The following is a 72,089-nucleotide window of genomic DNA, read 5'->3' on the forward strand; positions in this document are numbered from 1 at the left end:
GTATACATGGATGATATTTTGACTTTAGCCTAGATTTCCAGAGTCATCCGACTAGTTTGGAACAAATCTTTAAACGCTTCACGCAGGCGGGCTTAAAATTGAAACCAAAAAAATGTCTTTACTCGCACAGTCAAATTAAATTTTTGGAGCATGACATTTTCGACAAAGGCCATATCCCAACAAAATCAAATGCGTATTAAACACGTAACGCTGGATGCTATTTAATTACGTGAATGTCAATTAACTTGGTTTTTAGTAATTAATTTAATTTAAAATTAACTGTGGAATGTACTGTAACAAAAAACGGAAAATGTAATTTAAATAGCTATGTCATCTATGATTCGTATCGTGACGCGGAGCGATCTGAACGCCACTAACTTCTGAATCAGTAGTCCTGTCTTTGATTGGTCGGGTTGTCAACTTACTTTAACATAAAAAGTAGAGGAAGCTGAACGTTGGACACCTAGTTTTCGGGTGGAAACCGGAGCAGAAAGGAGTTAAAAATTTTGTTTGTAAACCGAATTGTTCGAAAAGCAAGGCATTCAAAACCTGAAGTTTGACTGTAAATACAACTATAGAATATTTAGTTAGCATGCAGAATTTCCATGAATGGTACTAATCCACGAAGAACGTTGTGGGTTCGTGTTTGAAAAGATTACACATCTTTAACTGTGAATGCGTTTAATACAGACTTCACATTTTACACTATATACACAGTGATGGCATTGTGGGTGTTAACTTCCAGCTGTTATTCATGTCAAATTTTTCTATTGCGAAGACCCAAAAATACAGCACAAGCAACAAACCAAAACCACGATGACGATCATAGGTGGAAAAACATGTTAACATCTGTTTCCATATATGGTCATCACCATGGTACGGTCATCATTAACATGGTATCTAGGGTTATTATTATTCTGCATCTGGGGATCAACAGAAAAAAAGCACTTCGATCTAAAAGATTCATTTTTGCACCAGTCTCCACAATGGTTCATAAGTCTCTTTAACATTTAAAAATTTACAATCATTTATCCATTATATTTTCTTTTTTAAACTTTTGTTTCATATTTGTTGAAGCTTGTTTCCAGGTAATTAAATTATCCAATTTCATGGCTAATACAAACGGTTATCTAATTTATCATGTAGATTAAACGTAAAAGTTTTTATTATTTTAAAAAATACTAAAATATATTTTTATCTTCAGCAATACCACATTTTTTAAATAAACGTTAACGTTACGTATTAAGCGTAATTTGAGAAATAAATATCACAAAATAAAACGTTTGAAACATAAATTTTTAACATTTAAAAAATATTACACTTACAATTCGTATATTTTATTTATCACAGGAAAATCTTCGACGTATAAAGACTTTTGAAATCCAAATATAGTTTCTGTAATATAATTATTATAATACTGTATATTAAATAATATTTTTACACAAAAGTCACTTTATCCTGAAAGAAGTGTTTTTGTTAAACTTGATAATATAATTTTAACACGAAATTACAAAAAATATATCTAAAATATTAGACAATATGAATCACTGGAAATTTCTAGTATTCATTGGGCTGCAATTTGAAAACATTGTAGACCTATACATTTCTACTGCCTGTCTTTCCTTAATGTTAAGAACAGATTTACGAAGGTAAAAGAAGACACCAGATTTGGAAATCTCAAGGAAGGGGCGGGGTGTCCATGATTTATATGTAGTCTATATATGCCTGGAAGTCACAGAGAATAAGTATAAAAAGTTTGGTACAGATCGGGCAGAAAGATTAGGAGTTAATAGAGAGGATAAAATGAGGGGATGGGCAGATAGTCTATTACGTATATACAGGTATTCCTGAAACAATATGGTTCTTCTACAATACAGTTTCGCTCTAATACCGTTTGAAAATTGGGGATATCCCCAGTGGCGTAGCGTAGTGGAGTGGCAGGAGCGGCCCGCCCGGGCGGCACTTTTAGGGGGTGGCAAAATTTCACAATAAATACACAATACACATTACACCTGTACAATACACAATAATGATGATTGTTCTTTGCCGAAAAGTTCTTTAGAATTACTGTATATTTTAGTCTTTTGAATTGAGATACCTATATAAGGGGGCGGCAAAATTTTCCTTCGCCCCGGGCGGCTGACACCCACGCTACGCCACTGGATATCCCCCATACAACATGAATGCCAATTTCGCTGTAATATGGTTTTGGGAATTCTGCGTACAAAATATTTAAGTTTAAATTTCTTTATTCGATATTTTTTAAATTCAAGTGTCGTTTTACATTTGCCCACGCATGTTAGAGTGTTGAAATTTTCAAATTATTTTGTGCTTTTCGTCAGGTTTACATTAAGGAAAAATGATAGAACAAGGAAGAAAAAGATTGCACTTACTTTCCTATCAACCAGATGTTGTTTTGTTGCTTTCAGACTTTATCCCTTAAGAGTACCACTGTGTTCTTATCGGTTAATCTGCGTATTTAGTAATGTTTATTCAAAGATATTTATATAAGTGTTTCTAAAAGTTTTACTTTCCCTGCTGTTATATATAACAGAAAAAAAGTTATGGCAATTAATCAAAAAATAACAACCCCCGAGATTTTTACATTATTGGACTTAGGACACCTTCAAACGTCGCGAAATGCAAAAAATTCGGGAGGTAATTTCTGTATGTATGGTGGTTAGTGTGTGTGTGCTTGTTTGTTTGTGGGGAGACGATTTTGTTCACTCTGATTGAAGCTTAATAACTCTTGTGTTTTTTCTTGAAAATTTATGAAACTTGACAAGGCAATTACTTTATTAGGGAAAATTTATTAAAGTTTGATGGTTAAAGGACATGGGAGTGGGGAGAAAATTGGGTCGTGCCAATCTCTATTAGGGTCGGATTTAATGACGATTTTACTCGTTATTAGCATTTACGATTTATATATATATATATATATATATAACTCATCTCTACCCTCAAAATTAAGCTTTTTGCCATTTTATAATACTTAAAATTTATAAAATTTCTAGAATAAAATATAACAGATGACGCCACATAAATTTTAAACGTTGCCGGAAAAGTTCGGCAACTAGTTGCTGGTTTATTTTTGACTAGAAATAATAGTTTTTTAAGATAAAGTTTATAAGATAATATCGATTTTACAATTGGTGTTCGGTTGCGGTCAATCGACCGCTCTCTGTTTTACAACGTGTTTTTGTGTTCTTTTAAGTTAAAAGTTGATTAATTTACTACTTATATCCCAAATCGTATATTATGTACGATAACTAAAAATGATGATTGCTGCGTTATTAGTTTTGGAGCGTCACATGTACCAGATCTGGACTTGCAGTTTTCCTAACTCCTTTCTGGACTTTCACTGTCGCCATGTTTGAGTTCAATTTTGTTTGCTATTTTATGAATCATTGCGAGGAAATATTATGTATTGTTTGCTGAATCCGAGAACTTTAGAGATAAATTTGAATGTCATGCATGGATGTATAATACTGATTCATCAGAGAGCAACCCTAATGATTCCTCAGAGATCGTGTTATGTCAAGCCAGGTAAATAAACACGCAACATCTGTGCAAATAAATATAAATGCTACAATTTGGGAGCGCTTAATTTTGCTTAAATTTTCAAGACGAATGAGTTTATTTTCTCATATATACAGGAGCAAAGGTAATCCTTAAAGGCAAGTTGCACGTATTACTACTGAAAAAAAAGAGGAATGGACAATAAAAATATTGTAGATTACAAAACTGAGAAATAAGTTTCCTCTTTATACTAGTTTATTTAAGTCTCATCTTGCTCCAATTTAATAGATGCTCTAGGAAATTGTTTTCAAGGTGTTGATCGGAATAGGCTCAGTTCCGGCGTTCTAGTGTTTATGTGTGCATTCAAATTAATTAGCATCAACATAGAAAATATTCAATGACTTATTTGACGGCATATTCAGGTCTGTCTCTTATCTATGTAAGAAGACTTTTGAATCAATTATTATATCTTTGTGTCCTTTATCGTAACTTAAATTTATTTTTGTATACTAGTACATTTAACAATTAACAGGGCTTATTATACTGGAAAATTACGGATTCAGATATTTAGTCTTACAGATCAGAAATAATATTATTTCTGATCTGTAAGTCTAAATATTAATTGATAAATGTCCTGTTAATTGATAAATGTACAGTACTAGTATACAAAGATAAATTTAAGAAAAAATTTAAACTTTTGATTCAACTTGGGTTTCAAAATATTCACTGGATATAAACCTAATTAAAGTTTTTAAAACTTACCGTTAGCAATCTTAAGCACTGTTTCTTTTAGAAGAAATGAGACATCGCTCTTCCTATTTTTTAACTTTTCTATAGTATTGCGTGAATGTCTTTCCATTTTTGGAATAAAATCATCTAAATTTTTGTTACGAAAAACAGGAGTAAATAATTTTCTTCTCTTTACCCATTCACTGCCACTACTGAAATAAAAATACATTAATGTATTATAACTAAAATTAATAATTGCATAAAAAAAATATAACTTAATAATTTATGTAAATGCATTTAGTAGAAATATCAGAAATTATAAAAAGGCTCTGCCACATTTTAATTTGTAAATAATACATGAACAGTAACTAGTGATTCGTTCAGACTGTTGAGTGCGAAATGTAGTTGATTAAATATTATAGCTTTTTAAATTATAAATTACATGTAAAGTACGTTTAAAATCAAAATTTATAACAAATGCACTGAATAATTGTTACTTGAAAGCACAATAAATACGATGTTCAATGCAAGAGACTAGAAGTAATGTATTCAATAATAAAGTGCAGAAATTCGAAAAAGTACATACAGTCAGCTCATTGGTGACTACTGTTCAGTGTTTTTTCGTTTCGCCGACTGGTGGGCTTAAAATACAGATATCATATCACTTAATTAAATGTACTTATATATTTAAGGGATAGTAATTTACAGCACCGGACCAGTCTTGGAGTGAAGCAGTTAATTAAACAAGCCAATGACATAGTTGGTTTCATACGAAACAGACTATTTCATTGGTTTGTTTACTAAGATATATACTAAATATGTAAACGAAAACAACTATTAAATATATTTAGTATATTTACATATTTTTAATGACAGCCACAAGTAAAAAAATAATTAATCACATTTCAATAAGTTTAATACAAAAAATATTTTACCCATATTAATGTTATATCATTTTGATTTTATATAAATAAAAGCCAAAAAGATTTTTCTTTATTAATGGTTGTAATATAATTTTCATTTACTTTAAAATGTCTCATATGAGTTGCTAATCAGTGTGACTGGTTAAAAACAGTTATGCATTTCATTTGTATCTATAGGCTGTATATATAAATAAATTCAACAAACCTGAACGTAATAGATTTACTTAAAAATCCTTCTAGGCCATATACGATTGGTGATCTATCCAAGATTTTAGGATTATTCAAAATTAACTAAAAAAATTCAAAAACATTTCATTAGTCATATCAAAATATCAATAACTACTGTATATAAAAATGTGGATTCGTATAGTTGTAAGCTTTTTTCCTCTAGAAAATTAATTTAATAATTATCTCAATAGCCAGTTCGTAGCTTCTCATCTCTACCAAATGGCTATTTAGATAATTATTAAATTAATGATGGATTCATTAAGTTTACATCCTTATATTTAATTATAAAAAAAGAAAGTCGTTTCTCAAGTTAAATTTAAAAGTTTACAAATTATAATACAATATGATTAAATGGAATAAGGCAACGCAGATTTGGGCAATATGAAAAAAGAGAGGCCTCCTAGGTGAAATTTCTTTAGGAAATTGGTCACAATTTATATATTAAATACGGGAAGTTTTCCGGACGCATATCCGCGACCAACTACCATATACAGTAAGTGAAGATCCTTATGTAATCCGCTACGATCTTTACGATGATCAGTCTCGAGTTGGTTCTTACGACTCGAGAATGTCCGTACGATGGTTCGAGGAAAGCTACACCTCCACACTCAGTCCAGTGAATATTTACAGTTTATTTACAAAACAAATATTTACAGGATGTACAAGTTTGACAACATTACACACACGATGCCACAAAGGTGTGGTATATTTCACGTACAGCTTGTCTGTTGGGAACTATTAGACTCTGGGGAAACTCCGGTCGGTTTGCGGAGTTGGCTCAACCGCGTGGCTGTCCAGTCTCTACACTAACCCTTCTCCGAGGAATTCCTAAGAGGAGAACACTTTCTCTACACCTCACGGGCTTCCTAAGTGTCAGAGACTACCACGTATCCGGTCTCTCGCCCTTCTCTCCGTTCCTCTCGCCACTCTTACAATTTAAAGAGTTTTACGGCGACCAATCAGGCCCTGCTTTTCCCCTGGGAGCTTCCAAAGACGTCAGCCCTCCTCCCGATGACGTAGCTTACAGTCGCGTCCGTCCCTTGTTTACATTTCTCAAACCGAGCAACACGTGGCAAACACATTGACGTGTACCCATAAACGGAGACGCTATCCCTTTGTTCTTCCCGGCCGTTTATAGCCCCAACGCCAGGTGGGACCAATTATCCCGGTGGCGTGGCTTTTCGACCTGCTACGCTAAAAGCGGACCTTTACACAGTAGTTTTATTCAATCGTCTACTACTGGGCAATAGATTATTGGAAATGTTTCAATTAGAAATTTGATGAACGATATATTTTTTAGTATGGAACATTTTAAATCTATAGGATTCTCTATGTGAACAATATATGATATAATTAAGAGAATGGAGAAGAAGGAAACGCTATTTACATCTGAAGGAAGTGGAATAAAACTGGTTAAAATGGCTAAAGTTAAGGGTAAATAGTTAACCGATGCCGGATGATGATTAAGGCAGGCGAGTTTCTCTCTAAGATGAATCGAAAGTTCAGAATATCTCACATACATGCAAGGGATATTAATGGAAAGGAATATTGATATTCGAAAAAGAATTTCTGCACTGAAGTATATTGTGAAGCAGTTAGAAAATCAAACAGGGTTACTTGGACCATTTTTACTGACCACAGATCTGCATTGTTCAGTGTATAAGACATTTGCAGTTTCAAAACAAGCTGATATTGTTATGGACGAGTCTTATTTTACATTAAATAGATCTGGATGTACAGATAATAAAGGTTTTTACTGTAAATAATGAAAGAACTTACTACACTCATGTTTGTGAAAATTGCAACACCACGAAGGAATTGTCAGAAATTAATGAAATTTATTCCACATATTACCGAGAGTGTACAATAAACGATCAAATTTACAAGACAAAAAATCAAAAAGAACGTCAGAAATCAGTACTTTGTGTGTCCGCCACGCTGAGCGATGAGAGCCTGTACACGTCGTGGCATTGAATCATGGAGGTTCTGAATGTAATCCTAGAGAATGGCATTTTAGATAGCTTCGACTTGATGCCAAAGTTCACTCTTATTGTGTGCCCCATCAGCTGTATGAGCGATTCGCCGACCAATGAAATCTGAGATATGCTCGATGAGCGACATATCTGGGGAATAAGCAGGCCATGAAAGAAGTAAAACCTGTTGTGCACTGAAGAAGGCTTGTGCAGTCTGAGAAACATGTGCACGGGCATTAGCCTGCTGAAATACAGCACCCGGAATGCGTTGAAGAAGGGGGAAGACCTCTGGCTTTACAATTTCCCGTAAGTAGCGATCACTGTTGAGGTTGCTCGCAATGTGCACTACATGGGATCGACAATTATACCCAATAGCTCCCCACGCCATGATGCCAGGCGTTTGTGCGGTATAACGCTGGATAACACACTGTGGGAGCAGTCGTTCCCCACTGTAACGTGTGACGCGTACTCTTCCATCATTGTAGAGCAGATTGTAGCGAGATTCATCGGAAAAAACAACTTGTTGCCACTGGGCACGTCACGCGTTGTGTTGCTGAGCTCATTGAAGTCGAAGACATCTGTAAATCAGCGAGAGGGGAAACCTGCGTACAGGAACCCTTGCACGCAGTTCGTGCTGCAGCAGACGGCGACGAACCGCGGAGTTAAACAACAAAACACCTGTAGCCATGCTCCAACGTTGTGTTAACAGACGAGAGGACGCTGTACGATCTATCACAGCCATGCGGATGAGATGTCTGTCGTCCCGTGCCGTTGTGCAATTGCTGGCCCCAGTGACAGGTTTTCGCCTTATTTGGTTCTCTTCTGTTTGTATCTTCCAAACAGGCATCACTGTTGTGGCATTACACTGCGTGTGGGCTGCGATTTTTCGATATGAAACTCTCTCGCATACGGACGACGCGGCCTCCTACGAACTCTGTTAGTTGTTGGTATGGCTTCCTCCGCTTTTGACGAGGCACACTGACCACCAATGAAACGTTTACCGCAGACAGAGGAAGATAAACGGATTTCAACGCATTTTTACAATCCTTTATGTACCTGGAACAAAAGGCTGATAAGAAGCCGGTTCTCGTTCCATACAATCGCAATCGCTTTGTAATTCTAATCATTTGCATGTCTTACCTCACTTTACATTTCCTGTAAGTTTGGTTCAATTTGCACAAATCTTTCATGGTGTTGCAATTTTCATAAACATGAGTGTAGAAGGAAATTTCAAACGTGAATCAAAATGCTCGAAAAGTGCTTTGGTGTTAAAAGCCATAAGCCCTCAAGAGATGTGTCGGGCCTTCATCGTACTATTAAACTTTGCATTTACACGAAAATAAAAAAAAAATATGGAGTGTATCAAGAAGAGACTAGTCGTATCTTTAAAGAAGCGGTATCCAAATAAAGTTTATATGTTTTGGCCAGTTATAGCAATGTCCCCTACACACAAGGCAGAATTGCTGCATTCGATCAATACGAGGTTACGTATATTTTTTCTTGGAAGCAAATTGCCTAAAGCATTCCAACCTGTGGAATATTTATGAACGTGATGTGGATGTTGGATTTTCAATTTTTAACTCCAAAACGTAAAAACTAAATAAATTTTTATTTTATGCTCACCAGAGCCTGAGTGTTCACGCCGGCCTGGCCACGGGTTTCTCGAGTTTTCTTCACGTTAGTAATATCTAAATAGAAGCCAGTTTCCCATAAAAGACCTCCCGGCAGGCATTCCATCCTGGCTCACCCATAATCGAACAAAACCTGAATTTACTTTATTCAACTCTAGTTATGATAAATTGTCTTATCAATGCAACAACAAAAATAGACTCACAAAAAATCACATAAATAGAATTACAGTTCGGTGACAGTGAAAAATCATAATTTAAAAATTCTTACTGATTATATACTGTTCTGCATCATAATCTTTCCGTGGAAGAAAATTGATTTCATAACATATTTTAGAGTGCTGAATATGAATAAAAAGTCCAAAACCTTCTATTACCCACAATTTTGAAAATATCATTTTTTGCAAAAGACGCCTCTTAGAAGATAACTTTCCTGTTACTGTCGTTTCAGTAAAATACAAAACCTGAAAAAACGTTTGCTTAATTGCCTAAAATTATTTTAAAAGGACCCTCCAAAATCAGGTGCTACATCTTAGTAAACTGCAGGTGTCAGCTGTCTGGTGCAAGATGGTTCGGTTCATTCACCTGTCATATGGGAAGACGTGATGTGTCAGATTTATAAGATACAGCAGAGATGCAAGGAACTCAATGCTAGATCTCTCGGATTTCACATGTCATATGTGTGTAAAATCCAACGAGACTATTTCTGGATAACTGGCTATGAAAGCGCAATAAAAATCACTGACGCATCTACCGGAAAAAGCTGGATGGTTAAAGGGCACACACAAATCAATGCCTTTAGCTGTCCCTCTGGTGTAGCAGGAACCGCAAAATCACGTCGTTGATTGTTACTTTTGCATGATTGACGTTAAAGGCTTTATAGCAAAAACAAAATGCATGATACAATATGCATCATGGGCATTTTTCTGCGACAAACATCGTACTGTTTCGGTCGCTCGTGCTGTTTACATGAAACTTAAGACAATATAAAGATACATTGAGCATGAGTGGAATGTGTGTGCTGACCTCAAAGTTATTACAACGCAAACAAGTTATCAAAAATGCAGCAAACTTTGCTTTTTTGTGTGAATTGGACTAGTCAAGCAAGAACCAATCACTACATGGAAAAAAAAGTAGCCCGATCACGCAAAAAACGTATATGGTAAGAAAAATATTGCAATCGTATAATACGTTACGTGCCACTTTGGACACGTGTGCCATTGGTTTTTCATCACTGAACTATGATAAAATATTGCGGAAGTCGGTAACGGGTCCTACCAAACTGTGGGTTCCAACATGTAGCACAAGATACATTTTCTACATTGTTATTCAGATGTTCTTCTCTCCAATATAGAAGCTATTTGTGATGAAGATGAAGAAAGGTTCCATCAATCTCCTTCTCGAATAGAAAAACGGTACAGCGAAACGTGGAACGAAAACACGTTAACAGATTATTGCTGGAGTTTACATCGATAGACCACAAAACAAGAATATAAAAAAAAAAACATATCATTAAGTGTTTTACTTTTCAAATGTATAGAATTATGAAAAAGGAATAATTAACATAAATTTATTTATAGGTAACTAGCAGATAAGCCCTGTGTTGCTGGGGCAAAAAGTAAGATTAAGATTATTACATTATAGCCAATCTTACAAGTTTTCACAGAATGCAAGAATTAGGACTCTCTGTTTCCAGTCTAATTAGAGAGTTTTTTAGATGGGTCTAAAAATATGTTCGATTTTCCGCAAAAGACCGCATCTGCGCCTTTAAATATTGCATGTCGATTTCTCTTAGCACTTCCATTGTTAACCATTTCAATTGTTAACAATTCCCCCGCGGGAGGAAGTGTGAGAACCGAGGGTGTTAAGCTGCGAGCTCGACCCCACTTATCGGCTGCCTTGTCAGGAGATGACTTTTGGAGGGCAAGTAGTAAAGTGGGAAGGTCGCGAGTAAATCGATAGGTGCTGGCCGTTTCTCAGTAATGGACAGGTTCAACATAACAAACAACAATTTAATATCTCTAAACAAACATACATAAGATTACAAAGTTATGGCTAGATATGGCGATTATACGCGGTTAAAGATACAAAGATATATTCCGAAAAACAGATTTCCTATGCACCTCGCGAGGCGAGGGCTCGGATACTCTAGTCAAAATCTCGGTCACGGTGAGAGAGTTTACAAAACTGGTCTAATAGTTTAAATGTTTTTGAAACCGTGTTTTTACTGTATATTGAGCATTCAATCACCTGGCTTTTTCCACCTTTATTAGTTGACAAATAAAGGTAAAAAAGCCAGGTGTTTAATAAATAACACGGTCTTGTGTTCAATGCTCAAAACCGGTTTAAGTTAATACCTCATGATCGCTGTTCATGAATCCTGGATTACCGATTCTCAGGCGTTGTCCTGAAGACATTCACCTGAGAATCGGTAGACGTCGGAGAGCCGGCGGATAGAGCGGCTTCGGGCCGGAAATATATGTCGTCGTTTATACGGGCCTAGGAATATGGCGATGTCCGTCGTTGATGTCCGCCCTGAGAATTGTGTCAAACCCCTTTTTATACCCGTTTCCGGGGAGCTGACTAATGCTAAGTATGATGTTACTCGTTCCAAGTTTGATCTGTGTCTAGAGTTTGTTTATGTTAGTTGTCAGAAGTCGAACGTTTCGTCTAATTTATTACCTCCTTCTATCCGGTATTGTTACTCATTCTACCTCATAACAGCTGTCAAACAAACTGAATTAATGGCTGGTGGTGACTAAGGTCAGGATATGTCTTGCGACCTTATTGTCGATATTTGATCTGTTTTATCTATCAAGAAATCTCGAGAAATAGGATGTGTAGGTTTGGGTTTTTTGCTTTGTCATCCATTTTCCGGGGAGGTAGAGGTTAGAATCAGATTGGAATATTACTTTAATATTGTCTCCTTCCTCTTCAGATTCCCACTGAAGTGTTAACAACCTCTATCCCGCGGGGGGGATTTCGAAAAATCCCGTTTAATGTACATTCTCGTGACGTACACTATTAAAACGCAATCAAAAACGCAAAAAAACGGATCTAAAATAGTATAATAGAAGACGAGTTCTTCACGGTAAGCCTTAATCCTGTCCCTCTCCCCCGCGGGGGGAGGAGAATTTCGAAAAATCCCTTCTTAGTGTACGTTCTCATGACGCACCCTAACTGTGTACCAAATTTCAACCTTCAACTCTTAACCGTTTGGGCTCTGCATTTATCATCATCATCATCAACCCATCTTGATTATATATATATACAAAGATTAGTCAATTAGTGACGTGTGATGCCGATAAATAAAACGTTTTGAACAGAAAATATTTTCCTTGAATAGCTGCAATTCTTTAAAAAGGGGTTGGTTTTAGTCCAATTCTGTTGCCAGATTCGGATGTAGCACCGTTTATATTACAAAAAAAACAGTAAAAATAATTGATAGGAGTAGAAACAATTTTTTGGTAGTTAAGAAAGAAACCAGTTGATTTGTAAATGTTACATGTGAACAAGCTATACGCTACGAGGATTTATTGATTTCATGGAATTAGGCAGCGCAGAAGAGCGATGTGCCAATAGGAAGATAGAAGCCTCTCGGAAAACTTTTCTGGAAACATATATAAACTATAACCTCGTATCTATATAGGTGTTAGATACGTGAAAAAACCCAGAAAATCCCACACGGCTAGCCGAAACCCTCGAGCAACTATCAGTGTTCAATGGTTTTTATCCATTCAGGAAGTAATGGGCTTAGGCTACGATGTTCATATCGAATTTGATTAGTACTGTTGAGCATAATCTAAAGTGAATGTAGTGAGAATAATTAAGAAGAGCACCAATGTTTTGAAATAAGAAAATTCCATAGCAATGAACTTGTTGCGTTCATGCGTATACGTATTATACAGTAATATAAGTAATAAATAATACTAATAAAGTTGTCTAAATTTATTAATGATTTTTATATTGAATTTCTTTACCTTTGCATGATCCGCGTCGAATACAAGTATGCTCTTCATAATGAAAATGTTAAAATGAATAAAACCAATTTCATGATTTTTCTCAATTACAGGTGTTAACATTGTGGCATCTGAAATAAAAGATAGTTCAGATGTTTACTTGCTTATTATGTAAAAATTAAATATAATATATTTTTATACTGTTAGATGAAATACGGTTGGTCAAGCCAATCTGATAGCACGCTCCACAAAAGTGAATCGAATATTAATTTTCGACAATAGGCACAGAAATTTTCACTGAATATACAGTAAGGGATGTGGTTTATAGATTTCAGAGGAACCGGGTTGTTTTTACTATAGCTTACAGTGACCGTAAACGAAAATTTACAGATTGAACGGAACACGTCTGAAAGACACGCAAATGTCTTAACATCGACACCACTATTATAGTGGAGCGTGCTAGAAAGATCACACATTGAATTTTAGGTTTCTGAACACCACTCAGTTTTCCGTGAAACTGAAATTTCTATAACAATACAAATGTGAACATAGGGTTTCGTATAAATTATAATCGTAACAAATGATTCTATAAAACAAGGACATTCAAACATGGTTCTCATTCACTACATAAAAGGTATTCACCATATTAGAAGAAACAATGAATGTATTCACATTTCGTCAATTTTAAAACACCTCAAGAAAACAAGTCTCTGTAGCAGAACCGGCCATTTATTAGACACTACTAATGCGCTTCAGTATGCAAAAACGTTAAAAATGCCAGGATTATGGCACAGTTACAAAATCATGTTAATTAATAGCCTAAAACACATGATATAATTGATAATATGATTTAAACTATTTGCACAGTTCTGGTCAAGATCATACTATGTGTAGAAACTCAACTACTGGGGACAGGATCTTCTTCAGTCCTTTTCAAGCTTAATACCTCCTGTGCCTTTTGTCAAAAATTTCTGAAAATTTGCATGAAAGTTTGTGTATTGTGTATTCATACTATTAAATTTTGTTGGTTTAACATCAAAGGAGTAGGAGGATAGAGGGGAAATCAATTGTCATATCTCGAGTGGGGTCATATTTAATCAAAATTTTACTCGTTGCTAGCTTTTATAATTTTCTGAACAGAATTCTTCTCTGATCTCAAAATTAACTTTTTTTTGCCTTTTTGTAATAATTTATAATATAAAAAGTTTATAAAATAAAATTTCATAGCGGGTAGCGCCACAAAGAATTCTACTTTTATTGCCGGGAAAGCTATACAACTCATTTCTGAAATTTCTTTGTTCTGTCATTAATAAATCAACGAAAGATTATTTAATTAAATTACTTACCAAAATGATCATAGAGAGAAAGTAAAAAAACTTTACATAGAAAAAAAATGTTGCTTTGATTATACTTTGGCAGTTTCGACCAATCGCATTTTTGTAAATACGTCTTCGCATTTGAAATGAAGAAACAAATTAAACATGAACCAAATAAGTAATATATTACGTCTGTTTGGTAAATTGATGCGAGGATCGTTGTCAGGGAACTGCTCTATAATAAAAGAAAAAATATATATATATTATATTTGATTTATGTTTTAAACATTTTAACAAATGGGTCAGATAACGGCATTATTCACGTAAAAAGAATATCTAAATGTCAAGGTTTTTTTGAAAAATAGGGTAATGTGAATTCTATCAGAGTTCTATCAAGAGGGTTTCATGACTTGTATTTTCTTTCTTCCTTACTACTCCGTCTTCCCTCTAACCTGTTCCATTTTAATTCCTGAATGTTTACCAATTTCTAGCCGATTTTGTGCCAGTGACTTCTGCTCTTAGCGTATGTCTGATACTTAAATACAGAAATAGTTACATTATGTGCAAATATAATTAAAAAATATAACTAAAATGTGTAAGTTTCTTCATAATCCTTCAACTGGTAACGCTTCGATCATTTTTTAATAAATGAAACGTGCCCTCTGCCTGTTTCGTGTTATAAATTTTTGCGCTAACTTTATACTTCCAAAACATATGTGCCGGCTATCCCAATCCAGCATTAAAATCAGTGTTTATCGTTGTAATCATACACGTATGAATTCATAACTTTCAGTATCGCATCACAAAATACGTCATATTTTTATATTCTTTGTGCTCACATGTACGGAAAATAATAAATAATAAACGGTGCTACATTCTAAAGATGCGGTTCAAGTCTATAATGGACAGCCATATTTTAGTACAGGTTGTTGAATCCTGGTTACTAAAACATTGATGGTGCCAGTGACCTAATATTTCAATATTCCGCTGATTTTTGTAACTACGATTGAGATTGTTTTGGTGTATTCTTCGTTGTGGTTACGAAATAATTGACTACAGAATAGCGAAATATTGGGTCATTACAGTAACTATAGTAAAATGTCACTTATCCCTAATTAGCAAGGCATCGCCATGTACAGTATCCAGTACAAAGAACAAGAGGACGTCACCCGGAGAAGGACGTTGATAGTGATTTTTTTCACTATTTTGTCATGTCATATTATTTTCACTCAAAACAGTTCAACAGCATTACATGGCTATCTTTAATAACCTGATTAATCTAATAAAATTGAAAATCCGATAACTGAAAAATTACCATTATAGTATAAAGAAAGTAGAGTTTACTATGTAAATAAACAAATATCATTTCTTGAATATTTTGTACAATTCTAAACATATTTATAAAATGCTAAATATCAAAGTTAATAAAAAATCTATGTGTAATTAGATGTTCTAAGTTTAATAGATATATACTTGATATTAATATATAAAAGAGTGAAACAACTTACCATAATTGATAATTGAGAAAAGAGAAGATTCTTCTCGTAATATATTTAACTGAACGCTGTAAGAAAAGTTGTGCACTGTCAGAAATATAATACTCGCGCTATCTTTCGAGATTAAACACTACAGCTGTCATAGATGTCACGAAATAAATATTTTCGTAAAGATCGAAAGTGTGTTAACAGATTGGAAATGGAAAATTAATACGGCTTACTTTGAAATATTAGATGTAGGTTAGAAGAAAAGAAATTTCTTAATGAAATGTTTAGATTTAAACTTTATTTAAGAATGAATAAATAAACTACCATAGAACAATCAAAGCAACATTTTTCTTCTGTAAACAGTTTTCTATTTACTTTTTCTGTATAATAATTCTGGTAAGTATCACAACCAAATAATTTTTCGTTAATTTAGTAATACAAGAAAAAGGATATTAAATATATTCAGGAAATAAGTTGAGTAACTTTCCCAGCAATAAAGGTTATACTGTGTGTAGCGCCATCTCTTATGTGATTTTATTTTATTTACTGAGACGAGGAGAAATCCGCAATAAATAATATACCAATAAATTTCGAAATTAATTCCATATCCAACTATTACCGATTTCATCAAATCCGATTCTCGTTTTAAAACCTCCATCACCAGGTTTCTTCTGCGATATAAAGAATAACCATTTTCTCTTGTCTGAATGTCTTATATAAATTGTGTTGGGTAAAGTTCATATATTGTCTTCAAAATTTCAATTCACCTTGTATGAAAAACTACATGGGCCATGCACCGTTTGAGTTTGAACTATTTGAAAGAGTACTTCGTCCGCATTAAAGTCTGGAATTTTACCATAACCGAATCAATTTGATCAGCTTGAATTTTATTGATCAGCCAAATGCAAATATGAACATGTGGCAGCCATTCAGTAGTGTGTACTGTACATATGGCATCGTATAAGGCCGAAAATGTTACATTTTGTGATTATGTTTATCAATTTTAGTAATTTTAAGTGAAAAACCTGGCTATGTGGTCAATGTATGTTTGTCTACGTCATAACTCGGCCTGAATTTTTTTCCATTTGGCATTGCATGTGAATGTAATGAAAAAATCAGGTCGACCATTAGTGCGAACATATATCATTGCATCTTGAGCTTTTTCATGCATGTAACGTGGGATGCTTACAATATTTAATGGAAAAATGCCAATTTTACCAAGCCCTTTTCCAGCTACATCATTATTGATTCTATCCTCTATATGTATATATGAATCACATTTTAATTCTTTCTGATACGTTCTAATATAACATAATTTTTCTGCTTCTATTTTTGCATACATATCAACAGCAAATTAATGAAAGAGATTTCTATCAAACAAGATAATTTAATGAATTACTACGAACCCTAAATCTATAAACATAGCAGTTTATGCAGCGAACTGTTTTGTTATAATGTACACCTGTATGAAGTATTTCAAAGTGATATGCAGCTTCTCCAATGGAAATAAAAAAGGATATTGCAAAAAAAATTATACGATTTATGAATTTTACTGATGAATTGCAGAGTATTGTCTCGCGTTTTAAGCACAATGTCTCTTTTGCCTTGTTCTTGAGTAACAATGATCACTCTGGGAAATTAAATCTAGCATGTTCAGGAGGAGGTCTGTTGTCGCATGAATAATTATTTTGTATTTCATAGTAGGTACATTTTCTAGGGCATATTTGAAACTTTGAATGTTATTATTTGAATATTGAAACATGTCTTGAAGTTGAATAATTAGTTCAAATTTTTATTGCGTCTGTTTTGTGCTTGATGGTAGTAATCAGATACAAAGTACAATTGAAGGTATCTTAGTTTTTCATGTGGAAATGGCTGTTGTGATCCTATTTTGTGATATACTTGACCTAGAATTTTAAATAACTGTAGGTATAAAACCTTGTTCACTAATGTTGTTATCTTGAAAGGAAGTCATCTGAAATGCAAAATTGTACCCTTGAAAATTTTGAATTCGGATGTGTTGCCTATAAAAAATATTTTCAAAGGTTCTGAAGGTTCTAAGAGTACGGGTAATTGCACTCTTCCATTGTTACAACACACCCCATGTAATTCTTTAGCCCACTCCTTAGCACTACACTTAACACATATTTCAGACATTGATCCAATAGCAAAAACATTGTTAGATGCTTAACTGTACTGTGGATAATAGTTAAAGGGACTTAAATTCCACTGCCGAGTGTTGAAGGCTAAACATCGTGATTGAGCTTGCCTTATTCTTTCAGCCTAAAGTAGCGTATCATGTCTGTCTTTTGTTTCTTGCTGTCTGAATAAAACATTTCTTTGAGCTTGTATTTGAATTCTTTCATTGCGTTTTACTTTTGTTTCAGTTACTCATTGTGCTTGCATTCTTTTAGCAGCAGAAGACTTTCCATGAAAAAAGCGTTTCTTGGGTGGCGTAATCAGATGGAAGAAAACGAGACTTAAAAGACCGAAAGTCTTTTAGAACAACGGTCGGCAACCGGTGGTCCGCGAGAAAATTTTGGTGGTCCGTGGAGAAATTTGGACATTGATCAACTGAAGGTTATGCGAAGTATTATGAAAGAAATGCAAAATGCTTAGTTACTTTTTCACTTAATGGGTTTCTATTCGAATTTAAAACCAAATACGAAGTGACTGCTATTAATAAATAATGAACAATAAACAATATTTTGAGCGCGATAGTCGTCTTTCGTGGAAAAGCGCTAAGAATCCATAAACTTATTTCAAACAAGCAGCAATGAACTTTAGTCTTGCGTTAATTTGTTATAATTAAACACGCGAGGTCATATTAATATAGTAAAATTGAACTTTTACTACAGATTTTGTATCGTTTAAAAAAATTCTTGATAGTGGTCTGCGAGATTCAAAATTGTGAGTTTAGTGGTCCGCGAGATTCAATATTGTGAGTTTAGTTGTCTGTGAGGTCAGAAAGGTTGCCGACCGCTGTTTTAGAATATATAAACTCAGAAAACGGAATACTGATTTGTTCTTAACCGAACTTGTTACAACGAATTTTGTATGTTATAACTCTTTTTCTTTTTATTTTTTAAGTACCTTTAACATTATGCATTTCGACTCATATCGTCTCTCTTCAGTTGATGCCTATTAAACTGCACAAAATAAGGTAGAAATAAATTCCCAATTTTGATAACAAAATTGTTATAAAAATATAAACAATATGATAAACTTAAATTTGGAGTATAAACGAAATTAAGACATATACTATAAGATAAGCACACATTTAAAATAGAAATAAAATAGAAAATTAAGAAATTTTACTTCACTTATACAGGTACCTTATTCTGAGTCCCCGCTGGTGACGGCCGGATGGCCGAGCGGTAAAGGTGGCAGCCTACCGCTCTGGGGGACCCGGGATCGAATCCGAACGGGTCGAATAATCCCCAGGAATTTTTCGGGGGGTGGTCCGTTCGGATATGTCGGGCCCCGTCCCTCACCACCCGGTCGCCCCATTGTGGGCCTGGCCGAACCCATAATGGGCCTACTAAAAGAGGCCCTCTTAGTGCCCACAGGGCGGAAAGAGTTAAAAAAAAAAAAAAAAAAAAAAAAAAAAAAAAGAGTCCCCGCTGGTTAAAAATTGAAACCATGAGGGTGTAATTACAAATTATTTTTAATGTATTTTGTTGAATTTAATTAATTTAAGTAAATATATTGTCAATTTGCTGATTTACATTCGATTTAAAATTAAAAAAAAATTAAACGTACGATTTTCTGATGTAAATCAGTAAATGGAATGTTTACATTTTCTTCAATTTTTTTTGCCAGTAGATTGCGGCAGTAAATGTAAGGTCTATATAAAAAGGTCAGGGCCGTGTTTAGTAATGCAGAATTCTTCTTAAAAAAAAAAATCTAACCTAGCAGAAGTGCCACCATGACAGAATGCGTAAGTGAAATTTAACCAAATATTTAATCTATGATAGTGCAAAATTCAGATCCAAGCTTTTTCCGCAGCTTCAGCAAATTCGCGTGTTACTGACCTGCGGCTCCAGCGAATTCGCGTGTTACTAATCTGCGGCTTAACGGCGCTCTACTGTCTTTGCAGTATTTTACAGTATTTGGAGGATTAGTATTTCACGGACTGGAGTATTTGTATTCGTATAATGCCATTCACGTGTGACATGTCAGCGTCTCTCGTTTTGGATCCTGACGACATATTTGACAATATCACATCATACGCATTTCGTACCTACCTCCCCACCGATGAGACCGCCCAGAAATTTTGTCATCTTGTGGAGCTTGTGCCACATCCGGACCTCACTGGTTCCATTCCACTGTGCACTCGTTGCGGAGGTAAGCATCGCTTGATTCCCGCATGTACACTACAGTACAGAAATGGCCAATATTCGCAGTGCTACTTTTCTAAGCCGTTTCAATGTGTTTATTGTAATTTTGCAGGCCCGATGCAAATGGAACCGGCTTCACCTGAGAGGTTCAGATTCATCTACTGCTGCGAAAAACTGAAAGAAAAGAAAACAGTTCGAGGATGGACAGGTGGCACTGTCCAGAGGGCCGTGTGCACCGGTAGCCTGTCATGTACCCACAACATATTCTTTGAAGGGGCGAGACTTTCAGTGCAAGAAGTATGATATTACAGTTGATCGCCGATTTCTGTAATTTGATAGTGCCGATTACGATGATGTATGTATAACGGATGTGTTTTGTTTGTATTTTACAGGTGCTGATTTTGATATGTTCGTGGGTCATGCAGCTGCCGGTCACCATCGCTGGGGAGCAATGCCATATGGCCCTCGCGACAGCGGTAGATTGGTACAACTTCTGCCGGGAAGTTGCGGAAGTTTTCGTCTCCCACGCACAGAACATCCAGCTTGGTGGTGAAGGATTGCACCTCGAGGTGACTGTTGACCCACGTTTCTGACTTTGCTGAAATGTCTGTCTATATTAATGTGTTTTTTTTTCTTCAGATCGATGAGACCTTCATCCGAAGGCGAAAATACAACCGCGGCCGCGTAGGTGTAGGAACTCAAATTACAATATTTGGTGCCTACTGTCGGGAAACGCGAGAGCTGATATACTGGCATGTAAGTAGTAGCGAAACATTACTTCCTTTTATTGTTTAGTTATTGTAAAAGGCACACTGTCCGGCAGACACTGGTGGATTTTAGACGTGTTATATGTTCTCGTATTCTTTCAGGTGGACAACAAAAGCAGACGTGTTCTCTGGAGTCACATGCTCAGATACATCACTCCAGATTCCATCATCGTTTCCAACAGCGTGGCCCAGTATCGCGGTTGTGTGGCTTTTATGGCCTTCTCCCGACATAAGGTCGTGAATCACAGCCGGCGAGTCCCCGGGAGGTAAGAAGCATTAAACTGTTATGAGCTAATTGAAAGAAATGGGCGGGCGTTATGGAGAAGCGACATTTATCTTTTTTCTTTGTACATTCGTAGACACGGATGATCCCGAGGCCCACACTCAGAACATTGAGTGTCGAAATCGCTGTCTGAAGAAGTCCATAAAGTCGCTCCGCACAGACAAGAGCCTGCAAAGCTACATCTGCACCTATGTGTACCGGACGTGGTTCCTGTTCCAATGGCCAATGACATCGGCCAAATTCCGGCAGTTTCTCCGGGGACATCGTGGCCGTCTACCTGGGCCCCGGTCGCCAGGGTTTCCAACTTCAGACAATTGGTGTGTCCATGGATCAACATCTGCTGCCAGGCGTACTTTATTTAGATTTTTCCATGCACGAGGGCGATGAAGAGGAACAGCAGGGGATGACGACCGCCCAGTGAGTAGTGCAGCTTCTGTATAGTGCGCGCGACCAAAGGATACTTCTTTGCGGATGTGAAACCTGGATTATGTGATTTTTCAGACAACATCGTGCGGCACCACCACCACCGACTTTGTCATCGACTCCCAGGACCTAGCCGAGGCGGGAACCAGCAGCCTCACTCCGTCCTCACCTACACATCAAGAACAGGCTAGAGGTTGCCAGGTAGCGAGATGAGGACGCCGCGGGAGAAGCGAAAGAAGACGCTGTTGAAGGTGAGTGCAGGATCTGTTAGTAGTATAGAAAAGATGCACTTTGGATTATAAAATTTAATTCATATAGATTTTAATGTAAATTAATGATACAAACTGAGTTATAAAGAGGATTACACTCTACTCTGAAGTCAAAAATTGTTTCTTATCAGCATCAAAAATAATTCCCTTCCTACCTCACCCATCTGATAATCATCTCTTATTGACTTCTGTAGAGATTAAAAATCGTTCCCTCTAGCATCTGTGAAGTAGGTTCTATTTTTTTTTTAACAAGAGATTATAAAATTTGTCTCCTACCCTGGTTTTGAAAATTCTTTCCCATGTCCCTAATGACCTTAGACGTTTTTGTAGTAGCCTCTGTTTTTTTTAAATGAGAGATTTATATCTACTCTGACTTTAAAATAGATTATAAAAATTCTTTCCCATGTCCTTAGAGTAATTACAAATTCACCTTTCTAACATCCTGAAAGTAGCCTCTCTACCTGAAGCAATTTCTCTATCGATGCGTTCATATGTCAGTGTTTTTGTAACAAGAACTGAAGTGAAATCCTGTGCTCTTTTTAAAAAATGTAAGTTTTAACCAATGATGTTAGAAATATCAGGATATATTTCTAGATAATACAATTGACTCTTTTAAAATTTAATTATTTTTATTTTTAAAAATCTAATATAATATTACAGATTTTTAATTTTCTTCTTCTTCATCGAATTTATTTAACCGATCCATTATGTCATCAACGATGTTACTAATATCTTGAAGTATATAGACTAACAAACTATGAGAATTTTCGGCAATATATTTATGATCTAGTTTCTGATATTTTATAATGTAACACCAGAAAAGATGATATTTGAAATCATGAATAAAATCTTCGTTCAGTATTTGATAGCGAGAAACTAAATCCCAGTGCAGATAATCTTTTAATTCCTTCAGTGTATCTGTTTTTAATCGTTGATATTTTAAAACTATTCTCGTATTTAATTTATCAATAAATTTTTAACATAATTATCAGAGAGAAGCTGAAATTTTGCTATTTTATCCCAATTAAGATATTTTAAAAAATTATCCATGAATCTAATACTTAATGTTCAGAAATTAAATTCCAGTTTTCATGTTTAATATGTTTTTTGTTGAATGTAGTAGTGAATATATAATTTTTCCATATTAATTCCCAGTTTAAACTATCTGCAAATTCAGAAATGAAGTCTCGACTTAAATCAGTTTTTTGGCTTATAATTTCCCATTTAACAAAGTTTTTAAAACGTCTGATGTTATTTTCATCCATGGGTAAACTCGAGAATTTTTCCCATTCCAGTGAAGTAATGTATGTGTACTCTATAAAAAAAACTCAGTATTAGGATAAAGTTTTTATTTTTTTACATAAACATATTATTGGTTACAACATTTTTAAAAAAGTACAATAATGATAATTACAGTTAATTACTACAATTAACACAACCACATTTTATAAAATTCTTATTACATAACAGTATTGTTATCTGGTTAGTCAGTATAAAAAATTTACAATATTATTTCTTATTCTCAGGTAATTTAAATAATCTGGCTTTATTCACAGCTTGTTTTAAACAAAGATATGTTTTACTCGAAACACCATGTATTAAACAAGTTTTTGAATTTCGTTTCCTCTTGTATAATAATATATAACCGTATTGAGGGTATGATGATATCAGAAAATCTGAAAGAATTTAAATATAAAAATTATAATGCCCAAATGATTTCACATTTATACCATTATCAGAAATAAATTTTTTATCATAAAATGGTGAGAGTGATATTTTATTCTAAAGATATGTTGTCACAACGTGATTTTTACTTTTAATTCCAAACTGCTGATTTCTCAATAGTCGACTATTAAAACAAACTTCTTTATATTTTTCATAGTTAAAGGTTTTAACAACAGATTTTTAATTCCTTTAGCTGTTTTTTTATTTTGATTATCAAAAATATATGAATACATTTTTGGTTTTAATGAACAAAATTCTATTATAGGTTTAGATGACGTCTCATCTTTAAAATATCCTAGTTTATTTTTGTTTTTTACATCAAATAGTTTGTGTGGTTGGATAGTTGCTAACATCAAAAATATCTGAAAATGATTTAAAGTCCTTATATAAATTATCTGTATAAATTTGAAGCATTAGTGAATCGGTATCAGTATATAATAAATTCACATTTTCACCACATTTATTTTAAAATATTTTATAAAATGTTTGATACATATGTAATTTACTTAATTCTAATACACAAAACCCTATATAAATTGGTTTATCCAAACATAAGTTAATTTTTTTCATTTTAAAATTTGTGAGATTATCATTAATAATTTGAAAATTTTCGAGAGATATCTGGGATAAATATTTCCGACATTGATTTTCAATCTGTTTTTAAATTCAAGCGTTTCCTCACATTTTGACAGGTCTTCCCAAAAAAGCTGCTATTCATTAATTTAAAAAAGATTTATCGAAATCATTTGTCGATTCCTGGCGTTTTTTTGTTATTGAAAAGTACATATTTTTTAAGCCACGGCTCTTGGTTAAATCCAAGCACTCGATGAATTTTAGTCAATATTAATCCTTCTTCTAAACAAAATTTTAAATTTTTATAATGAATTACGTAATTTTGTTTATCAAAAAAAGTTGGAATTAATTTCTTATTATTATTATATTTTAAATTAATTTAGTTAATATTGATTTTTGATAATTTGATAATAAATCATAAGGAATAATGAGGTGTTCTGGAGCTAGCGGTAAGTCATTATGATGCTGATGAATATTTGGGGGATATTTTAAATCAACTTCTAAAATATAGCCTATATCATTTCTATCAGGGATATTATGAATGTCTAAAGCATTTATCTCATCCTCAGATAACCATCTGAAATTATTTACAGGTAAATAAGAACTCATTACAAATCCATAGAGATTATTAGCATCTATCGCAGGGGTCGCCAAACTTTTTTGATCGTCGACCCCCTACTACTTTTCGAAACCTCACATAGACCCCCACCAAAGTTGGTGTTATACGCAAAAAAAAATGCTCCTCCTATTTTAATATATATTTTTTAATTTTTCCATTTATTGTATATATGTTAATAATAATTTTTGTAATTGACAATCAATGAGACAAATAAGCTTGATGATCCTTAGCAAGATTAGCAATATTCGGTTCGAAATTTGTAAGTTTTAGTCTTTTCATCGACCCCCAAATAATGTTTTATCGACCACTTTGGCAACCCCTGGTACACAGCATTGACAAAAAGTATATTAAGTTTTTACCAAAAAACTGAATTTTTTCCGTGAATGCGAAAGAACAAAATAAACATGGAATGATAATGCAAACGAAAGTAAATAGGATAAGCAATCCAAGAAATCCGTAACGAATTACATCGTTGACTTCTATATATATGTAAGCATAGAAAATGAAACTAGTTGTAGAAGTAATAGTAAAATAAATGATTACAATTGGATAGCTGAATTTGGTATTGAGCTGTTCGACCAAACTCCAGATTTCTTCGTGACGAATCATCAAACTCTGTAGTTTTAAATAAAAACCGCGGTCATTCTTTCTTATTATAGAATATTCTTGCAAAAGTTGTTTGAACTCTATATTGATGAGAACTAATAATATGGCTGCCATTATTAAACCGTAGCCAATGAAGCCATAAAGCAAAGTGCATTGCAATCGAAACTCAACAGTACATAGCAACGCGTCTCCTTGAAATTTTTCTACTGTTTTTACCGCTGGATAGAAATAAAATTGATTTACAATTTGGAAACAAATCAAAACGAATGCAAGAAAAAATAAGAAGACAAAGGTTGTTCATGAAAGTATTTACGATTTTTATGTTTTCCAGAAGATATTCGTTTTTTAACTTTACTATTAGACGGGTCTTCCTATCCTTCATTAAATTAAAAAGAAACGTGTAACTGAAACATAAGCTTACGAGTGCTACCTTCAGTACCACGGTATTATCTTTGACTAAATCATACAATCTCAAATAAATCGCATTGCTGTTCCAAATTGGTACATGCAGCCATAATAAAATAAAATCGTGGACCCAAAAAGTCAACTCGACGAATTGAATATACAGTGGACCTTCGTTATAGCGCTGCTCTTTATACCCCGCGCTCTGTTATAGCGCGGGCAATGTTCGCGACGCGATAAGCTCAAACACGTTTATACAGGTCCGTGCGGCGTTAGTGAGTAGTGCGGTTTATTGTTACTGCGTATTGAGTAATTGTGTATGTATTGAGTTCCTGCATGATGAGTAAAAGAAAAGCTTGACATTATTGCTAAAGTAAACAGCGGAGTTTCGAAAGGAAACATAAGAAGAGAATACGGCATACCTGAAAAAACTGTAAGGGGTTGAATGGCAGAAAAGACAAAAGTGAAATCATTTGTTGATAAGTTTGACCGAGATGCTGGGCTTACTCGAAAAAAGACAAGACTTGGAAAAAATCAAAATGTTGATGATTGCTTCTATGCATGGTTGGTGCAAAAAAGAAGTGAAGGTATTTCCGTATCTGAAACTGCTTTAAAGTTGCAGGCTGAAAAATTCCATGTAAGCTTAAAAGCAGAAGGAGATTTTAATGCTTCTGACGGTTGGTTATGGCATTGGCAAAAACGATATGGCATCTTCCAAATTTCCATTTCTGGTGAAGCAAAGTCTAGTGATATTAAAGCTGCTGCAGAATTTTCCAAACAGTTCACAATTTCCATTAAGAAAGAAGGGTATACTGATGCACAAGTTTATAACTGTGATGAGACTGCATTATATTACAGAATGTTGCCAAGTAAAACCATAGATCTAAAAAGTAACCCACAAAAGGCAGGATTAAAACTAAGCAAGGAAAGGATAACAGCTTTATTTTGTGTAAATAAAGCTGGTAATCACAAGTTTACGCCACTCATTACAGGTAAAAGTCAAAACCCACGATGTTTCAAGTCAATCAATATAAGATATCTACCAGTTGTTTATAAAAACAGCATAAACGTCTGGATGACTTCTAACATATTTCATGACTGGTTTCACAATTTCTTTGTTCCCTCTGTGCGAAAATTTCTGAGAGGATTGAGTCTAGATCGAAAAGCTTTGCTTCTCTTAGATAATTGCCCAGTTCATCCACCGGCTGATAACCTTGTGTCTGACGATGGTAAAATAAAAGTAATGTATCTTCTAAAAAATACTACTGCTCTTATACAACCCTTAGATCAAGGCATTATTAGTGCTTTCAAAACAAATTACCGAAGAGAAATGATGAAGTCATTATTAGCATCAGATATTGACGTCAACATATTTTCTTTTAAAAAGATGAATCTCAAAGACGTGTCCTACAGTATTGGACTTGCTTGGCAGGCAATCACATCAGAGACAATTAGAAACTGTTGGAAAAAATTAAATGAATGTAATAATCAAGTTGATCTTGACCAAACCACAACACATTCAGATTCAGCTTCAGATAATATCTTCACTGAGGCTGAAATTTCTCGTATCCGGGAAATATTGAATGAGCCAGAAATAATTAATGATTCTTTGACTGATTGGTTAGATATGGACACTAGAGAAGATATTTGTCAGAATATGACTGATGAAATGATTATCGAATCCATTTGCGGTGACGAAGATTCTCAAGAAGAAACAGATGATGATGAAGAAAGTGCCAGTGGGATCTCTGGTATACCATCAACAACCAAAGAAGCAATAACAACCATGGTTTCGTTATAAAATGGGCTGAATTACGAGAAAATATTAAGTGTCAGATTGATGCAGTTAGCATCTTTTAAAGGGAAATGCTACAGAAGTCATCAAAAAGCAAACAAACAAAAATTACTCACTTTTTTATGTATGTTTTGTAATGGAAATGATGTCGAATACATAGATTTTAGTCAAGTTATAGATAGTGTTTGTTTTTACATACAGTACTGTATTTTCAAGCGTACCTTATGTACGTAAATAAAATAATACATATACAGTATGTACTGTACTTATTAAAATGTATAACTATGTTATGTGAGTTTTAATAAAACACTTAATAAATAAATTGGTCTTTTTTATTAAAATACATAATATGGATGTAGTTGATGAGATGTTTCGGTATATAGCTCAAATCGTTCTGAGTAAATGTATCGTGTCGCCACCGCGCCGCTCGGTATAACGCGGTTCACCTTATAACGCGGGTGTTATGTCCCGCCCGACATGCCCGTTATATCGGGGGTCCAATGTATTTTCTTTTATATTTTTTATTGCGAATAATTATTTCTCAATTACAAGTAATTGAGAAGTAATTATTCGCAATGAAGTTATTCTCAAGCATGTAAGTGCAGAAGTAAAGTCATTACTTCGGCAATTACATGCTCCGAAAGGTTCCAAACCGTAAATTAAAGCAGTCGTCCAACATGGTCTTAAGAGGCAGCTGATACAGATTTCGTTGATTCCAGTCTAGTTCATTGCTGTTGTAGTGAGTTTAACTGTGTAAAATCGAACGAGTGACTCACTTTGCTCGAAATGTTATTCATGCCATAAAAATTCATATGCACGTGTTCGCTATTCAGGATAAATGACGAAATATTATCGGAGGAACGTTCATAACGCACTGACCATAATAAAAAGTTATGCATTGAAGTTTGAAAATGTAAAAGACTATTTAGTTTCATAATGGTAATGGCAGAATTTTCTTATAGATTCACATTAATTTTAGAACATATTAAAAATTTTATGAGGACAATTTCAATAATGCTTCGTAAAATGCATACTTCACTTTGCTGTATTGTTTAAATTCGATTAAAATTACTTATTATAGATAATTGATCGTTTTAATAACTTTTTCATACTTTCTAATATGCATTTCTCCTCTCTGGAAACTTTTATAGTGGATAAAATGGTATACTATAATCTTTTCATTAAAGAATGTATTGCTTGGTTATATCATAAAATTGTAAATTGTATTTTATTAAAAATCCAGCAATGAGTTCCATAAATTTCGTTTGTTGCTTGCAGTGCCAAAAGTGTTATTATGGTGAGTTTTGGTACTAATTATATTTTACACAACTGTCTTCTGAACTACCAAAAATGTTACCGTACAGAATTTGTTTGCATCTAAACTGTTAAATATATCTGTAGACAGCCTTCAATAAGTGGGACTTGAATATATCTATCATATATCTTTTGTTTCAATTCTATTATTTTATCGAAATACACACAGAAACGTATAAAATCCTATACTACGATTTAAATTGTTGACTAAATTTATAAGACAACAGAAACATTTAGTTAGGAAATATCAATATCTAATAACAAAAATCGATTTTTTATGAAATTATTTTTTAATACTGTGAAAAAAATACATGTAAATAACATATTATAAACACATATATTAATTATTTCAAATTCTGTATTTATAATATAAATTTCATATATGGAAAATCATTCTTGGACTTTTATAATTATATTCCGTGAATAATAGCAAATTTAACATCTGCTTTTTATTCTGAAATGGAATGGTACGTTGGGCTCCAAACTTATTCCCATAATTTTTGGTGTAACTTTCCCTATAGATTCAACGTTCAAATGTCTGAAGACAATTGCTAGAAAGATTTTCATCACCAACATTCCATAACGATTGCCTACAAATATAACATTCATAATTCAGATTGTGTAAAAATTATTATATAAAAATTTATTACTGTAACTAGTAAGAAATATTAAGTTTATAATTTGCATAAATATACATTTTCATTCATTCATTCATTTTAAGTTTATTAGGTACCAATTTTAGTACATGTCCCGGTTCCGCTTTGGGCACTACCGGGAATAAAGACAGGTAAATTTACAGGTATGCTGATATATAAATTTTTACAGACATAAATGAAAGAATTGAGAGTGAATTAACAGTTAACCGCGCGACAAACTTTGCGCGTGTCGGCAAAACCGTAACAACAAATAGGAGTAAGGAACCCAGCTGGCTGTACGAGCATGCCTTCGCTCTTACAGTGCCAGCGCATGGGGACAGCACAAAAGGACAGAACACTCGCGGTACCCCTAGCGGAAAGTGAGATTATGTGTGATTTGGCTAATCTTTCTAGCCAGGTTGTCGAAAGCCTGGAAAATTTCCCGTGTCCTCCAGAAGTCAGCCGGATCGCAGGGCCACCCCACACCCTGCTCCCGAAGTAAAAGTTGTAACTCGAGTCTATGCTGATCCAATATCATGCAGTCATTTAGGTAGTGTAGAGCACCATCCCCAACGTTGCAAGTCGGGCACAGTGGTGATGTGCCGTGGGCAAACCTGACCAGATAAGCAGCATACCTTCCGTGATTTGTGAATACTTGAGAATTATAGTAGTTGGGGGTGTACCAACTATTTTGCAGGAATGTCTCGAGGTTAGGAATAAAGGTGTGAGTTATATGATCTTCATGTTGGTCCCAGCTTTGCTGCCAGAGAGTAAGAGTCTCTTTACGCAGAAAGTTGCGGAGTGTGCGTTGACTCAGTTTGCAATACGAAATGGAGAGGGATTTGTCCGTGGCAGCCTCCTTGGCCAGAGTATCCGCTCTCTCATTTCCCCGCTCACCCTGGTGTGCTCTGATCCAGTTTATGTCAAAAGTGCAACTGGAAGCATGTAAATCCCTTCTGATTTTTTCTGCAGTTGGATGTTGGTTTCTGCTAGTTAAGAGGTTGAGGGCAGATAGTGAGTCGGTGAAGATAGAGACATGCATATTGTTATAATTAGTGCTGATATGCTCCACTGCTTTGCTGATAGCCCACATCTCTGCTTGAAAAATAGTGCACTTGCAGTGCAGACGGAACTTTTGGTGGTATACTTCATTATCTTCATCGTATACGACGTAGCTACTTCCCACGCCATTGTCATGACATGACCCATCTGTGTAAACTTTTAGGTCCGCACTAGAAGTACTGTCATGGGTGACCAGATAGGATTCAAAAGGTGGAAGGGTATTGCCGAAAGGTGATGGCCATTCAATATCTTTGTTGTCTATGTTTTTGGTTTCAGTCTGTATATTACCTCCCCACTTCAATTTACAGTAACGTTGCTTCTGAGTAATAACAAGATCGATAGGCGGTTTTTTGCACAGAACCTGTAGACAGATGTTGCTGGTCGTGCGGTAAGCTCTTGAGATCAACAGAAGAGCACGTCTCTGTGAGGAGTATAGTTTACATCTGGGGTGAACCTTGGTGACAGCCCACCCCCACGTGCCGCACGCATAGGTTGTAATTGGTACATAAATGCCATCATAAATAACCGACATGGCCTTGGAATTGAGGCCCCAGTTCCGTTTGGCGACTTGAGCAAATGCCTGACATATAAGTCCTGTTTTCCCAGTAATATATTCTATGTGGCTATCCCAAGCTAGCCTAAAGTCAATAATAGCACCTAGATATTTTAGAGTGCGTTCCACCTTGATGGTGCTGCCGTTCATTTTCAAGTGGGGCGGTCTCCGGTAGAGGTTACTCTTTTTAGGCCTGTTAAACACAATGGCTTTCGTTTTCTGTGTGTTGAATTTAAGCTTGTGCTTCTCGCCCCACTCATAGATGCTCTGAAGCATTCTGTTTCCCTTATCCTCCAAGACTGCTCTCGATCTACCCTCTAATATCAAGAACACATCGTCTGCGTACGCAATACTATGCGTTTGACCAAAGTTATTTTCCAAGAATGCATTGAACATAACATTCCACAGGAGTGGCCCGCACACTGACCCCTGTGGGCACCCTTTGGTTATGCTCTTTGAAACAGCTTGTGGCCCACACTGGTATATGGCCTCTCTTTCCTTAAAGTAGTTAATGATGAGACTCAGCAGGTTCTTCGGACAGTCAATTTGGCGAAGCTGGTGTGTCACTAGGGGCCACCAGGCACTATCAAAAGCTTTTGATATGTCCAGGCTGACCCCTAGGACGTACTTGCTGTCTTGTAAAAGATGCTGAATTTTGTTAATGGCATTTTCTATGGCATCTTCTGCCGATTTTTGCGGTCTAAATCCGTATTGCGAGTCGTTTAATTTTTTGTGATATTCTATGTGCCAGTTAAGGCGCTTGGTGATTAATTTTTCGAGGATTTTCCCCATAATCGGCAGTAGTGAGATTGGTCTAGTGTCGGTTAACGATCCAGGCTTCGGGACTGGAATTACCCGTGCCCTCTTCCATGCTCTCGGAAATGTGCCACGTTTGAGGCAGGTATTATAAAGATTTTTTAGATGGTGTGGGATGGTGTTCCACAATTCGATTACGATTTCAGAGGTTATATCATCAATACCCGGCGCTTTGCGCCGTCCGAGAGTGGTAATTGCCCAGTGAATTTCCTCTACAGTAAACAATGGTGTATCTTCAGTATCATTTAATTTATTTAAGTCAGAACGGAGATGCCGCTGCCAATCAGTGTCAGTCAAGGGGTCATCATCCGGACAGTAAGAGTGGAGTTGCAAAGTCATTGCTTGTAACAGTGATGGGAGCTGTCTACCTTCTTGCAGATCCGTCAGGATCTTTGTTCTCCGCAGTTTGTTGGAGCACATTTTGGTAAGGTAGCCCCATGGATTGCTCGAGGTTCTTGTGCAGAAGTCCCGCCAGCTGCGAACTTTTTCAGCCTTAATGGTCTTCTCGTAGATACGCTGACAGGCGAGGTAGGCCTCCTTGTGCTGTGCCCTGGTATTATTATTACGACATTTCTGGAAGATGTTCCTTAGTTGTCTAGTCTTTCGGCGCAATTCACCGATTTCCCTAGTCCACCAGGGGACACTTCTTTTACTAATCGACCCTTTTGGAATGTATTTTTCGCAGGCCGTTGTAATTATTTAAATATACAAAAGAAAATTATTGACGTTTATTTCCGTGTTTCAATTGTTAAATATTTTAAAATTATACATAACTAGTTGAGGTACCAGGCTTCGCTATAGAAAATGATGTATACTATCCTGAATACAAATCCTAAACTGTGGCTCGAATTCTATCTTTCTCATGTTTGACAACATAAAAATAGAGTCAGCGACAGGTAACTTACAGTAAATGCATGCCAGTACACCTTACCTTTATCATCCCAATTGGTTTACTTATTGGAATAGTTAGGTAGGAATTGCGATGTCCTTACTCACTTCGCAGTGCATTCTTTATCCTGTTGCTTTCAAATGTATGTAATGTGATCATAATTAATCTGTATACAATGAGATGAAACTTTTGGAGTACAATAATTAATAATAAAATAAGTCTATAAAGATTGCACCGAAAACTGTGCATTTGAAAACCTAAATATTTGGGCTTAAACTTTCAAATTGCAGACCTATAAATTTACAGTGGCATCAGTGTGTCTGTCCTTCCTTAAATTAGTAATTATAAAAACAGAGGTAGATAGATGAAAATCGACACCAAACCAACAAAAATTATCATTTATTTATGATTTTCACCAACAGATGATGCTGCATGAAAAGGCAGAAAGTCATATATGAATCTATATACTACCCCAATATTTTGGAGCAGTATATAGCTTAGTGTAAAGTGACCAGATATGTTAGGTTGAAATACGGAATGCTTCTGGGTTGTGGGAGCTAAAAGTGGAGTAGACCGCCAACATACATATATATAATAATAATAACTAATTCATTAATAAATAATTTAGTGGAAAAATATATAAATACATAAATGCATAAATAAACTTAAAAATAACTCTTTATAGAAAAAAAAGTTGTTTTTTCACAACTTGATGGCGCTGTTTGCATATCTCTCATAGTATGCCTAGAACGGCCACTAGGAGCGCCCGTAGATATTACAGTCGAGTCCGCATAAGTCGACACCCCAAGGGGAAGTGGAAATGTGTCGAGTTATCCGATGTGACGACTAAAGCGAAGTTGGGAAAAAACCACAATACTACAATTAGGAAAATACAGTAGTGCGTTATACAGTGGTACAGGCTTACAATACATTGTGTCCTCCATTTACAATTACTCTGTAGATGAAAAACTGAAAAATTCGTTTAGTGTTGTTTGTTTTCAGCACCTAACTGTCTCGACTTTCTTTTTCAACGATCACGAACGCCTTGAAAACATCATCGCAATTGTCAATTGTTGGCAAGTAACGTCTAAGGATTCTTAATGCCTCTAGCGTGAAAAAATGTAAAATTAGATTCTGGTGTGACGTTGATGTAGATTGTATATATATTTTTTGTTTATCTGTTATTATTTTATATAAAAAATACATAAAATGTTAAGGCATTTTCGTTAATATGTATATATATATACTGTATATTAATAATAATATTATATTATTATATTATGAAATATATTAATTATATACTAATAAATAAATCGACTCCCCCTCCTGAGAAAAAAATGAGTTCGCACCACACGTGCGGGGTGAATTTATTGTTTCAGGAGGGGGTGACGACTTATCGGAGTGTGAAACTGCAAAAATATGTTGACTAGGGTTTCTCATTTCCCAGTCTTTTGCTTGTCCCGGGATTCCGGGATAAAAGTGAACTGTTTCCCGTGATCTCCCGGGATCCCGGGACAAAATTAATTATTTTTAAGATATACAAAATATCATGAAATCAAATGATATAATTATTTTTCGTTTTTTAAAGTAATTTAATACGTTCTGCAACCTCCAAAATCATATTAATAATGCTGTGTAAGATATATACTAAAAATTACCTTTGAATTACGTAGAAATTTTCACAAATAGAAAAAATTTATTAAAGTTTGCTGGAAACTGCATACAACAACAAAAAATGACTTTGTATTGAGTTGAAAATTTAAAGAAAAATGAACTTAGATCAAACTTCTAACTTAGAAGGTAATTTTTTATTTTTTAAATAAAATATAATACAAAATATTGTAAATTTTTATTAGATTTTAAAAACCAAAGATGGTCAATACTCCGATCACTCAATCTGATTCTTATTTTAGTAATGAAAAGTCTTGCTACCGAGAATGCCTTTTCCGATTCAATTGATGTGATTGGAATCGTGTTTAATGCATTTAACAGAAGACAAATATTATGTGTTTTTCATCTGTATCCTGAAAGATTTCTAGTTTGTTTTCGAGATTGTAGTACTTCTTTCGTTCTCTAGTATTCTTGATTTGTCTACTTCGATTACTTTAATAGAAACATCATAGCCCAATATTTCGGCAGTTCGTTTGTCTTTAATAATCAGATTATGAAGAAAAACTTCATACCGCTGACTTCGTACTCGTTTGTATCCTTGCCCAATTTGCACAACTTGGCATTATGCAGTCATTGAAGCTACTGGGCATGGTTAAAAATTAAGACATCATAAGCACAATTATTCCAGATATTACTGGTAAAGAATTTTGAGAGTTCTGCCACAAATAAGCTATGTATTGATTATTGACCATTTGTGACCTGCCATAACGAACAAAAGTTTAAAAAAAAACTAATAAGTAAGTTTAAAATTAATAAATACAAATGTATTTTGACAGTTTATGAGTTAATTATACTTTCTATTTGCAAAATTTCCTCAACCTTAACGTAAAATAAGAAAAAAGTGAATTTTCAAGAAATTTGTGGGATTTCCCGGGTGAAAAAAACAACCGGGATCCCGATATCCCGGAATCCCGTTTGAGAAACCCTAATGTTGACTTACCCAGTAGTGACAAGTTAGGGCTGTTTCACACTATGACCGACTGGTCCGACTCCAAGTCGTGTTGCCATGTCAACAGCAGTCGGCTGACCGACTGGTCGTTTCAATCGGACAAATTTAAAAAGTTAAATATTTGTAGTCGGGTCGGAGCAGTCTATAAGCTACAGCCAATGAGAGCTTCGAAGCTATAACCAATCAGAGTTGAGATTTATCTGAATTTTGAAAATGGCGGAAGGTACAGTTTTTTCGGAAGCTTTAATAAACGAAGTCAGAAAATATCCGTGACTTTATGATATTCGGCGAGCCGATTATAAAGACGGGCATTTAAAAAATAATTCTTGGACAGAGATTTCCAAGAAACTAAACGTTGAAGGTACGTGATTGACTATAAAACATTCCAATAGATATTGTTGCCAAGGATATGGCCTGACGATAAATTGTTACATATTCAGAAGTACAACTTTTGGATTCGAATGAAATATGTTTTAAAACAATTCGAAATGCACGATCGCTTTCCATGACGGCCATATTTTCTGTTTAAATTGAAAAACTTACTATGATTGGCTAGTGTTTTGATCTGTAACACGCATTCCGATTGGTCCTTACGAGTCGGCCACCGACATGTAATCGTACTTACAAGTTAGGGCTGTTTCACACTGTCACCGACTGGTCCGACCGGTCCGACCCGACCGATCCTATAATCGGACCGACTAGTAGTAAAAGAATTCACACTGAGTACGATTATGTCGGTGGCCGACTCGTAAGGACCAATCGGAACGCGTCTTACAGGTCAGAACACTAGCCAATCGTGGTAAGTTTTTCAATTTAAACAGAAAACATGGCCGTCATTGAAAGGTTGTTTTGTGTACGCGTGTTCGCGGGCTAACGACACCATTTTAGCATTTTTAATGTCGCTTTCTCATAAATGAAATGTATTATGGTGAATTAAAGTAATTCGTTTTGTTAATATCGATGAGTGCCTGCGTATTTCTTAATAAAGTTGTTCTTAAACGAAGCAAATAGACGGAAATAAAAAATCGTTCGGAACTTTTAAACGGCTGATCGTAAGTAATTTTTTTTAATACCAATCGATTCAGCGTATCAAATTACATTTAGATATGTCTACGTCTATTCGTTAATATGAAGTTTAAGACTATTTTTTAGCTGGATACCTTTCGCTTTACTCTAACCAATTATTTTTTTCAATGTCGCCTTTATAATCGGCTCGCCGAATATCATAAAGCCATGGATATTTTCTGGCTTCGTTTATTAAAGCTTCCGAGAAAACTTTACCTTCCGCCATTTTCTAACTTCGGATAAATCTAAACTCTGATTGGTTATAGCTTCGAAGCTCTCATTGGCTGCAGCTCACCGACTGCTCCGACGCGACTACAAATATTTAACTTTTTAAATCTGTCCGACTGGAACGACCATTCGGTCGACCGACTGCTGTTGCCATGGCAATACGACTAGGAGTCGGACCGGTCGGCCCAGTCGGTCATAGTGTGAAACAGCCCTTAGTGTGAATGCTTTTACTACTAGTCGGTCCGATTATAAGATCGGTCAAGTCGGTAATAGCGAGAAACAGCCCTTAAACGGTGTCGAGTAAACCGGAGTTTTTTAACATTAATGCCTATATAAGTCGGCCGGGACCACAGAAAATTGACTACTTAACCGATGGTGTCGAGTTATCCGGGTGACGACTTATGCAGAGTCGACTGTATTTAAATTAATAATAAATTCAGTATATTATTATTGCAATAGGAATTTATTATTGAATTATTGATATGAATTTATTATTTATACCACGGAATGACACCGTTGCTGCTAGAACGCCCACTAGGGGGCATCCTGGGCTACTAGTAGTAAAAGAAAACGACAACTTTGTGCTCTTGACAACTTGCGAACATGTTGAAAATGTTACATGACCAAATGCGGGACACTTTTTGGGACGGTGTTCAATGCGGGACTAAGAGCCCAAATCCGGGACGTCTGTCACCTTAGCTTAGTGTCAATTCTCGGGATGACATAATAATCGTATAAACTTTGGTCCAGATCAGTTTAAGAATAAAGATTTGAATAAAGGACAAACCAACAAACAAAATTGACTTTTATATATACAGATAGAGTCACTACGCCTAATTACAGTGAAAAGGCGAGATGGCAAAAACATCAGAAAATAAACTTCTTCAGAACAGGCTCTGGGCAAGTGCTCTAGTTTCCAGGTCCTAATAGAGTAATGCTGATTGCGAGTTAAAAATAACCTTTAAAAAACAGAAAAATATCCAATGTTCTTAGATACACGAAAGAAATACTGCGTTTTGGCTTCTGGATTGTTCAAATATATCTTTCTATTCTTTCAATAACGTGTTCTATTATATTTTCTTTTATAAGGGGCAATCAAAAAGTTTTTGTTTAAAGACATGGCTGCAGCATATATGCAAATTAGCGCATCGCCGATGTGGGGCATATAAGCAGCGACAGCGAGGTGTGGGATTATTGTGTGGAAAACGCTGAAATGTGAACAATGGCGACGTTAATATCACATGCGTCCAAACAGGACCAATGTGCTGTGATTCTTTTCTTGGCTGCCGAAGGAATACACCGGTAGACATTCATCGGAGAATTAAGAACGTGTATGAAGAAGCATGCCTGTCAAAAACCACCGTAGTGGAATGCTGCGCAAAGTTCAGAGCTTCTCGCGATTCGACCCAAGATGCAGGTCGATCTGGGAGGCCAGCCACATCCAATACAGACAACAACAAGCGGGCAGCTGATGATGCGATTAAGGCGGATCGTCCCATATCCATACGTGTGCTTTCAAAAGATCTCGACATAAGCTTCGGTAGCGTGCAACACATAATCCAGCAGAAGTTAGGCTACTGTAAGGTCTGCAGCCAGTGGATACCCCGGGCGTTAAATTCCGAACAACAATCAAACCAGATTGCTGTTTCACTGAAACACCTGATGCGTTTCAATGTTGAAGGCAACACGTTCCTTGAGCGCATTGTTGCTGGCGACAATAGCTGGTGCCACTAATGGGAATCTGAGTCGAAAGCGGCGATCATGCGGTGGTGTCATCCTTCGTCCCCTCATCCCAAGAAGTTCAAGAGCCAGTCATTTGCTGGAAAAGTGATGCTTGCTCTGTTCTTCGATCACCTGAGCCCATTGCTTATTGATTTCAAGGAACCAAGTGTCTCCATCACTGGGGCACGGTACTGCGAAACGCTGGAGAGATTACGACGTGCAATTAAGGCGAAACGTCCAGGAAAACTGCGAAATGGGGAAATTCTGCTTCATGATAACGCACGTCCCCATACCGCAAATGTCGTAACGCATAAGTTACGCGCACTAAAGTGAGAGACACTCGAGCACCCGCCATACAGTCCTGATCTTTCCCCGTGCGATTTTCACGCCTTCGGTCCCTTAAAGAAGTCCTTGAAAGGTCGACGGTTCCGGTCGGACGTAGAAGTGCAGCAGGCAGTTTCGGACTTCTTCAAGCAGCAGAAACAGGAGTTTTACCAACGAAATATATTCAACCTGGTGAAGCAGTGGGATGCTTGCGTAAATGGTCATGGCGCCTTTGCATGACTGGCATACCAAATCTGGACTGTGCAGCTTTCGAACAGAAACATTTTCATCATGCCTTATATTTGTAATTTCAGTTACTCGGCTGTTATATATAACAGAGGGAAACTAATGCAATCTGTCAAAAAAATCACCCTCCCAGACTTTTACACATTTGAAAATAAAAAATATTCGGGGGTTCTTTCTGTATGTATGTTAGTGTGTTGGGATCACGATTTTGTTCACTCTGAAGCTTAATAACTCTTGTGGTTTTTGTCAAAAATTTCCGAAATTTTGCATGTAGGTTTGCTTATTAGGGGTATTGATGCTATTAAATTTTCGTGATTAAAGGTCGAGGGAGTAGGGAGATAAAGGGGGGGGGGTTTGTATCTCCAGCAGGGTCAGACATAATGACGATTTTACTCGTTATTAGCATTACAATTTTTATAATACGCATCCCTACTCCGGAAATTAAGCTTCTTGCCATTTTCTAACAGTTAAAAATATAAAATTATCGAAAATTAAATATTGATATTTACGTATATGTACGTATTATTATTACTTTATCCCAAATTCATTTTTATTGTTATGACACCAGTTCATCACTTTCTGGTCAATGGTTAATAATTGTATGCAATGTTTTTCTAATTAGGCTATATAAATGTTTGCATATTATAAATTACACTTAAAATGTGTCTGTACTGTTTTTTTTTCTAGCGTAGAAGATAAAACGCCTTTTACTAAAAAAAACAGATGATAAATGCAGATGTTAATAATGAAAATGAAATTGATGATGAATGGCATTTAAAATTTAATAATTTGTGTAAGAAATATAATGTAAAGAAAAAAACATGGCTGTTTTATTGTATTGTATAAATAGATTTATTCAGCATTTAATCGAAAAGAAAATAGCTCAATAACGTCTGAAATTCCCTATTTGATGGTATGAGAACGTATGTGATGCGAAATCTATTCATAAATAATAGAAAATTATTATTGTAATATAAACATCAGTTGGATCATTTTTCATATATGGATTTTTTTGAGAATGCTTAATATTAATTTAATCATTACTTAAATTTTTATAAAACTTACCAATGCAATTCCTACGCCCAGCTGAAAATGGTATAAAGCAATGAGAATGCCTACTTGCTGAATTTTCTGGAAGAAATCGAAGTGGATCGAATTTGTTCGGATTAGGGAAATATTTTGAATTTCGCTGAAGATGATAAATTGTTATCAGGATATTATAATTTGAAGGAAAAACCTGGTTGCCTGCCAAAGGTTAAAGTTGTCAGTGTTTTATGAACGTAATTCTACTTTAAAAATGTTAAAAATTACATCTTTACCAATACATATGTCTTCTCCCGAAAGTCTAGCTGTTATAGGAATTACTGGATACATTCTCATTGTTTCCTGTGATAAATAACAATACTATATAAAGTTATCAAAACTTATCGATAATGAAAATACTTCAAAACCTTAAAAAAATAATATAGGGGAAAATACTATAGATAAATAAGTAAACTAGCAGGTATGCCCGGCGTTGCCCGAGCAAAAGATAAGAACAAACATTAGGATTATTAGATTATTTCGCACTTCTAACCATATTACAGTATATCATAGTATTTGATTTATATAAAACCACAAAGGTTGTCTTACGTAAGGGTTTATCACACCGAGTGACCAATCAAATACATTTTATAAATTCTTTAGATTGCATGCAGTAGAGGAATAAAGAATTTTTTAAATGTGTTAGATTGGACACTTGGTGTGATAAACTCTTACGTAAGACAACTTTTGTAGTTTTATATAAATCAAATACTATAATATAACAAATGGAGAACCGGGAGTTTATTATGGAACGTTTTAATATTTTAAATGGAAATTTTAGCATTATTTGTTATTTTCAACTCCTCTGAGTCAAGAGAGAACGGAATAGTTCCTTTGGGGGATGAAAGTTACACTTCATATTTCCCGTAGTAACAGAGTGTAGGAAAAAAACTGTGGACATTTTTCATTGGTCTACCAATTTTGTATAAAAGACGAAAATCATCTCGAATATTGGCTTTTAGTCACATGCTACTAGCCACGGAGAATAGTTACCCTTAAATATTGGATTAACCCTTCGACTATCATTTTGTTATATTAGTCATTTAAATATTATTTTAACTGTAATCTATTCCTTTTATACATTTATAAATAAATATGTTTGATTTATTACAGTTCGTGTATTGCCTACTTCCATTGACTTCTCCAGGTAACAGCATATATGCTGCTAGATACTTAGGGGCCATCCATAAATTACGTAAGGGCGATTTTGGCCATACTAGACCCCCTCCCACCCCTGTGTAAGAAACCGTAATATTTTCTTTGATCCCCCTCCCCTTACGTATCTTACGTAATATTTAGGCATGATTTTATAGAAAGATTTTAACAAAAACAACTTTTTTTTTATAAAACTCTTCGCTTTGGCTATCGTTTCTTTTTGTCCGAGCAACGCCGGGCTTATCTGCTAGTTAATGATAAACAATCACAAACATGTCAATTCATGTTGCCAATTACGTCGACTTTTGATATATGGTTTTGGCGAAGTAGTTAACGAATGAACGCAATTGCTAGAATGAGCTAAAACGAGAGTTTTCTTGTTCATCTGTGGTATATTGTGTTCAAATTTCATCCCCAACAATGAACGTTCTTGTTTTTACTCATTCCCAAATTCCCGGGTTTTTATCTGCGTTTATTTTAACAAAAGCTGTAATATTATTTAAGAATAGTCACCCTTTTAGAAGTCAACAGTTCTGACCGGTACATACGGATTTATCTTTTATCAATATGACAGATTCCGAATTCGGAAAGTACAGTTTTAAATTCACAATTTACAAAATTTCTTAGGTCTATCTTTATGTTTATGCCCATATAGTTGACTAGGCGCAGTTTGCACAGCGATTTTCCTGTTATAATAATTTTCGTTTACTACCAAATGCCATGATGTACTCACTATGCAAATTTCCAGCTAATCCGTCGAGTACTTCTTGATGTTGCAATTTCTATCAATTAAAATGTATAAACTTTCGAACAAATATCCTGCAAAATTCAGGTAGGTAGTTTTAAATCGTTTATTCCTTATTTTGCATTGAAATGCACATCCTTTCTGTAAATTTACTGTGTCACAACAGATATATAATAGTAAATTTGATATAAATATCATATAATAATAATAATAATATGTATTTACATTAATGATATTAAAAATACAAATTAACTTGCAGTAAAAATATATTAACGTACTTATATTTTATAATAAAGACTATGTGTACAGTACATATGACGAACTGATTGGACAGTAGGGAAGATAAAAGTACAGTTCCGCGGTTACTTACAGTCATGGCGACGCTACTTCTTTCCTCATTGCGTAACTAGTTCGTTACACGTACAGTACAGCACACACATATTTAGAAATACTAAAGTGTTAATATATTTTTACTCGTAATTATGACGCGTAATGTTGTAAAAGTTAAAGTGATAATATGTCCACAGTGTAACAGAAGACAACATACATTAATGACGCATTCTAAATATTCCATTTTTTGCAACTCTTCTTTTCGAATAGGAGAATTGACGTCTTCAAGTATAGAATCTAATTCATGTTGTATTTTTGCCAGAATTTCAGGATTTTTTCCAACTTCGTACAAACACCAACTTATTGTTTTCGATATTGTAGCATATGACTATTGAAAAAAAAAGAATGCTCGAAATCATTTTCAGTAATTCTTCCAGATTTACAAACTTCAAGAATACTAAAATAAATAAAACAATGGGATCGGTTGTTAGAATGAATAAAAAATAAAAATGTTTAAAATACTTAAACACAACGAGTGCAAATACTTAATTTTCTCCGACTTCGAAGCAGTTGACACAAGACAAGCGGAAATCCTCAGACAACAATACTTTTCTAAAACAATTATCACCATATGAATTACGCTATTAGTCTCAAAGAAATATTATCGCCAGAAGGATGGCATAGCAATGCCTGTCCAATGGCTGTTGTCGGCCCGAAGTTGGGGGAAATTTGTATGATCCTGATTGATGAAACAATTTTTCAATTAAAAGGTATAGTCTTTTATGCGAGGTATGTCGATGATATACTAATACTGTATGATTCCGATATTACTACGGCAGGAAATATTGAAAGTGATGTGAACACATTGAATAATAATATTAAGTTTACCTGTGACGAGGAGACACATAATGAGATAGCATATTTGGATGTGATAATAAGACAGGAAGAAAAACTGTTATTTCGTAAGTACGAGAAAACATGTAATATTAATAAACTAATAAATTATAGATCGTATTGTCCGGAAAAAATAAAACGTAATGTATTTGTTATGGAATTACAAAAATTATATAGAACTACCTTGCAAGAATACATAGATATGGAACTTGTAAATGTTTATAAAAAATATTTGTTAAATGATTACCCGCGACAGCTTAGACAAAAATGGCATCATGTTTATATGAGTACTAGATACAATGTTATAGATAAAAAAATAGATAAAGTGTTCATCGATATACCATATATTAAAAATCTGTATTAAAAATATAAATATTTATTATATAATTATCTAATAGAATTAATAGGTAAACAATGTAATCGATTTGATAAATTTATTTATTTAATTAATAAAGGAAGCACTATAACAGAGAATCCATTGGAGAGTGCTAGTGTGGTCTATAAACTACAATGCACATGTTCAGACCGAAAAATTTATGTTGGTGAAACGGGTAGAAAACTTGGTGTACGATTGAAGGAGCATTAGGCGGCGGTACGTCTTAAAAGAACTGAATCTCCATGGTACCAGCATTGTAATAATAATATGTGTACTATTGACCGCAATAATGTAAAGATTCTTTTTAAAATAGATAATATATTCATAAGACGGTTTGTAGAACATTATTGTATCAGTAGCTATGCAAATACAATTAATTTGAATACAGGAGTAAGCACTGATGCATGTTGGGATGTATTTGTCAAATATAAAAGCGCGAATATTGTTAAACAGAGTAACCACTAAGGAGGCTATTTGTAGCGTAATGCAAATGGGGATAATTGTTTAATAAAAGTATTGTTGTCTGAGGATTTCCGCTTGTCTTGTGTCAACTGCTTCGAAGTCGGAAAAAATTGGGTATTTGCACTCGTTGTGTCGTATTTTAAACATTTTAATTTTTTATTGATTCAAGATTACTTTTAGTAAAAGAATACAAACAGTTTCCAATAACATATTTCTATAAGATAAATGATAAAAATAACGAAAAAGAAAAATTATATTTCATAAACCAGTAGCCAAATACTTGCAATCTTATATACTACCGCACCATATATCCTGAAAGCTTGGGTTCGGTAGTATTGCAATTTTTTGGATTTTCAGGTTGACTGAACGCGGGCTAAATACTTTCTTGCCGTATATAATCGATAATGGAGAGTAAGGAACTGAACTGAATTCAACACAACACATTCCAGCAGTTATACTACTGTAGAATAGGCTGATGTGTATGCCAATTGAACCAGCTACAGCTGTGTTATAGCGCATTAAATTAAAATCTACACAGTTTCAAAAGGAGCTAATTATCGGGAGCCGGATAACTGGTAAAGGACTGTATAGGTGTGCGTTGAAAAGTTCATTCATTTACAATTGTCAAGCGTTGTCCAATTATTGCCAAGTGAATATCGTTTAAGAAATTTCACGATACAGAAACAGAAATATAATTTTAAGAAGAGTAATATAAAACCTTCATATTTATATACAGGTTACAATTTTAATGACTTTTTTTCAAATTATAGTTTATGTCAGTGTTTCCCAACGTGGGGCCCTCGCCCCACAAGGGGGCAATTTGATCTTTAAGGGGGTAATTCGAAAATGGACTTGTTTAGAGTTTAAGTTAACCGTATAGCTGCTGTATGCCATATTTATTGTAAATATTGATTTAAGTTAGTTTTAGTTTTCTTTCTTCTTTATTTCCCTTAGGGTGGGATTAACATTTCTGGGAACCACTGAGAACAAAGATATAAATGAAGCCCTGAGGCCGGTGAAAGAGGAGAAAGGACATTCTTTGCCCAGACGTCAAGACATGAGTTGTGGTGTTCCAGGTTGCGTTTGGCAACGACTGGAAAGTGCAAGAGAAACTTCAACGAACACCACAACGAGAGACCTTCCAAAAGTGTTAAACGTGATATCCCACCCAGAGATTGTAGAGTTCAGCATGAAAAGAAGACCCAGGTAGGTATTCCAATCTTTTCTATGTTCTATTTCCTATCTTATCTTTTTCCTACTAAATTTTCTATTGCTAGTTTTAAGGTAGTATATAAGTTTTAGTTATAGTTTTTATATTGTCGCAAAAGGTATATGTTGTTTCCACCGTATTATTGTTACTTATTTTATAATACCGTGGAGTTGGAATCTAAAATAAAACCTGTACATTTATGCGAAATAAATTACTTCGTTGACCATACCGTCGCATAGTCTTTGAAACGTGTTTCTTTTGTCGATCTACAGCTCTACACCATTTCGCGTGAATCCAACATATTTCTTTTTAAGTTTCTAATTGATTTTATATATATTTTTCTAGCTCATAAGGAAATGAGTGGTGCAAGCAAGAAAAAATGTTGGTAGGTATTCGGAGGAATATTTAAAATTTGGTTTTATACATTCTGTCCACGATAAACGGTCTCCTTTTTATCTTTTATCCCAACGAATCAATGAAACGAGGTCGTCTTGAGGCACATTTGAAGGCAAAACATAATGCTCATATTAATTCAGATTTGAATTACTGTACTTTCAAACTTTGAAGAAAGATTTTGAAAAAAGAATAACATTAAAGTCTCTATTTACTACTCATAAAAAAACTATCAATCGTACTCTGGAAGCTAGTTATCAAATTTCATTACTCATCGCTAAATTTGGGAAAAGTCATACTATAGGGGAGAATTTAATCAAACCGTCAATATCAGCATTTCATAAAACGATTCTGGACAAAGATGTTAAAGTTATGCCACTAAGAAACAATACTGTTAGCAGAAGAATAGACGAAATGAGTGAGGATATTGAAAAACAACTTGTTGAAAAGCTGAAATCAAGACAATTCTCGGTGCAAATGGATGAATCAACTTTGAGAGACAGTGAGGCCGTACTTATAACTTACGTACGATATATTGAAAAAGGTGAGTTTGCTGAAGAAATGTTGTTCTGTAAATCATTAGAAAGCACTACAATCTCCAAAGATATATATAGTAAGCTAAAAAATTACTTAGATGTCAATAATATACCAATGAAAAATATAACATCTTGTGCTGCAGATGGTGCTCCTAATATGATGGAGAAGAAAAACGGCTGCTTAAAATTGATGAAAGACGATAATCCAAAAATGCTTCTTGTGCATTGTGTTATTGACAGGGAAAACTTTGTAGCTGAAAACATTTCACCTGTTCTAAATGAAGTACTAAATTTAGTTATAAAGTGTATCAATACTATTAAAGCAAGTACCAAATGTGAACATCTTTTCAAGTTATTTTGTGAAAAACAAAAACCATGTGAGATTTATACTTCACAGTGAAGTAAGATGGCTCTTAAAAGGAAACTGCTTGAAAAGATTTATGGAACTATTTGATACTCTTGGTGATTTTTTACGTGACAAACCTGAAATGAAAAATCTGTTAACAGTCGATGGTAAGGCATTTGTAAGTTATTTAGCCAATATCTTTGAAAAACTAAATGTATTAAATAGACAACTTCAAGGAACAAACAAAACTTTTTTAAAACTCAAAAGTGAAGATATTTGGTTTCACTACCTTTATTGAATTATGTCAGACAAATATTTACAACAAAAATTTTGAAAAGTTTCATTGGCTCCAAAAGTGTGAAGTTACTGATACTGCTATACTTGTTATTGTCGATCATCTGAAAATTTTATCGGCTGATTTAAAAGAAAGATTTTCTGATTTGAAAAAATTCGATTTCCCAACTTGGATGATGCAGCCAATGTTAGTGGATTTGTCTGCTATTTCAAATATGCAGTACCAAGAAGAACTCGCAGAAATGCAAAATGATGAGTCAATTAAAACATCATTTAATATAAAAGGTGCGATGGCTTGGCTTTGTGAGGAAACCCAAATCGAATATCCAAATGCAACCAATTGTGCAAAAGAACTATTGTTACCTTTTCCATCTTCATATTTATCTGAATGCAGATTTAGTGCCATAAATGATTTGCTGCTAAAAAAAAGAAGAAATCGGCTGGATATAATTAAACGGGGAGACTTGAGACTAAAGTTAACTAAATTGGAACCTGACATAAAATCTCTTTGCAGAAAGCATCAAGAGCAAGGGTCTCACTAAATTTAGATAATGAATAATTACTAATAATTAAAATATTATAGAAAATATTTCATTAAAATTATTTTGTACTTAAATTTCAGTTCTCCGTTATATGTTTTGAAAATTTACTTACTGTTTTCTCAATAATTTCCTAGTGATTTCTTCCTAATACCGATCATTCAAGTTTCTTTAATGAAAATTTAAATTTTTGAATATTAAAAATTGTGTATATGTTAGGGGCATAAGAATTTTTGAAAGGCTTAGGTGGGGCATAGCACAAAAAAAAGTTGGGAAACACTGGTTTATATCAATTCACACAAATTGTGTATAATATTATGTACAACATATATAAAAGGGGTGGGAAATATATTTAAATATGTTATGCTTTTAATAACTTATAATTTTTTCACACTCTGTGCAGAGCACGTTGATTTCTTGCTCAAATTGCTAGTCGGCATTTTCGATTATTTAGTTCTTACACATGAAATAACTCGTAAAACTCCACTCGGCCAACTCTTTGGTCAAGTGAAAACCCAGAATCAAACACATCTATTTCCAACAGTGTTATCCATTTAGCCGCTGGTTGTATTGTATTATCTGTGTTTATACTAAAATGCTAGAATGATTTAATTTTAATTTATATTATTTATAATGAAACATTTAAAAAATAGAAATAAATACACCAGAAGTAAATGCACAGAAATCCTGATGAATGTCGTCTGGTATATAATCTTTAAGTTTTAAATTTTGACTTTGTATATCGATAAACGTTGTACTTTCGTTATCCAAATCATCATATTTAACATCATCATCATCTTCAATAGAACGTAAATTTCCCAATAGTATCTGAAGAAATATAATTGTATAATTAAATAATATTTGAAAATCTAATTAAAATAAAAATATATATATATATAACTTTTTCAGATAATTGTTTTAAGACGTTGCAATATTCTTTAAGTTTCTTCCCATTCGAAAAATAATCAAAGAGTAAATTTGATCTCAGAAATACGTTTACTGTTCGTTTCCAACTCATCTCGTTCACACTGTAATAAATATAATTTTTATATTTTTTTAGTACTTTTCGAAAAAGATAAGAATAGAAGCCTTAAACAGAGTATTACGTTCAACGTATCGTTGAACCGATACGTTGATGCGATGGAGTTCAACAATATAGCAATTACAAATGCAAAATTACACTTACTTTCAAAAACTTACCCACCTTGTAGAAGCATTGAAGTTGAATAATATTTTACTGTGTTGGTGCAAATATAATGAAGATAATAAGAAATTATTATAATATCGTACCAAAACACTTTTTTGAGTAATGATGGTAATGTTAACGAATCTTTAACATCTTGCACGTAGCCTTTTGATAGGATAAGTGCAGAGATGAAGTCGCGGGCATGGAAACATTAAAGCATCTTTCGCTGTTCTACGCCAGATTTGTCAAAAGATGAGACATGTCACATCGGATCAAGGCCGGATCATCGCGTAGAGAAATGAGACATATGTCTAGGGCTCGGTTTTTTGAAGGGCCCGGTCAAACTGTCTATTTTGAAAACATTTGTAAATAAGATAGTTTACTTTCTGTTGAACAACTGTATACAATAAACAAATAAACAAAAATATATTGCTTTTTATATGGTTATTCTGAATTCTGAAGTCTAAAGAAAATGTGTTCTTATGATTTTTCTTATTGAAAGTAATAGTAGTGTATATATGCCGATTCTAGCCCACCTAAATACGAACGCCTCAAAATGTGAACGATTTCGAAATTGTATGATTTCTAATGACTTTTAATCATAAAATTTTTAAATCAAATAACTTAAAAACCATAAAAAATCATTAAAAATTAAACAATTTCAAAACCGTTCACAATTTGAATTATTCACATGGCTCAAAACGTTTAAAACTCAAAATTAGAAAATTTCAAAATCATTCAAAATGTGAATGAGAAAATAAAAAAATACCCAACAAATAATAGATTCAAAAATAAAAAAATTATCTATCAATACGCAAAAATCTACCTCGTGGCGTACGTAAAAATCTTACATGAGGTTTGTCAACAAAATCTATATGTAAATGCCCGCTTTTTTCCTTACAAATACAATCAAACCCGTTTTTATGCGGTGGATAGGGACCGCATAAAAACCGCATAAAAAATCGCACGGAACTTTACGAGTGGCTATAAAAAATAGTTTTCGCAACACAATTAAAAAAAATATTTTTTATGCGGTGAATAGGGACCGCATAAAAAATTGCACGAAACTTCACGAGTGGCTATAAAAAATAGTTTTCGCAACACAATTAAAAAATATTTTTTATGCGGTGAATAGGGACCGCATAAAAAATCGCACGAAACTTCACGAGTGGCTATAAAAAATAGTTTTCGCAACACAATTAAAAAATATTTGGTTAATGTGTACCTAGGTAGCCAAGATGGCGGCCGGGGGAATTTTTCCCTACATTCTAAACGGCGACGGGGAAAAATTTTTTCCCTAGAGTCGAGACGTCGATGACGTGGGGGTTTTTTTCCCCGTTCGGTTTCTACCCTGCGTTCGACGTTGCCGAGTATCCTGTAACCTCGAAAAGGAGACGGTAGTGTGTAAATTTGCGACGGTAGAGGGAGCCTTTTCGTGACGTCGTGCGAGAATAAAATCGGCGGAAAATTCGTAGGGGTGTTACGAACGAATATGCAAATGCATGATCTGCGACGTGATTTCTGTTCATTTCTGGGCAATTTTATGCAAATAGACTAGTTTCCTGTTGGAATCGTTTACTGCTGTGTTGCGACAAATTGCGTATTGGATTAATTGCTGTGTTTTTTTTTTTCGTAACGATATTTCATTTGCACACAAATTGCTATCGGTGAATATTTATTATTATTAATTCCTCCAGTATTACTAAGTATTGTTATTTTTTTTATTACAATTTAATCCTAAAAGTTAGAGAACCAAGTAATCAGAAATTAAGGAAAGACCGTGTTTTTTTCCTCTCCTTACCTCCCCGCGTTTAGTTTATTGCCAATTGTCCGATAATGACTAGTTTTGCCGATTTGAGTTGCAACGAAAAATTTTGGTCGAGATGCACTTTCCGTGATTTCTACAAGTTAATGGAAGACGACTTTTCGGAGCAATGTTTGCCTCCCCGTATCGATAACGCATCGAATTTTGCTGTAAAATTAAGCATACAGCCGACCGAGTCCGTTTGCATTCATTGCGATGAAGATAAGAAATGCTTCATATGTCAGGTGAACGACAGATCAGAAAACACTGTGAATTGGATCGTTTGTAAATACGTGAATTCCGGCAGTACGATAGTAACGGACGAATGGAAAGGATATATGCCCATTGACGACATAGAAGGAGTAGCGGTCGAACATAAAACAGTCAACCATTCGAAAAATTTCGTCGACCCCCAAAGAGGAGATCATACTCAGAATATCGAACAATCGAAAAGTGAGTAAAAAACTCCTCTTTTTGTTGTTTTTTTATTGTTTATTTCGGTTAAAAAATCCGCGGAGTCTGCAGAGAAATTCAAGATGGCGGCCGGAACCGCGGCCATCTTGAATGCAGGGGAAAATTTTTTCCCCGTCGCAGTCTCCGAAGTAGGGAAAATTCCCCCGGCCGCCATCTTGGCTACCTAGGTACACATTAATCAAATATTTTTTATGCGGTGAATACGGACCGCATAAAAAAATCGCACGAAACTTCACGAGTGGCTATAAAAAATAGTTTTCGCAACACAATTAAAAAAATATTTTTTATGCGGTGAATAGGGACCGCATAAAAAAGTCTCACATAGAAAATAACTGAAAACCGTACGAAATAACTAGGAATTGTTTTTTTAAACGAAATCATGACGAGGCTTGGCAGCTACTTGGAATCTCGCCAAACCTTTTGGAATCTGATTTAGAAAATACGTAAATAATACAGTATATTTACTTTCAATTTACGCTTTGAAATGAATCTTATCTTAATAGTCCAGGAATGTGAAAGCACTTTGAAGGTTTAATTAACGTAATTAAAACAGACGTAGAATTTATTGACAACAGATGTCAGCACTTGACTGCATCGTCCTGTCTATCGTCTGTTTTAATTATTTTTGTCCAGGTGGTGTTTTGTTGACTTAAAAAATAAATTACAGTAGAGTATCGATTATCCGACCCCCGATCAACCGTCACATCGGTTATCCGACTGCGTTCTAGTCGGCAAATTCAAATGTCGGCTAGTGATGTGCTGCTACAATATTTAGCTATGTCTTGGCTACTTTAATATTATTTTTGTTAAACTTTTGCGTGTTTTAGCTGGTAACACTGGCTCGACTCTGAAAGGGAGGCCAGTATTTATTTTGTGCAAAATAAAGAAATAATTTTAAACGATACAATAGCGACGATTATTATTATTATTTTTTAGTTGTTAAGCTTAACATCGATGATAATTCAACGCAAAGTAGGTTAATAGCGATATACTAATATACTAATTACATGGGATATACTAACATACTAATATATCATACTAATGTGTTTTTTCATACTTTTCGGTTAACCGTTTTTTCAGTTATCCGACCAACTCCAGTCACCAATTGAGTCGGATAATCGATACTCTACTGTATTTCATTTTTCGCATATTTATGAAATAATATTGCTATAATAAGTTCATTTATGCTATAATAACCTTATTTAGCTATAATAAGTCAACGTGAGACATGACAAAACGCATGAGACTAGTTGCCGACTATACCGCACAAATAAAAAACGCACAAAGAAAACCGCACAAAAAACCGCACAAATAAAAAATCGCACAAAAAAAGACCGCATAAAAACAGGTTTGACTGTATAATACATCTGAAATTTCCCACCCTTGTGAGTTATTACAAACTTAAGATGAGTCCTCATTTATTTAGAAAAAAATTTATTCAATATAATTTCAATTATTACAAATTCTAGCTAACAACGAAACAACTATATTTTTATAATTATTTTCAATAAATTCGTCTGAGAATCTTTTCTTTAAAATAACATCACACCAATCAATTTTATTTTTATGTTTTATAATAAAATCTTCGGATAATTCTTGATATTTAACAATTATTTTCCAGTCTAATACATTTAATTGATCTAAGTCTTAGAGTAATCCTTCTGATATGTTTTTATATCTTATAAGCGATTTTAAATTTAATTTTAGAGCATTTTTCCTAATAAAGTCACTATCTAAATTTTGATATCGACATATCGCAACCCAATCTATTTTATTTGCATATTCTATGATAAATTTTGAAGATAACGATTGATGTATAGAAATGAATTGCCAATTAACTTTTTCAGCTTGTCTTGTAAAATTTTCAGAGATAATTTGATGTTCTGATATTATTTTCCAATTCATTAATAAAAAATTCAGACAATTTTTGTATTTGTATTATTTTCCAATTTATTAATAAAAAATTCAGACAATTCAGACAATTTTTAAGTCAACAAATATTTTCAGACAATTTTTGTATTTGACAATTTGTATTTGAGATATTGAATCTCAATTAACTTCATCTTTCAATTTGTGGCCTAATGCTAATGTATGAATACCATCTTCTAATATATGCCTTTTATCATCATGCAGTGATAATGCTAACTTGTTTGCCTTCACAAAATAAAGTTTATGCTTTTTACTTCTAATTAGATTCATTGTTCTATATTGCTCCCTTTTATTAAATAAACAGTCTTTATAATAATCGAATGATATTTTCTTATTAACAACACATTTCTTAATACCTTTAGCTTTCTTTTCAACTTTATTCTCAACTTTCAAGACATACATTTTTTCTCTTAATCCAACAAATTTAGTCATTATCTTACCATTATTCTCATCTTTCATTCTACCTAAAACTTTCTTGTTTGCTCTAGGTATACCATATTTATTACCTTCTTTATAATCTAATGTATCCAAGCAATTAATCATTCCTTTCATATCCTGATAGAAATCATCAGTTTTTATATTATAAATGTAAGAATCTGTTTCTTGATATAACAATTTTATATTATCACCATACTTTGTTTTCATAACATTATAATGGAAATCGTACATCAGTTTTTGATAGATCTAATATGCTCATTTCCACATATATAGGTTTATTGAAATACATTTTCGTTTCATTCATGTAAATGGCCGAAAGATTTTCAGCAAATATAGTTCTATCTTTGAAATTAGGTTTAGCAATCAGTTTCTAAACCATTTCAGCATCACAACGTAACTTCCTTATGTTTTATATTGTCTCTTTCCAAATACAGAAAACAGAAATCAGTTTATAAAAATCCTTTTCGAAATCATTATTAGTATTTGTTTTTATTTTTGTATTCAAGTCTATATATTTCTTCAACCAATCTGTTTAAATTCTAAAACTCTATGTATCTTTTTAAGTTTCAATCCCATTTGTAGACACTGTTTTAAATTTCTATAATGGATTACATACTTATACTTTTCTTTATCAAAAAGTGTTGTTAATAACTTTGATTGTTTTGATCCATCAGGCACCCTATTCTCTGCAGCTAAAGGAAGATCTGAATGAAAATCATGTAATTCTTTAGGATATTCGAGATCAACTTCTAAAATGTAACCAGTCTCTAAGTCATCAGATATCTATGTTACATCTATATTTATATCAGACCATTTAAATCTTCCATATGGTAAATATTGACTAATGGCCCATCCATATAAGTTATTAGCATCTAAATACATTAAATAATTCGATTCTTTCTTTTCATGATAATCTGAAGCAGCTCTGAAGCAGCTCTGCCATGAATGACAAAGAATGAGGACACAGATTTCCTAAAGATATCGCTATGCCATCAATGCCTTGCGCAATACAGCTACGGATAATCGACTGTCATACGAGATGATTTGTCAGACCAACACCCCATCAATGTGACAGTGTACCGCTCATAGTAGAAACGGGATGGAATCGTTCGCCAATGGTTCTCCATAACATAACACAGTAGTTATCCGTTCCCGAACGCAATCAAGATACATCACCGTTTGCCAGTCCATGGCATTTTATGCTTCCCTGTCACGGCAGCTCTAAAAATAAAACCGACTACTTGTGTCCTAATGACAGAACTTACAGCAGTAATATGCAAGAAAATTAGCTTCTGCTAATCGCTCGTTAACGATATAGGAAAACGCAAAGTTTTGTAATGAGATTTCCATGTGTTTCCAAATGATGATCAAAGACGGCGTTACAGCTGTTCGTACTTATTTCGCAATCAAACTATCATCTTTCATGTCAGTATGTCTGTGGCGTTCACAGACTGACCACATGACACTCTTACAGGCGCTCAATTATCCGCTACATCTTCTCACAGTCATGTCGAAACAATTAATCTATTTCTGTTTCTTGATAATGGGCCATTGTCAAACTACGTCAGCTGTGAGTAATGACTTTGACGACATCGTACATACATGCGCGGGATTCCAAGATCTCCAAACAATAGCTACCATACACTGAAATTATGAATACCATGATCCTCTCTAACCTTTCCACAAATTTACGGCGCCAGCTGATGGTATTACCTGCATGCTATCGAACCACGACGGTAATTATTTACATACTTGTGTCAGACATGGCTATGGTCAGAAGTTTGCATTAATTGGACAATTTCATATCAGTGCGTAGCGTTTTTGTTTATGAGTTTATTTACAGAATTGTAAATACAAGAAAAGTGACGATTGTAGAATAGAATCGAGATCGAAAAGAATAGAACCATTTGTTAGAATTTAAGGATACAACTTGTTCAGCATTGAAATCGCGTGAAATCGTATGTTTTCGAAATCATGTTTCAATGCTTTAGAAAATTAATAAAATTAGTTATTTCTTTTGTACTTTTATTGAAAATTCTTTTTTTTAAATTATTATTGTTATTTGCAAATGTGATGCTCAGCTAATACTTCTCCCAAGTGTTTTGCCGGACGAAAGTCAAAGCATAGCTACCGAAACAAGTGTTACATTATTGTTCTTCTGTATTCTTGGTATATGTGTCAACATCTAGAAATTACCTAACAATATGACCCGTGTTTAATATTTCAGCTTTATATAGTACCATGTATATGTTTTTATCAAGATTTAGTGCTTCTGAACTTTTGTGTAGTGTACACGTTTCTTAAATAAGAGAATGTTTAATACAGACTCGTGCTGCATAATAAGATTCATTCTGTTTTAACTGTAATGACGTTGTTGTTGTTACCCTTCAAATGTTATTTACCGTATTTTACGGACTATAAGACGCACCTAAATTTTGGAAGCAATTTTTCGAAGAAAAAAGTGCGTCTTATAGTCCGTAAAATACGGTATATCAAATTTTTCTATTGCTAAGAACCAAAAGAACAGCACAAGAATAAAACCAAAAACAACGACGACGATGATAATGATGATGATAGATGAAAACACATGTTAACATGTGTTTCCATCTAACGTTTTTATTAACGTCGTAGTTAGGGTTATTATTATTTTGCATGTGCGGACCGAAAAAAAACAAATCGCTCAATCCAAAAAGTTCATTACGCACCAGTTTCTAGGGTGGTCCATAAATCATTTTACCATTTAAAAATTTACAATCATTTATCCATTATATTTACTTTTTTAAACTTTTGTTTCATATTTGTTGAAGCTTCTTTCCTGGTAATTAAATTATCCAATTTCATGGCTAATACAAACGGTTATCTAATTTTAAAGCGAGTTTGGAATTATCATGTAGATTAAACGTAAAAGTTTTTATTATTTTAAAAATACTAAAATATATTTTTATCTTCAGCAATACCACATTTTTTAAATAAACGTTAACGTTACGTATTAAGCGTAATTTGAGAAATAAATATCACAAAATAAAACGTTTGAAACATAAATTTTTAACATTTAAAAAATATTACACTTACAATTCGCATATTTTATTTATCACAGGAAATTCTTCGACGTATAAAGACTTTTGAAATCCAAATATAGTTTCTGTAATATAATTATTATAATATATTAAATAATATTTTTACACAAAAGTCACTTTATCCTGAAAGAAGTGTTTTCGTTAAACTTGATAATATAATTTTAACACGAAATTACAAAAAATATATCTAAAATATTAAACAAGATGAATCACTGGACATTTCTAGTATTCATTGGGCTGCAATTTGAAAACATTGTATACCTATAAATTTCTACTGCCTGTCTTTCCTTAATGTTAAGAACAGATTTACGAAGATAAAAGAGACCAGATTTGGAAATCTCACTTGTCCGTGTTAGGAGGCCCAGATTAAGTGTATTCTTTAAATGAGAAATCAAGTTATTTCAGTTCAAATCTTTCTTCGTAAAAGGGGTTAGATAATAGGCACGACTCTATAGCTAGCAGGAAAGTATGATGTACAGGGGTAAGCCACTACTAATTTGAGGTGGAGAGCATATATTTTAAATTAAATAAATTAAAAATGCAATAAAAAATTGCAGCCCGGCATTGTGACGATGTCATAATAAAATAATTGTTGGTGTTCTTACGAGTTTTCTATTCTCGTTCGATTGGAGCAATTTATCAGAAATATTCTGTTGGGGGTTTTTCACGCAACATTCGTGGCGCATCAGCAAAGGACAAATATGCATTGGTACCTTCTATTCCAAAGATTCTAATTTCGAACGTTTCTGAGTTAAAATTGGGTACATCAGAAAATTGGGTACATCAGAAAGGAACCGTTTCGGACTGGAAAGTACTAGAAATTGCCACTGTGTTTTCTTTTTTATAGGTTAATCTGTGTATTTAGTAATGTTTATTTAAAGATATTTAGGTAAGTGTTACTAAAGCTTTTACTTTACCTGCTGTTATATATAACAGAAAAAAGTATGGCGATCGGTCAAAAAATGACTCCCTTAATATTTTTTACATTTTTGATAGTGATGTAACGAATATTCGGTTACTACCCGATATTCGGCCTATTCGGCATATTTTTCACTATTCGGCCGAATACCGAATATTTAAATCACTATTCGGCCGAATACCGAATACCTAAAAACAGTTTTCCTGCGTAAGAAATAACAAAAACACAGTAAATGAATCATTTTGGTAACTTTTATTAATGCTGAACATTAAACTATAATTATTAAAGTTACTAAGAAATAGCATCTAACTCTAGTATTAAATTATTTCGTAATTAAATAATAATATAGCCTTTATCTAGCCCGATATCTTATGGCATTGATGGGGTGTAGGTTAGAATAAATGTATCGGGCATTAATGTTATTGTTTAGTTAATTGTTATATTCGTATTCGCGTATATTTTAATATTTTTTTACGATATTTTAAAATGATTTACGAAACGTTTTATTGAAACTTATCATATTTAATGAAAGAATTATTTATCTATTTCTAGAAGATGAGTAACTAATATATAATTTATTTTATATATAAAGCAAAGAATGAGCATTTCTCATTATATGCAAAAGATAACATTTGGAATCATGTTAATTTTAAAAATATTTCGTTACATAACTCTGGATATCTTCTATTTCGAAGTTAAGACAATGAAGAAAATATACATTTTCAAGTCTATGTTTTAATCCATTTTTCACCAACCACAGAAGTAACAGCTAAAAATACATGAAGATAAACTTCACGAAAAAACAAACAGTAAGTAGAAAATTCACATGGTTAAAACGATATCAACCACTCAGAACCACCACTAGAGGGCCAGACCAGTTATAAATATGTTAAGGACTTGATGGTATGGTAAGAAAATTACACTTCCGTTTTTAATGTGAAAACGTCAGATCCTCCATAGAAAGGCTGACGTTGATATCGTTTTAACCATGTGAATTTTCTACTTACTGTTTGTTTTTTCGTGAAGTTTATCTTCATGTATTTTTAGCTGTTACTTCTGTGGTTGATGAAAAATGGATTAAAACATAGACTTGAAAATGTATATTTTCTTCATTGTCTTAACTTCGAAATAGAAGATATCCAGAGTTATGTAACGATATGTAAATGAATGAAATTGGAATACTCAGAACCACCACTAGAGGGCCAGACCAGTTATAAATATGTTAAGGACTTGATGGTATGGTAAGAAGATTACACTTCCGTTTTTAATGTGAAAACGTCAGATCCTCCATAGAAAGGCTGACGTTGATATCGTTTTAACCATGTGAATTTTCTACTTACTGTTTGTTTTTTCGTGAAGTTTATCTTCATGTATTTTTAGCTGTTACTTCTGTGGTTGGTGAAAAATGGATTAAAACATAGACTTGAAAATGTATATTTTCTTCATTGTCTTAACTTCGAACTAGAAGATATCCAGAGTTATGTAACGATATGTAAATGAATGAAATTGGAATACTCAGAACCACCACTAGAGGGCCAGACCAGTTATAAATATGTTAAGGACTTGATGGTATGGTAAGAAGATTACACTTCCGTTTTTAATGTGAAAACGTCAGATCCTCCATAGAAAGGCTGACGTTGATATCGTTTTAACCATGTGAATTTTCTACTTACTGTTTGTTTTTTCGTGAAGTTTATCTTCATGTATTTTTAGCTGTTACTTCTGTGGTTGGTGAAAAATGGATTAAAACATAGACCTGAAAATGTATATTTTCTTCATTGTCTTAACTTCGATTTAAAAATATTGACAAAAACAATAGCAACAAAATATCACAAAACTTCACAAATAGAAACCCCCAATAATATATTTGAACTGTTCCACAATTGAGGAGAAACTAGATCATATGTCCCCACTAAAGTATATCCTTAGGGTACTATTCAGTCTACAAATACGTAGTAAAAACAAAATTTTAGTGCTTAATTAAAGAGTTAAAAAGATCGATTTCAAATAAAATAACTTATAAGTTATAACTTACATTTAAATACCAACAACTGCCGAATCATATCGGGCTATTTACGGCTATTACATAAATTATAAACCAATTTGGCACTAGAGGTAGACGTTAGGCTCCATCTCATATTAACTTTAATAAATATAATTTAATTAATTAATTTAAATAATCTAGACCTACTAGAAGAAAAAATCGTAGTGACAGCGAGTCAATAGAGAGCAGGGTGCGCGATCCTTGCCATAATGTGGTTTGCGCGCCAATTTTCGTACGTGCCTTAATCAAGCCGAATAGTTTGGCCGAATATTTGGCCATTCGGCCAAGCTCCTAGCCGAATATTCGGTATTCGGCTGAGGCCGAATATACTATTCGTTACATCACTAATTTTTGGACTTAGGACACCTTCAAACGTCGAGAAATGCAAAAAATTCGGAGGTAATTTCTGTGTGTATGGTGGTTAGTGTTCGTGTTTGTTTGTTTGTGGGAAAACAATTTTGTTCACCCTGTTTGAAGCTTAATAACTCCTGTGTTTTTTGTGGAAAGTTTCTGAAATTTTGCATGGTGGTCTGCTTCCTAGGGGAATTAGTGCTCTTAAATTTTAGTGGTTAAAAGTCATGAGGTGGGGAGATACTGGCGTCGTGTCTATCTCGAGTAGGGTTGGACTTAATGACGATTTTACTTGTTATTAGCATTTACAATTTTATATAAAACACTTCTGTATCCTCGAAATTAAACTTTTTGTCATTTTACAATAGTTAGAAGTATAAAACTTTTTAAAATAAAATATAACAGATGAGACTACACATAAATTTTACACGTTGCCGGAAAAGTTCAGCAACTAGTTGCTGGTTTATTTTTGACTAGAAATAATAGTTTTTTAAGATAAAGTTTATAAGATAATATCGATTTTACCATTGGTGTTCGGTTGCGGTCAATCGACCGCTCTCTGTTTTACAACGTGTTTTTGTGTTCTTTTAAGTTAAAAGTTGATTAATTTACCACTTATATCCCAAATCGTATATTATGTACGATAACTAAAAATGATGATTGCTGCGTTATTAGTTTTGGAGCGTCACATGTACCAGATCTGGACTTGCAGTTTTCCTAACTCCTTTCTAGACTTTCACTGTCGCCATGTTTGAGTTCCATTTTGTTTGCTATTTTATGAATCATTGCGAGGAAATATTATGTATTGTTTGCTGAATCCGAGAACTTTAGAGATAAATTTGAATGTCATGCATGGATGTATAATACTGATTCGTCAGAGAGCGACCCTAATGATTCCTCAGAGATCGTGTTATGTCATGCCAGGTAAATAAACACGCAACTAGGGATTGCAATTGCTGGATCCCTCATCCAGCTATCCAGCTGGATCCAGCGCATTCTTCGGCCTGCTGGATCCAGCACCAAGTGCTGGATCCAGCGCTGCGGATTCGCAAATACTCAATTAACTTTCTAAATAATTGCGCAAAAGTCTACGTCGTCGCGTTGCCGCTTTGCTAACTACTAGACTGCTACTAATTACTTACTCACTACTTTACTAACACTAATAATTAAATTACTTATAAATAAACTATACCTTAATCAGTCCAACAAAATTTAATAAAATAATAACGTATTCAATCGCTTTTAACGATCTTCCTCAGTTACAATAAAATAAAACTTTATGTGTTTGGAATAAATATAAAAAGAATAGTGCTTAATTACATTCCATTTTTAAACAAGATACATAGATGTACTGCCAGGTCTAATAATTTTCGTATTGTATACCGACGTAATCCCACTGTTTTCAAACTTTTTAGAAACGATAAAAAGAAAGAGGATCGGAATTCAACAACGGGTATATATTCGGTGCCTTTACACGACCAACGTTTCAATTCCAAGCTTGTTTATGTGGGTGCGACGATGCGCAGTTTAAAACAAAGGCTCAAGAGCACAAATATACAATCAGTAAGAACCTTGAAAACACTGCGCTGCCATCATACGCAAGACAGAAGGATGTTAACGTTCAATGGGATCAAGCGACAATTATAAAAACGACGACGAATAGGCAAACGGTCAAACATCTTGAGAGATTGGAAATCTGCAAGGCGCACATGACAACTGGTTGTATAAACCATAGAGATGCGGACTCATTGTCTACCATGTGGAGATCCTTTTACATTAATTAATGTTATTAACGGACAATGCTGGTTTCATTGGATCTTATATACAAGGTGTTTTTTTTTTTAAACTGACGGTACTCAGAGACATCTGTAGAGCAATTTAACAGCCGGACTGTCGCCAAATTTGGGAGAGTGACTAAGGACGACATGGGAAAGAGATTCCGCGAAGAAAACAGTAGTACCCAAATTTTCCGGTAGAGGTGGATTTGGCGCTGTTGTGGCAAAACAGCTAAGAATCTGCATAAAATCCAGCTGCAATTAACAAACACACGAATGAATAATCAGACAGAGGTTTCAGTGTAATAACGAAAGTTTAATTAATCAGCAAATAATCTTCTCCCTTCTTCAATGTGATCACCGTCCTGCTGGACAACTCATTGCATGCTGAACACCGTGTTCTCTATGGCCGAACGTAACATGTCCGCAGGAATGTTCATCACAGTTCGAGAAATGTTGTCCTTCAAAGTCATCAAGTTTGGGACACTACCAAGATAGACCTTGGACTTTAAGTAACCCCACAGGAAAAAGTAACATGGGGTTAGATCCGGGGAGCGAGGCGGCCCATGCAAGTGGAAAAAAGCGACTGATGACCCTTTACTCAGTGAAGTGCTGGTAGCTTTTTCGCTACAACAGCGCCAAATCCTCCTCTATCGGCGAATTTAGGTACTACTATTTTTCTTCGCGGAATCTTTTTTCCATGTCATCCTTAGTCACTCTCCCAAATTTGGCGACATTCCGGCTGTTGGATTGCTCTACAGATGTTTCCGAGTACCGTCAGTTTAAAAAAAAACACCCTGTATATATTTTTTCCGCTATTTATTTTGTTTATTTATCTATATTATGTCCGTTTGGGCGTTTTCCGTTAATTTTCATATTTATTCCGAACACATTTTATGTTCTATATTTAATGTTCTATTTTTTTGTAACCGAGGAAGATTGTTAAAAACGATTGAAAACGTTATTATTTTATTAAATTTTGCTGGACTGATAAAGGTGTAGTTTATTTAACTTATTCTACTTCCAGTACATAGTTTTATATACCTATAAATAACTACAGACTAATATGTAGATCCTATATATGAAAACTGGTAAGACTGATAGCCACTTAGCCACTGATTATCTGTCCTTACATTATTATAATATATTAATATAAATTAATCAGTAGAATTACCTTTGCTATTATTTAACTTAAAGATTACATTATAATTACAATCTAACTAAACATTTGAAGTTAGTTATCTCTATCTCAAGTGTTAAACCGAACCAAAGTTAAGTTTACTACCTAAATGTGTAAGAAGTTTTATTGATTTATAGTGACCAGTCTAAATAATAAAAGTTTCTTAAGTATTTTAAAAAAATGTTTTATTTCATTAAAAAAACATAAATTGCAGGATAGATAGATAGACAGATAACACTTTATTGCACCAAAAATACATCCACGCTGGATCCGCACTGGATCCAGCTGGAATGATTTCAATCCAGCAAAAATCCAGCAGGATTCAAAACACTGCTGGATTGCAATCCCTACACGCAACATCTGTCCAAATAAATATAAATGCTACAATTTGGGAACGCTTAATTCTGGTTGAATTTTCATGACGAATGAGTTTATTTTCTCATATATTCAGGAGCAAAGGTAATCCTTAAAGGCAAGTTGCACGTATTAGTACTGAAGAAAAAAAGGAATGGACAATAAAAATATTGTAGATTACAAAACTGAAAAATAAGTTTCCTCTTTATACTAGTTTATTTAAGTCTCATCTTGCTCCAATTTAATAGATGCTCTAGGAAATTGTTTTCAAGGTGTTGATCAGAATTGGCTCAGTTCTGGCGTTCTAGTGTTTATGTGTGCATTCAAATTAATTAGCATCAACATAAAAAATATTCAATGACTTATTTGACGGCATATTCAGGTCTGTCTTTTATCTATGTAAGAAGACTTTTGAATCAATTATTATGTTTTTGTGTGCTTTATCATAACTTAAATTTATCTTTGTATACTAGTACATTTAACAATTAACAGGACTTATTATTACTTCACAGGTGAACTAAATAAAAAATATTATTTCTGATCTCTAAGACTAAATATCTGCATCCGTAATTTTCCAGTATAATAAGTCCTGTTAATTGTTAAATGTACTAGTATACAAACATAAATTTAAAAAAAATTTAAACTTTTGAATCAACTTGTGTTTCAAAATATTCACTGGATATAAACCTAATTACAGTTTTTAAAACTTACCGTAAGCAATCTTAAGCACTGTTTCTTTTACAAGAAATGAGACATCGCTTTTTTTATTTTTTAACTTTTCTATACTATTGCGTGAATGTCTTTCCATTTTTGGAATAAAATCATCTAAATTTTTGTTACGAAAAACAGGAGTAAATAATTTTCTTCTCTTTACCCATTCACTGCCATTACTGAAATAAAAATACATTAATGTATTATAACTAAAATTAATAACTGCATAGAAAAATATAACTTAATAATTTATGTAAATGCATTTAGTAGAAATATCAGAAATTATAAAAAGGCTCTGCCACATTTTAATTTGTAAATAATACATGAACAGTAACTAATCATTCGTTCAGACTGTTGAGTGCGAAATGTAGTTGATTAAATATTATAGCTTTTTAAATTATAAAATACATGTAAAGTACGTTTAAAATCGAAATGTATAGAAATAGAATGAATAATTGTTACTTGACACCGCGATGAATGAGATAATGAGATATTCAATGCAAATGACTAGAAGTAATGTATTCAATAATAAAATGTTAAACACTTTATTATTCAATACATCACTTCTAGTCATTTGCATTCTTCATATACGTGCAGAAAATTCGGAAAACTTGATGCAAATCAGCCCATTGGTGAGGCCGATCCCGCGACTATTGTTCAGTGAATTTTATCCTTTTGCCCGCTCGTGGGCTTAAAGAATCGATATCATATCGATTTATTAAATGTACTTATATATTAAGCGATATTAATTTACAGCACCGGATCAGTCTAGGTGTCAAGCAGTTATATAGAACGTGCTCAGCAAAATATAAAATAATAATCTAACACCTTTATCGTTGCCGAGAAAGTTTAATTTAAAAAACTTCTTCGACCTATTCCATAGGCCATCATCAGGTTAAATAAACCGACAAATGGAACAGTTCCGTTCTAAAGGATCAAATACAAATATTTAAATTTCGGTTAATGTTACTTTAAGATCCAAAATGGCGGCCAGGGAAATTTTTCCCTACGTTGGAGACTGCGACGGGAAAAAATTTTTTTCTCCATTTAAGATGGCCGCGGTTCCGGCCGCAATCTTGAATTTCTCTGCAGACTCCGCGGATTTTTTAACCGAAATAAACAATAAAAAACAACAAAAAGAGGAGTTTTTTACTCACTTTTCGATTGTTCGATATTCTAAGTATGATCTCCTGTTTGGGGGTCGACGAAATTTTTCGAATCGTTGACAGTTCTATGTTCGACCACTACTCCTTCTATGTCGTCAATATGCATATATTCTTTCCATTTGTCCGTTATTATCGTACTGCCGGAATTCACGTATTTATAAACGATCCGATTCACAGTGTTTTCTGATCTGTCGTTCACCTGACATATGAAGCAATTCTTATCTTCATCGCAATGAATGGAAACGGACTCGGTTGGCTGTATGCCTAATTTTACAGCAAAATTCGATGCGTTATCGATACGGGGAGGCAAACCTAGCTCCGAAAAGTCGTCTTCCATTAACTTGTAGAAATCACGGGAAGTGCATCTCGACCAAAATTCTTCGTTGCAACTCAAATCGGCAAAACTAGTCATTATCGAACAATTGGCAATAAACTAAACGAAGGGAGGTAAGGATAGGGAAAAAACACGCTTTTTCCTTAATTTCTGATTACTTGGTTCTCTAACTTTGTAACTCACCGTTTTCGGAAACAATAGGTTACATAATAATGAGGCAAGTACCAGACCAGGACTTTATTTAAAACTAATAATTTCCCCAAACCACAGACAATATCAAAATCTTGTACAGCTTTCTCATAATAAAGAAAACGTTTTATCTCCTCCTCAAGCTATAAATAGTGTACAGCCAAACACAATTTCCTCGAACTTATCACTGACGTTTACCACCTTGGTCACCTGAAGCTCTCTCTCCTTTTGGTCCTGGCTGTTCCGCTTTTAATTGTTCATCCAGTGTAGCTCCGCACTGTCTAATTTACATAGGATGATGTTCCAGGATCGGGCAACGATGCAAACTAAGTTAAAAATTTTCGTTTTTTTTGTTCTTTTGGTCATTGGTGCTTGGGAGTTTGTCCGTAACAACAAAAAAAAAGGAACCAAGAAAAAGAAAAGAACAAAATAAAAATAACGCCCCAAAACAAGAATTAATGATCGGACATTGACTCCTTTACACCCCTCCCCTCTTAAAAAAAAAGAAATACTGGATATTTCTTTTATAGGGTTTGAAAAATATTATATACCAGTAAGGGTGCCCGTCCTGGTGCCGTAATATTGGTAATAAAGCTGTTGTTGTAGATATTTGTCGATGAGGAGGAGATTTACAGTTTCCTAACATCGATGATTGACAATAAATTGTAACCATTATCGGTGCTATTGTTTTCTTTATTCATTTCTTAGACCTCCGTTTGGCAGTCTGTCGGTAGTCTATTTTCTTTCGGGGCCGGAGTCGTCGGGGTGCTGGTGACGTCTGATCAAGAGGAACTGGTGATACGGTTGGAAATAAGTTGTATTTCTTAAGGTTTGATATATGATGTCGTCCATGTTTGGCTCCTGTAGCGGGGTCCTGTAGTTCGTAGACTAATGGCGATATCACCTTGGAAATTTCATAAGGTCCAGACCATTTCGGGGCAAATTTTGCACTAAAACGTTTGGGAGAACAAGAAATTGGATGAGTTTTTAATAATACAGGTGTACCCACCTTATATGAGAGTGGCTGCCGTCTTAGATTATACGTTCTTTCTTGTTGGCGTTGAGCCTTTCTTATGTTTCTCTGTGCTTGTTCTAGAATCTTTTGAAGTTCGTCATATTTTTCTTCTACACTTTGAGGTTGGTTAGGCAGATTTATGAGACGATCCCAAGGAAGTGTTATGTCTCTGCCGAGGTGTAATTTCGAGGGTGTAAATTTCGTAGAATCTTGTACACTGGTACGTACAGCAAGAGCTAACTTCTGGAGGTGTAGATCCCAATCCCTATGGTTTTTCTTTACGTATGCTGCGATCATTCTGCCTAAGGTTCTATTCACTCGCTCCGTGAAGTTCGACTGTGGGTGATAAGGAGTAGTTAATATGTGGTTTATAGCTAGTTTCTCACATACCTCACTCATAAGTCTTGAGATGAATTGGGGTCCGTTGTCGGATACTAGATTTTTCGGCATGCCGTATCGGCAACAAAATTCATTAACAAAACAATTTACAACAGTAGGTGCTGTAATGTCTTTTAGTGGGAATAATTCCACCCATTTGCTAAAGTAATCAACTATTACGAGCATATAGGCATTACCTCTTTTAGATCTAGGATATGGTCCTACTATGTCAATACCTACTTTCTCCCCTGGCTCTGACGTTTTCGTACTTTGCAGGAACCCTGCAGGTTTTTGTTGTATCCATTTAGTAGTTTGGCAGGTGTGGCAGCTGGATACATATTGTTTAATCTCCTTATTCATACCGGGCCAATAACATCTTTGCCCGATTTTTTTGACCGTTTTTCTCGATCCGAGGTGCCCTGCCGTCGGATGATCATGTAATTCATTTAATACTGCAGGCCTGAGTGCCTTTGGAATTACGGGTCGCGGGCATCCTCTGTCGTTCTTCCTACGATGGTAATGTAATAAATCATCAATAATTTCATAGTGTCGTGACTTACCAATTAATTCGGATGCCAGTTTTGGATCTGAGGGTAAATCCCCCTCCTGTAAGTATTTATACAACTCTTTCCATTCGGCGTCGTTTCGCTGTGCCTGGATTATTTCCTCTCTATTAGTTATACTCACGATGGTTAATAACTTCGTAGAAAGATCCGTTTCCTTTACATTGTCCGCTTCGAGTGGTAAGCGAGATAAAGCATCCGGAAGCTGGTTATCTTTGCCACCCCTGTGTCTAATAGAAAAGTTAAATTCTTGTAGGCGTAATGCCCACCTCATTAGCCTACCTGAAAGATTTTTCGAACTCTGTAGCCATCGCAGAGCTGCGTGATCGGTAACTACCGTGAAGTCCGTCCCATCAAGGTATTCGCGGAACTTTTCCACAGCCCAAACGATGGCGAGGCATTCCAATTCGGTTGTTGTATAATTTCTCTCAGCTTTCTGAAGGGTTCGGCTTGCATAGGCTATGGGGCGGTCTTGACAGAGGACAGCTCCAAGTCCTACGGTGCTGGCATCGGTGTAGAGTACAAATGGGACGTTGGGTTCAGGTAGCTGTAAAACAGGAGCAGTTATAAGGTGCTCTTTTAATAATTGGAAGGATTTCTCACAGTCGGGACTCCAATTCCATTTGATACGTTTTCGTCGCAGACAGTACAGTGGTTCGGCTATAGTTGCATAATGTGGAATAAAGCGGCTGTACCAACTACACATACCTAAAAACGTGCTTAGCTGCTTCGTGTTGTTAGGTTGTGGAAATTGTCTGACTGCTTCCACCTTACCTTGGTCTGTGGACAACCCTTTTTCAGTTACATGGAACCCTAAGTAATGTACATCGGGTCGACAAAAATGACTTTTGGTTAGTTTGATTGTCAGGCCTGCCTCCGACAGTCGCCGCAGAACGTTCTCAAGGTGTTGAAGGTGGTCTGAAAAGGTAGACGAGTAGATAATTATGTCATCTAAATATACCTCGCAATAGCGGGACCTCATTCCATTCAGGATTTTATTCATCAGGCGTTGAAAAGTTGCCGGTGCGTTTTTTAATCCGAATGGCATTACTAAAAACTCGTAGAGTCCTTCGCTAGTAATGAAGCTTGTCTTGGCCCTATCGCCCTCTTTTACCGGTACTTGCCAGTACCCTGACGACAAATCCAGTGTAGTAATGAATTTGGCCTTTTTTAGCGACTTCAACAAATCTGAAATGATAGGTAAAGGAAATCTATCTGTTACTGTTATACTATTTAACTTACGATAATCTACACACAGTCTCCAGTCTCCCGTCTTCTTCTTCACCATCACTACAGGCGACGCCCATGGCGAATTGGAAGGTCTGATTATCCCTTCTTTTAGCATTTCTGCTATTTGCCTTTGCATTTCTTTTTGCTTTACAGGCGAATACCTATACGGTCTGCTCGAAACTGGAGGGGCATCCCCCGTCTCGATGGCATGTTCTACGTAGTTGGTGAGTCCAGGGTGGTCACTAAAAATATGTGAGAATTTATTCAAAACAGTTTTTAGTTTTGTTAACTCTTCTCCTTTCAATGGCGTCTGCAATTCCTTTAAGTTGTATTTAATCCCTACCCCTGTCTCGGGGATAGTAATTTCCATTTCTGAGTTACTAAAATCCAACACTGCCTTATATTTCTGTAGGAAGTCTCTTCCGAGCAGGCATGGAAGTAAAAGTCCGTCAATCACAACGAGTTCATGGGACAATAAGGTGCCATTTAATCGAAGGTTGGCCACAAATCTGCCCTTTGTTTTATAATACCTGCCCTTTATGGCTAATTTAATATCAGGGCCTGGGCGAAGAATTATCCCCGGGGATTTTCGAATAATTTGGCGCCATATGTCCGCACTTATTAACGAATGGTCCGCACCAGTGTCAATTCTAGCACTAGTCATTATATCGTTAATAATCAATGTTAGTCCTGGTAAGTTTGTTTTAGTTTTTAGTATTAGCCCCAGTTGAGAGGATTTTTCATACCTCGAGGACCAAGCCCCCCTTCTTGGCCTCGGTATTAGTTTAACTTCCGGGTTCCCCTCTTACCTTGGTCCTGTATAGGGTCAGACGTTTTCGGAACTGTTTGGTATCCGGCTCGCTTATTTTGGGGCAGTTCCTTGAATAATGCCCAGTAATTCCACAAGTATAACATCGTACCGGAACTCTATGGGTCGTCTGAGGCTTTCTTTCCGCACTAAGGGGTTGAGTTAGTGCGCGTTCAGGTAAACTTTCTCTCGAATTATCGGTTCGTTCCGCAGATCGGTGACTGGTCGGCTTTCTCCGAAATTCGTACTCCTTGGCAGTTCGCACTAAGTCATTAATAGAATAACAATGTCTAATTTCTAGATACTCACGTAAATTTAAAGGCATTTGAGTCGTTATACATTGGACGATTTCTTCGTCCCTGGAGTAGGGTTTCCACGCACGGTACAGCTGAACAGTGTCCCAAATGTACTGTTCGACACCAGACATACCATCATACGATTGGCTGAATAATTTCTTTGCTAGAGCGACTTCGTCTGTAAGAGGAGAATACAATTCTTTAAGTAAATGGGAAAAGAGAGGCCAGCTATTACCTACTCTTTTCCGTCCATCGTTTCTCCACCATTTAGCTGGAGAACCCTCTAATAAGAAGGCGGCTGTATCAACCCAACGATTAGCTGAGACCTGATTAACGAAAAAATATTGTTCCATATCTTGGATAAAGTCGGCCGCCGGGTATTCAGATGTCCCGTTAAATGTTTTAGATGGCGTAGGTTGAGCATTGACAATCACCACCGAGGTATTTGGTGTCACTGGTGGGAGGGGAGTAGATGTACCTGTTGGCGGCCTATTGGGAATGCTTCCCCCCGGACTGGTTTGGCTCACTTCCCTGGGATCGGGTCGGTTCTCGGCTGGCGGCTCCGCCTGCTTAAAAGATAAGGCAGAAGCGATACTTGCCATACTTTGCGTCAGTGCAGCGACTTGCTGCGATAACGTTGTCAGCTGGTTTTGTAAAGTCCTGAACTCTTCACGAGTAATGGAATCTTCCTCAGACATTATTTTCTCGTCCATACAAAACAAATACACTAACGGTTCGATCTGAAATAAACTCAAAAAAAAACTTGCTTATGACCCATAAGGTCCCTGTTCGGGCGCCAGTTATGTAACTCACCGTTTTCGGAAACAACAATAGGTTACATAATAATGAGGCAAGTACCAGACCAGGACTTTATTTAAAACTAATAATTTCCACAAACCACAGACAATATCAAAATCTTGTACAGCTTTCTCATAATAAAGAAAACGTTTTATCTCCTCCTCAAGCTATAAATAGTGTACAGCCAAACACAATTTCCTCGAACTTATCACTGACGTTTACCACCTTGGTCACCTGAAGCTCTCTCTCCTTTTGGTCCTGGCTGTTCCGCTTTTAATTGTTCATCCAGTGTAGCTCCGCACTGTCTAATTTACATAGGATGATGTTCCAGGATCGGGCAACGATGCAAACTAAGTTAAAAATTTTCGTTTTTTTTGTTCTTTTGGTCATTGGTGCTTGGGAGTTTGTCCGTAACAACAAAAAAAAGGAACCAAGAAAAAGAAAAGAACAAAATAAAAATAACGCCCCAAAACATAGAATTAATGATCGGACATTGACTCCTTTACAACTTTTAGGATTAAATTGTTATAAAAGAAATAACAGTACTTACTAATACTGGAGGAAATAATAATACAGTAGTGAACCGAAAATCGGAATCAATTGGGGACTGGGGTTGTTCAGATTAGGGATTTGTTCCGATTACGGTTTATGTACGAAAAAATATATTAACCTGTCCGATGTTCAAATTTTTCTCCGTTGCGTGTCGCTTCGTGTTGAATTTTCGTCGATTTTAAGCCTAACGAAAACTTTTATAATAATAATCGAAGCTATCGTATCGTTAAAAATTATTTCTGCATTTTGTACAAACAAAATAAATATATTGAAGAATATAAAAACATGAAAATTATACTTTAGAAGTAAATTTAGTATCAAAAACGTTCGATTCAGCACGACACAGTCCGACTGAAAATCGTGCCGATTACCGGCGATTCTGATTACCGGGGTGCCGATTTACGAGTCTCTACTGTAATAAATATTCAACGATAGCAATTTGTGTGTTAATGAAATATCGTTACCAAAAAAAAAACACACAGCAATTAATCCAATACGCAATTCGTCGCAACACAGCAGTAAACGATTTCAACTGGAAACTAGTCCATTTGCATAAAATTGCCCAGAAATGACCAGAAATCACGTCGGAGATCATGCATTTGCATATTCGTTCGTAACACAGCTACGAATTTCCCGCCGATTTTACTCTTGCACGTCACGAAACGGCTCCCTCTACCGTCGCAAATTTACATACTACCGTCTCCGTTTCGAGGTTACAGGATACTCGGCAACGTCGAACGCAGGTAGAAACCGAACGGGGAAAAATTCCCCACGTCGTCGACGTCGCGACTCTAGGGAAAAATTTTTTCCCCGTCGCAGTCTCCGAAGTAGGAAAAAATTTCCCTGGCTGCCATTTTGGATCCTAAGGTAACATTAACCTAAATTTCAATAAATTGACAACGGATTAAAAGATGATAAATAATAAACTTAAAAACAAGGAATAAAAATTAAAAATAAACTCAGAAAAACTCCTAAATACAAGTATCAAATAATAAACGAATATTGTATAAAATTAAAAACAAGGAATAAAATAAAAATTAAAAGAAACTCAGAAAAAATCCCAAATACAGATATCAAGTAATACTAATGCAGAACAATAAAATAAACATGTAAATTAAGA

The 72,089-nt window shown here is 34.7% G+C and overlaps 3 protein-coding genes across 3 annotated transcripts in view; 1 reads left to right on the forward strand and 2 right to left on the reverse strand.

Moving 5' to 3' along the window:
• The window catches only part of LOC136981972 (probable cytochrome P450 4s3), a 20,747-nt gene extending 4,944 nt beyond the window's left edge, over positions 1 to 15,803 (reverse strand). The window contains exons 1-6 of the mRNA XM_067278397.1: positions 15,784 to 15,803; positions 14,306 to 14,510; positions 12,981 to 13,090; positions 5,377 to 5,462; positions 4,282 to 4,460; positions 1,326 to 1,395 (exon numbers count right to left, since the gene is read on the reverse strand). Coding sequence (XP_067134498.1) covers positions 1,326 to 1,395; positions 4,282 to 4,460; positions 5,377 to 5,462; positions 12,981 to 13,090; positions 14,306 to 14,510; positions 15,784 to 15,786 — 653 coding nt within the window. The 5' untranslated portion in view covers positions 15,787 to 15,803. The remainder of the gene's footprint in view (positions 1 to 1,325; positions 1,396 to 4,281; positions 4,461 to 5,376; positions 5,463 to 12,980; positions 13,091 to 14,305; positions 14,511 to 15,783) is intronic.
• Positions 15,804 to 26,211: 10,408 nt separating this feature from the next.
• LOC136981973 (jerky protein homolog-like) lies at positions 26,212 to 27,567 on the forward strand. The gene has a single exon (XM_067278398.1). It carries the CDS (start codon positions 26,212 to 26,214, stop codon positions 27,565 to 27,567), a length of 1,356 nt encoding a protein of 451 aa, XP_067134499.1.
• A 1,657-nt stretch (positions 27,568 to 29,224) lies between these two features.
• Positions 29,225 to 56,366, reverse strand: LOC136981848 (cytochrome P450 4c3-like). The gene is made up of 7 exons (XM_067278235.1): positions 56,302 to 56,366; positions 48,300 to 48,426; positions 48,062 to 48,226; positions 42,566 to 42,736; positions 40,355 to 40,421; positions 40,101 to 40,280; positions 29,225 to 29,465 (listed from the first exon to the last, which is right to left on the reverse strand). Exons 2-7 carry the CDS (start codon positions 48,414 to 48,416, stop codon positions 29,311 to 29,313), a joined length of 855 nt encoding a protein of 284 aa, XP_067134336.1. The 5' UTR covers positions 48,417 to 48,426; positions 56,302 to 56,366; the 3' UTR covers positions 29,225 to 29,310.
• Between the last annotated feature and the right edge of the window lie 15,723 nt (positions 56,367 to 72,089).

This window comes from Centruroides vittatus, unplaced genomic scaffold, assembly GCF_030686945.1.
Source record: "Centruroides vittatus isolate TY-2023 unplaced genomic scaffold, ASM3068694v2 contig_799, whole genome shotgun sequence".
Lineage (NCBI taxonomy): Eukaryota > Metazoa > Arthropoda > Arachnida > Scorpiones > Buthidae > Centruroides > Centruroides vittatus.

What these genes read in the sequence shown, in the direction of transcription:
- LOC136981973 (XM_067278398.1), top strand. Translation starts at nt 26,212, where the DNA reads ATGGCAGAAAAGACAAAAGTGAAATCATTTGTTGATAAGTTTGACCGA.
- LOC136981848 (XM_067278235.1), bottom strand. Translation starts at nt 48,416, where the DNA reads ATGAGTTGGAAACGAACAGTAAACGTATTTCTGAGATCAAATTTACTC. An exon ending in ATTTAGAATGCGTCATTAAT is followed by an intron (nt 40,422 to 42,565) that starts GTATGTTGTCTT and finishes TATTTATCACAG; the next exon opens with GAAACAATGAGAATGTATCC. An exon ending in TGGGCGTAGGAATTGCATTG is followed by an intron (nt 29,466 to 40,100) that starts GTAAGTTTTATA and finishes TTATATTTGTAG; the next exon opens with GCAATCGTTATGGAATGTTG.